This window comes from Muscardinus avellanarius, assembly GCF_963383645.1.
Source record: "Muscardinus avellanarius genome assembly, chromosome: 1".
In the NCBI taxonomy this organism is placed as follows: domain Eukaryota; kingdom Metazoa; phylum Chordata; class Mammalia; order Rodentia; family Gliridae; genus Muscardinus; species Muscardinus avellanarius.
Window position 1 is genome coordinate 236,639,638 of NC_137786.1, and position 60,948 is coordinate 236,700,585.

At 54.9% G+C, this 60,948-nt stretch overlaps 1 protein-coding gene across 1 annotated transcript; it reads right to left on the bottom strand.

Moving 5' to 3' along the window:
- Nucleotides 1–25,890: 25,890 nt before the first annotated feature.
- On the bottom strand, nt 25,891–55,096 carry LOC308261651 (actin, alpha skeletal muscle 2-like; the record flags this gene model as incomplete). Its single annotated transcript, XM_080693717.1, has 12 exons — nt 25,891–26,034; nt 30,259–30,440; nt 30,536–30,550; nt 31,871–32,059; nt 32,146–32,223; nt 32,997–33,053; nt 34,186–34,347; nt 35,290–35,374; nt 38,703–38,813; nt 41,546–41,674; nt 51,781–51,918; nt 55,016–55,096. 12 exons carry the CDS (start codon nt 55,094–55,096, stop codon nt 25,891–25,893), a joined length of 1,371 nt encoding a protein of 456 aa, XP_080549843.1.
- Between the last annotated feature and the right edge of the window lie 5,852 nt (nt 55,097–60,948).

Below are 60,948 nucleotides of genomic sequence, written 5' to 3' on the forward strand. Positions count from 1 at the left end.
CAAGAGAAGGGCGCAAACGCTCCACGCAAGCTCCTGGCGGTGTCCGTCTCCCGGCCCCTGGCGTCCTGTGGCTTCGGCTTGGCACCTGGCTCCGGTGGCCAGCGCCACCTCCTCCTCTACTCATGTGGGTGTGGAGTCCCTGGGGCCACCACCGGAGCATCACGTCCTCTGACGCGGAGCCTGCCCAGGGCGAGCACATGGCCCAATCACAGCCAAAGTGAGTCAGCTCGCGGATTCCTCCAGAACAGAGGAAGAGAGACTTCATCCCGCTGGACCTGAGCCGGGAGGCCAGAGCCCCAGAGCCACGGGTGGTCAGCTCGCCACGCCTCAGCCTGAGAGCGGATCTGACCAAGGAAGAAGGAGAACCAAGAGGGGAGTCAGACCAGGTTCCCCAACACACTGCCAAGTCCCTAGAGCCAGCCTTGCTTGAAGCCCATGTAGCAAGTGGCAAAATGGCCGCACATTCTTCCCATCTCCGCATGCATGCCCCTTAGCATCATGGCTTTAGAGTGCTCCCAATCGAGAGACCGGGCCTGCCCCTCACTCCACCCCACGCTGCTTTGAATCTGAGCTCAGCCACGTGACCTGCTATGCAACACAGTCAGACACCATAAACGTGCTTGTGTGTAGGGCCTGCCCTCGCCTGCTGCTCTTGGGTCAGTCTGCTGGAGGCTGAGGTGCACACAGTTCAGTCGCCCCCACTGCCCCACTGACCGCCAGCACCAACCAACTGCCAGAGTCGACAGACCACTGTATCATTCCAGACATCCCAGAATCGACAGACCACTGTATCATTCCAGACATCCCGGAGTCCACAGACCACTGTATCATTCCAGACATCCCAGCTGGGAGGCTAGGCTGACAGCAAACTGCCCCATTCACCAGCAGCCTTGTGAACAATGCTACCATCGTGATTGTTTTAATACACTGTTTGGGGATGACTTGTTACACAGCGAAAGCTCACTGATACATGAGATAGACTTTTTTTGGCAATACTGGGGATGGAACCCAGGGACATTCTACCTCTGAGATACGCCCTCAGCCCTGCTTTTTATTCTTTATTTTGAAACAGGGTCTCACTGAGTTGCAGAGGGCCTCACTAAGTAGCTGAGGCTGTCTGCAAACCGTCATCCTCCTGTCTCAGCCTCCCGAATGCTGGGATTGCAAGCGTGCGCCACCGTGCCTGGCTGAGGTTGACTTTTCAATCACGCAAGATCACAGACCCCTCTCCTCTTTTTTTTTTTAGCTTAGCTTGGTTTAGTTGGGTTTGTATCCTTTCAAGGAAGAAGACTCAAAGCTAGAGGTCGCTCTACACCCCAATGTTATCCTGACCCCCGCACACACACGTATCAGAGGTGTCGTGGTACACACTGGAGCTCCATCTATTTACCTATCAAGGGAGACCACCTGAATCCTCTTATTCCAGATGCAGCACCCATGCACAGCCTAGCCATCGAGGATGTCTGAACCCGTCTCTGGGTGCCGTCTCTAAAGACGCCGGGCACTCCACCATGTCCGCGACCCACCACCATCACTCACCTGCTCCCTGGAACCTTCCAGAAACGGCTCCCCATTGGCTGGGGGCCTGTGCTTACTCTCATGCAGGGTCTCTGAGAACGGCCCACTTTCTCTCCAATTCTGGGGCAAGCTGTGTTCACCAATTAATCATGGTGACGGCTCGGTGCCTGGTCATGCCCCTCCTCCCCACGGAGGGGGCCGCTGCTCAGCAGAGCGTCTTCCAGGCTTGGGTTTGCAGACCTCGCCTAGCAGGGAGGGGGGACCCCAAATTAGGCCTGGGACACTTGGGCCAGACCCCAACTCTGGGGTGTCTGGGAGTCAGGAGGAGGCAGGACCCAGGAGAGCCAGGCGTGTAAAGGGCTGCCCCTGTGGGAGTGGAGGGCCTGGGATCGGGGATGAGATGCCCAGAGATGCCTTACTGGAGATGCCTGACTCAGCATGGCAGAACCCTCACTTCTGGGGAAGCTAATTAGATGGCACCTGCCCCAGGCTACCAGGGCTCTGCTTCCAAGATTCACGCCTGTCTCTCCACTCTGGAATGTCCGGCCCGGCTCCCAGTGGCTGTCTACAGCAGCAGCCCTCCCAGAAGCCAGCTGTCTGGGGCCAGCATGGCGAGCTGGCCTCAGGGGACAAGGAAGTGGTGCTGGCAGCTTCCTGGGAGAGGGGCCGGGCGTGGCTGGCTTGGGGAAGGCTTCCCAGGCACTGGGAAAGCTGGGAAACAGGAGGAAGACGCTCTGGTGTGAATGATCACCCCCTACCCCAGCTCTTTCTGTCCTTGCGTGCCCTCCACCTGGCCAGGCCACCTGGGAATAGTTTCATCTGGGCCCTCCGCAGGGTACTCCCCACCGCTGCGCCCCCAACTCACTGGTGTCTTTGTGTTTGTGGCTTCATGGCCCCCAGGTGGGACACCCCCACCCCAGACCTGTCTGCCACCCTTACCTGCTCAGAGCCGGCCCCTCCTCCACAGAAGAGCCAGGACTTAACACACAGTACCCAGGCACTGCAGTGAAGAGCCCTGCAGCCTGGCCCGGACCCCAGGGTCACTTCCTGTACCCCGTTCTCTGGGCAGAGCGGCTGGTCGTGGTGGTAGTGAGGGCAGCTGGGTCCTCCAGGCTGTGAGATGGAGGCTCTGTTCCAGGTTCGGGAACCCTGTACTGACTTCAGGACACTGTGGGGACCGGGGGCCATTGGGACAGGGAGAAAGAAGGGCTGTGTGCAGCAGACACAGAGCCCAGGTCAGACTCCAGCTCTTAAAGCTACACTCTGCAAGACAGGTGTGCCTCAGTGGCCTGCGTCCCTGACCACCAGTGGGATGGGGCAGAAGGCCATGGTGTGGTGGGTGAACCCAACTCAGCCGGGGCCTCGCTGACCGGTGCGGTCACCGAGCGTAGATGTGCTACGCCTCTGTGGACGGAGCCGTCACCGCTGCCGTCAGTGCCGTTACTGTCACCAAACACATCTGACTGCTTGGGGGTGAACGGTCACCAGGCGTGGGAAGAGAATGATGATGACTGTCCCCGCTTTGCCCAGCACCGTGCCGTTCACACAGCGCTGGCGCCTTTCATCCGACAACAGGCCAAGGAGCACAGAGGTGTGGTCCACCATTTAGATGGGAGGGTTGAGAGCTGGGCGTGGTGGCGCACGCCTGGAATCCCCGCACTTGGGAGGCCGAGACAGGAGGATCGCACAGGTTCGAAGCCAGCCTCAGCTACTGAGTGAGGCTCTCAGCAACTTAGTGACACCCTGTTTCCAAAGAAAGTATAAAATAGGTCTGGGAGTATAGCCTGGAAGTAAAAGGCCCCTAGGTTCCACCCCCAGTACCACAAAAAGTAAGAAATAAAATAAAAATAGAAAAAATAGATGGGAGGGCTGAGCTCAGAGAAGTTGGGCTGTCGGCCCCGGGTCACACCATCATATCCAGCAGCTCCATCCTGCCTGGGCAGCCTGGACTCGGGGCAGAATGAGCTCAGGCTGCTGCACAGGACTCCTGGCCGCAGGACTCATCTGCCGAGCTCAGGATGTTGAGTGCCCGGCACGGGCGTGAAGAAGGGCGCCACTAGTGTGCAGATACCCTGCCATTAGGATCGTAGGCCACCCAGGAGCCTCGTCATCCCATCCACAAGGACAGCTCTGCCTGGGGGATACAGCAAGAACAACCGAGTCTGTCTGCAGAAAAAGGCGAGGAGGACGTGAGGAGCGGCCTGGGGGCCACGTGGGGCTGCGATGGCCCCTTCCAGCCCTGGTGCCTGTCTGTAAGTCTCTAGTGTGCTGGGACATCCATCGACCAACTCTGTCATCTACCACCATCCATCTGTCCATCATCTGTCCATCTATGTATCCACCCACCAACTCAGTCACTATCGATCCTTCTATCTAGCCATCCATCCATCCATCCATTCACCCCTCCATTTACCCATCCATCTATGTATCCACCATTAATACATTTATCATCTATCCTTCTAACTAGCCATCCACCCATCATCCATCCATCCGTCCCTCTGTTCATCCATCCACCCATACCTTCATTCATCCATCTGTCCATCCATCCATCCATTTACCTATCTACCTATGTATCCATCATTATTCATCACCTATCCTTCTCACTAGCCATCCATCCATCATCCATCCATCCTTTACTCATCCATTTATCCATCCAACCATCCATCCATTCATCCATCCCTCTGTTCATCCATCCACCCATACCTTCATCCATCTCTCCATTTACCCATCTACCTATTGTATCCATCATTAATCTATTCATCATCTATCCCTCTAACTAGCCATCCATCCATCTACCATCCATCATCCATCATCCATCCATCATCCATCATCCATCCATCCATCCACCCACCCATCCATCATCCACCCATCCATCCACCCACCCATCATCCATCCATCTATCCATCTATCCATCCATTTATCCATCTATCCATTCATCCATGTATCTGCCTACCCATCCTCTATCTATCTATCTATCTATCTATCTATCTATCTATCATCTGTCTATATGGCTCTCCGTCTACCCATTCATCTCTCTAACCACCTCTCCGTTTATCTATCCATCCACCACTCTCCATCTACCCACCCACAGTCTTTCATCGACCTATCCATCCACCAGTCTCTCAGTTCACAGATTCTCAGTCCTGACTCTGTCGAGCCTCTTGTCTGACACGTATCCGCAAGCCCTCTGCCCACCCTCAACTGTGCCTTGTTCAGAGCTTTCCAAGGAGCCATGCCCGCCGCAGTCCTCCCACATCTGCAACGAGGGGAGCCTAAAAGGCAGCTCAGCAGCTGGCTCCAGGCTGCTCCCACCTCCTTCCCTGGGCAGCGGTGCTGATCCCCGTTAGGGCACACCTACTGGGTGCACGAGCACGTGGTAGGGCTGCAGTGCTGGGTCCTCACACCCCGAGGTGCGTTCACTGCCTGGAGGGAGCAGAGCGAGGAGAGGTCCCCATCCGTGACCCGCCGGAGCCTCCACGCCATGCCGCCGCCTGAGGCTGCAGGACAGCCCCCCAGTGTCTCCTCTTTTCCTGACCAACAACTGCTTGTCCCTCAGATGTGACCAGGTATCCCCTAGACCCTGCCCTGCATCCAGGGCCCACCAGGACCCCGGGATCATGGCGGGGCTTCGGAGGCCTTGCCCCCCAAGGCTCACTCTGTCACCTCCATCTAGCCCCACGGCGATGCCACCCCCTAAACGGCACCGTGTCCCTCCTGACATCTTACGAGGACTTACGTTTGTCTCATGTCTCACCTGGACGCAGTCTGTGGATGGTGTCTCCTCCACAGGGCGGCAGTCCCCCGGCAGGGGGGTCCCCGGGGGGCACCGGCCCCCTCCCCCTAGAAGGAGGACACTGAGCTGGCTGACTGACCGAGTGAGCCCACGAGGGGGAAGCCAAGCCACTGCCAGCCGACTTCTCACCTTCCCAAGATGCTGCGGGGCCGGGCTCCATCCCGGCATGCCCTGAGCTTCAGCTGCTTGAAGACCACAGGTGTTTTCACATCACACTGTGGAGACTTCGGAGAAGGAGGAAGGAGCCCGGGCTGCTGAGTCCCTGGAGTGGTCCGGCCAGCGTGCCAGGCCGGCCCTTGCAGGGGCCGAGCATTAAAGAAAAGAAAGCTATTTCAGAGAGTGGGTTTAAACCCTAATCCGCCGAGGGTCCCCTCTGCTGTGGACCGGCTGGGAGGGCTGGACAGGAGGCCATCCCCCACCTTGGAGTCCCCAAAGGCTCTCCCAGCTGTGTGGGGCTTGCAAACAAGCTGGCTTCCAGCAGGGCTGAGACTCAGGAGCCCAGCCTGAGACCCCGCGGTGTGGGATGTGGGGAGGTGCCGGGTGGGCGTCCCTCTTCAATAATGAAAACATTTGCCTGTGTGTGTGTGTGGGGGGGTACTGGGGGGTAGAACCCAGGGGCTTTTCTACCTCCGGGCTACACTCCCAGACCTATTTTTACATTTTTAATTGGAAACAGGGTCTCCTAAGCCAGCGCGCACGGCTGGCTTCGAACCTGTGTGATCCTCCTGTCTCAGCCTCCCGAGTGCGGGGATTACAAGCGTGCGCCACCACACCCGGCAAAACATTTGTCTTTTAAAACAAACATCTGAGGACTGCGTCCCGTCCGAGGAGTCACAGCTGTTGGCACCATTTGGAAGCTGCCCTGGGGCGCCGGCTTTGCCAGGCTGATGCGGGGCTGTCTTGAGACAGGCAGACAGCTGGACAGTCCTGCCTTGCTGGCTGCTCCAAAGCTTCCCTGTGGACAGAGAGGGACAGATGGAGCCCCCTCCAGCTGGCCCCTCACTGAGTCCCTGATGGCACTTGGCTGGGCAGAAGCATGTGGCACCCACTGGCTGTCAGCCAGAGATGGCTGCTGGCCAGGATGAGGGGCTCAGAGGCCCCGAGCAGCTGGGTGGCCACGGAGCCCTGAGCCCCTGTTGGGGTGCAAGTGTTCTGGGTTGAGTGAGCCCTAGGGGACCCTGGGGGACAGGCCAGTCTTGGTGGGAGGTAGGCATCGGGCAGCTGACCCACGGGCCTCAGGACTGGCTGGCTTGTGGTTGGGAGAAGCCAGCGCAGCCCCCGCATCACTGGGCCCGTGACCTTTAAGAGCAGTGGGAGCTACCACTGGCCATGGGCCGCCAGAGCACACAGTACATGTGTGTCCCGGTCCCAGGGCCCCACAGGAGGTCTGTGTCTCCACCCACCAGCGAGCAGCCCGGCTCGGTGGAGCTGAGCATTGGCTCCGCTCTGAGCCCGCATCCCACCCCGCCTGTCCCGCCCACCTTCCTGAGCCCCACTCACCATCGGTCTCTGCCCCTCCTCGGCCAAGCCCTTGATGCTGGAGGCCTGCAGGTCCATCCCAGCAGGCTAAGGGGGCAGAAGCAGCCATCTAGGCCTGGGCCTGGCTGCCCCACCCGAGTGGCTGGGGGCGGTCAGCAGCCCAGGGGAGCACAAGGGAGCCTGGCGTCCGATGCCTGGGCTGAGTCCCAGCTGTGAGGGCGGCGGCTTGACAGGGGGCGGCCCGGGCTGCTGCGCCCAGTGGACACCGCCTGGCCCTGGCCCTCCCGTGGGACCTTCCTCAGTCTGGCCTTCTTATGCTCTCTCTGGAAAAGGCAGGAATAAGACAGGGGAAGGGCTGGAGGAGGAGACAGTGCTATAGTCATCATCCTGCCGCTCTGCGTGGACAGTGACATCATGGTCACCGTGGCTCTGGGCAGGTGATGACCATTTCCCGGTATGCCGTGGCACAGGGAGTTCAAGGGGCTTTGTATCCTAACTGGCACGATGACACAGTGTCATTGGGCCTGGTCTGCCCTCAGCCCCTCTCTGGGCTCTGTCTTCCTGCCAGGAGCTGCTTAGGTCACATTAGCCCACCATCCCTCAGTCCACCCACCCACCCCTCAGTCCACCCACCCTCCTATTCATCTATCCACCATTCATTCATTTACCATCCACCATCTGTCTGTCTGTCTGTCTGTCTGTCTATCCATCAGTCCACTCACCCATCTTTCCATCTGCCCATCCTCCCTTCCATCCATCCACCTCTCTGCCCACCCACCATCTGTCCATCCATCCATGTCTACACTAACCCATTCACCTACCCACCCACCACTCCACCCACTTATATGTGCACACATACATACATCTACACACCCACCAGCTATCCATCCACCTGTCCACTCACCTCTGCACCCATCCACCCATTCATCTTTCCACCCATCCACCTATCAGTCTGATCACCCCTGTCCATCCGTCCACCCTCCCTCCCCTCCACTCACCCACCACCCCTCCATCCATAGTCCATTCAGTTACCCACCATCCACCCATCCACCACCCTTCCATCCCCCCATCCATCCATCCACCTGCCCATCATCCGTCATCTATCCACGCACCCGTCCGCCATCCACCAGCCCACTCACCTGTCAACACTTCAGATGGCCCAGGTTTGGGCCCCCATGAGTCCCAGCCTGCCCTCGGCCACCCGGGCCAAGTGGGGCACGGGTTCTTGACGGCAAGGAGTTCTGGTCAAGAGGAGCCCTGAGTGCTGCGGCTGGAGGCGGGACCTTGTCAAACGCCCAGGGAGACACTGGAACTGTGGCCATGTCCTCTGGAGTGGCAGAGGGTGATCCTGGCCCACCGGAGATCTGGCCTATCGTCCTCTCAGACCCTCTCTCCCCTTTTTTTACCCCATCCTGCTGTCCCTGGGGCAGGGTCACATTGAAGACACAGCCTGCGCCCTGGAGGAGGGCCGTGCTCCCCCACCCTCGCCCCTTGGGCTCCCCTCCAGCCTGCCCACCAGGGCCGCTTCCTCCCTGTGCACCCCGCTGCCTCCTGGGTTGGGCACCAAGCTCCTGAATCTCATGGAGACACGCGTTAGACTCTGAAGGAGGCCTTGGAGATGGAGTTTATCGGCCTCCCTTGGACAAGGGGAAACGAGTCCTGGGGAGAGTGCCAGGACCTGTCCCAGCTGCCACGGGGTCGGAGGCGGGGCTGACTTCCACCACCCAGACCTGACAGCCAGGCTGGCTCCCTCCACAGCCTCCATTTCCCGCCACCTTTGCCCTTGCTGCGCCGTGCTGGACCAACTCAACAACCTGAACACAGGCGGTGAGAGCCCAGCCGCGTTATCCATCCCTCCTGTAATCAAAGGACAAGCAGCCTGGGCTCCAGCGGCAGTCTTCTCATCGGCCCAGCCCGTGGGAGGGTCTGCGTCCGCTCACTGAGCAGGGAAAGAAAGGAGCCCTGAGTACCAGCTTCCCTGAGGACCCGGTGCTGGGTGGGCACGTGGCAGACTCCATGGGGCCCCACTCGGCGGGCGGGAGCCGCTCACGCAGAGGTGAACGCCAAGTGTCCTGGGGCTCTCGGCGGGCATGGCCACAGTTCACATGCAGAGGACTGGTATCGAGATGCCTGCCCCCTTGCCTGTGTTGAAGAACCCTCTGCCTCTCCATTTGGAAGGACGGGGCTCTTGACTTAGAACTGACACATAGGGCTGCAGAGTCTGCGCTCCAGGACACAGAGCCACATGGGCCCTGGAGCTCAGATGACCAGGGACGAGTCACAGGCTGCTCCAGAGCTCGGCCTTCCTTCTCAGGCCGTGGGGATGCAGGAGAAGGGCCCGCCGCAGGACCAGGGCTGGCAGGGAGTCGTCTAGGTGTGAGGTCACCCCTGTCCACTGCCCCCTCACTATCTTGGGACTTCCTACCAGAGCCACGCCCCGCTGATCCCAGAGATTCCAGGCTTCACTCTGGGCAGCAAAGTTGTAAAGCAGGCTGGCTCCGTCCTCCCATCGAGCCTCAAACATCCACCAGGCCCACCAAAAGGGACAGCACTGGGCCGCCCGTCCCATCCAGGCCCCGCCCCGCTCATGGTGGCCACTTTGCTGCCAGGAACTTGGCTCACAAGGCAGATTTTTTTTCTTTAGTCTATTTATTTATTTATTTATTTATTTATTTATTTATTTATTTTTTATTGGTACTGGGGGTAGAACCCAGAGGCTTTCTACCTCAGGGCTATACTCCCAGACCTATTTTTGGAAACAGGGTCTCACTAAGTTACTGAGAGCCTCACTAAGTAGCTGAGGCTGGCTTCAAACCTGTGTGATCCTCCTGTCTCAGCCTCCCAAGTGCGGGGATTACAAGCGTGCGCCACCACGCCCGGCCTAGTCTTTTTATTTTTTAAAACAGGGTCTCACTGAGTTGCAGAGGGCCTCACTAAGTAGCTGAGGCTGTCCTCGAACCACGATCCTCAGGTCTCCACCTCCCCAATGCTGGGATGACAAGCGTGCGCCACCACGCCCGGCCCCACAAGGCAGATTTGACCGGGTGCTTTCACTGACCGCCTGGCCTGGGTTGCTCATAGGAGATGGAAATTAGCTCAAGTGGTTGAGGGGATGAGACCAGATGAGAAGGTTCCCTGTGGACGTCTGGGTTGGGCAGAGGAAGAGGCCAGAGCTGGGGCCACAGCCTCCCCAGGGAGCGTCGCGGAGCTCCTGATCAACAGAGCTGCCGGGTTCCCCTGCAGCCCGCTGAAGGGGGGTGTGTCCCGAGCTCCACTGACCAGGCTTCCCCGTGAGGCTCATGCCCCCCAGGGCCAGCCTCTCTCCCAGCACTTACTGGCGCTCCGCCAAGTTTGTAGAGAGAGAGAGAGGTGTTCACCATGGCAACCCACCGACGGCCAACAGCAACATCCCGGGGTGGGCGCTGAAGGCTCCCTGACGCCCTTGTACCCAGTCCTCACCCGCTGTGACCAGGGGCCTCTGCTGCCTGCTGAAGACCAAAACAACTAGCTGGCATGGGCGAGCCTCCTGGGCAAGTGCCCGGCTAGGCAGCTGGGCAGGAGGACATGGGCTCAGTCCTGCCCTTAGGGTGCTCAGCCTGCACCTCTCCCAGGAGCCTGTTCCAGCTGAGGGATTTGCTCAAGTGCCCCTGGGTCCTCTTAAATGCCCAACACACAGACCCTCTCCTCGTCCTCCCCCTCGTCTTCCCCCTCCTCCTCACCCCTGCCCCTCCTCCCCACCCCAGACAGGCTGACCACCCAGGGGGAGGCCATATCTGCCCATGTTTCCCCTTGCACGGTAGCCTGTCTCCTGACCATCACCAGCTTAGCAGAGCCAGGGCGAGGGTGAGACTTGCCGACCTGTGTCAGGGCACCACCTACCGGTGGCTCTGAGCTGCAGGGACTCCAGCCCTAGCAGCTCCTGGATGCAGACGGGGGCACAGGGCTTGGGGGCTGTAACTCACAGGCCCTGTCCCTCTCCCAGAAGTCCTGAGTGGCACGTTTGGGGCAAACCCCAGAATCTGCATTTCTGGGTTTTTTTTTTTTGTATTGGGATTAAACCCAGGATGCTCTACCTCTGAGCTACACCCCTAGCCCAGTTTTATTTATTTTTTTTTTTACTTTTAAACAAGGTCTCACTAAGTAGCTGAGGCCAAAGCCTCTAGGTACAGGGACCGCAGGTGAACTGAACAGCTTCCGGCCGTGCCCACTGGAGTCTGTATTTCTACCAAGCCTGTGGGGGACACTGAGGCTGCCAACCTCCATGGAGGTTCAGTTGACGGGAGGCCCCCAGGCACCCGCCAAGAGCCTGGGCACCGCGGGATGGCAGGGAGCCAGCAGCCGGTGCACGGCTGAGGCTGGACCTCGGCGCTGGCCCTGGGGAGCATCTGCTGGCAGGAATGCCTTGGGAGCCAGCTCTCGGCCCTCACGGTGACGGCAGGACAGGCACCGGCGCCCTGCCGCATAATTTGTAACTGGAGTCTGGGGAACATGGACTTAACTTGGTCCTCACAAGTAGAAGAGGAAGCACAGAACTTGAGCCAGGGCACCAACAGCGGAGCGCCAGAGCCCTCAGGCAGCACCTCTGAGCCAGACAGAGGCTCGTGACCATCGTGAGCCCCGAGCGCGGGTGCTGTGGGCCCCTCATGGCACGGGATGGTCACGGCATGGACCGTGTAAGTGAGGGGCGGCCTGGCTTGCTGGGGAGGTGAAGGGGGAGTCCAGTGAGCGGGCAATTTTGGAGACTGAGTTGAGGTCCCTGGGGCAGGTGGCATGGATGGTCTGAGTGGCCAGTTCACCACCCTGGAGCAGGGGTGATGGCGTTTAGGTACCTGTCCGTGTGCTGAGCCCTGGCTGGTGGCTGTTTGTCTCTGATCCCAGCAACCCGGGAGACAGACGGTGCTCCCAGCCCACGGGGGAGGCAGGCTCTGAATCGAGGTGAAGAGACTTGTCCATGGTCACATCTATACTGAGTGCCATTCTTGCCTGGCCCGATGACCAGGAGCCGGCGTCCTCCCCAAGCCACCAGCCTCTGGGGCACACTGGCAAGGGAGCCGATGTGGTTGTTGCTGCCCGCATCCCTACCTCACGGCCGTATCCTCTACCCACCCCAGCCCTGACCACAATGGAGAAATCTCTAGACGAGGCCTCCCATCACCGCTTGGAGGGTGGATTTATTCCCAAGAACTCAGAGCTTCAGAAGCCATTTTCCCCTTAAATTGAGAAGACAGATCCGGATGACTAACGCCTATGGCCAGGCAGTCTCCTGCTCCAAAAGCAGGTTGCTGAGGCTGGCCTCAAACCTGCAACCCTCCTGTCTCAGCCTCCCAAGTACTAGAAAGATAGGCATGTAGCCGGGCGTGGTGGCGCACGCTTGTAATCCCCACGCTTGGGAGGCGGAGACAGGAGGATGGAGGATCGAGGCCAGCCGTGCTGGCTTAAGAGACCCTGTTTCAAAAAATATATAAAAAAATAGGTCTGGGAGTGTAGTGTAGCCCGGAGGTAGAAGGGCTTCCAGGAACCCCAGTACCACCAAAAAAAAAAAAAAAAAAAAAAAAAAAAGATAGGCATGTGCCTGGCAAATATCCTTGACTCCACAGAAAAGTCCTTGCCTTCTTGGGTAACTCACCTAGAGGCCAAGTAGAAGTCTGGCAGAGTAGGTGTACCCGCCCCACCACTGGGTGACTTGCGGTCCTGTGAACTGGGCCGCCTGCCCTTCATGATCCAAGGTGGCTGTTGTCCAAGGTCAGCGGAGAGCAAGTCCGCTGGCCAGGTGCTTCTCACACCACTGCCTGAACCGTGTTCACTAACGTCCAGCGGCCAGCGCCAGCCCTGTGACCCTGGCCCTGTGCTGGGGCGGGGAAGTAGCCCGCCTCCCGGCGGCAGGGGCAGAGTCCGCGCCTGCTTTGGCATCTGCCCGGGTAGGTCTTTTCTGGCATGCGTTGACTCCTCCCTCTCTCACCGCCTGGCACACAGCCCCCCATGGCTGGCACGGCCCCAGGGCTGCCCAGGCAGGAATGACCGCAGCTGGTCCTGCTCGCCCAGCTCCAAGCCAGGGGCTGCTGGACGCTCACCCAGGGCACGTTCACTAAACAAGCTGCTGAATTTGTTGAAATGAATTGAAAGTGAAAATGGCTTCAGGTGAGCAATGCGTTAATTAGACCCAGGATCTAAACTCCAGATGGCAGAATACACATCAGTAGAGCCTTTTAGAATTTCTCTCTCTCTCTCTATCTCTATCTCTATCTCTATCTCTCTGACTCTCTCTCTCCCTTCTTGATACTGGTGACTAGAACTAGGGGTATTATACCTCTGAGTGATGCCCCCGACCCTTTTTATTTTTACTTAATTTTAATTTTTAATTTTTGGCACTAGGATGGAACCTCTGGGTTCCATCCTAGTGCCAAAACTATACCCCTCAGCCTAATTTTATTTTATTTTTCCTTTTTTTTTTTTTTTGCAGGTCTGGGGATAGAACTCAGGGGCATTCGGCCTCTGAGATACAGCCCGTGCCCTAGTTTTTATTCTTTATTTTGAAACTGGGTCTCACTGAGTTGCAGAGGGCCTCACTAAGTAGCTGAGGCCGTCTGCGAACCCTGATCCTCCGGGTCTCAGCCGCCTGAATGCGGGGATGACAAGCGTGCACCACCACGCCCAGCTAACACTTAAATCTTAACTGAGAGCACTTAAAACCCAGGGGAAACATCCTAGCACATTTCTTATAACACGATACATTGTTATCGACCCCAGTCACCCTGCTGTGCCCATCTCCCAAACTTCTGCGTTGAACCTAACCCACACCATGTATCCTGTGACCCAGACCTCCCATCCCTCCTCCCACCCCTGTCTGGCCCAGTAACCACTCCCCCCCCCTTGTCTCTGCTTGGCACTGTTACCAAGTTCAGGTATGAGAGACATCAGGCCCTGACTGTCTTGCTGTGCCTGGCTTATTTCATGTAACAAAGCGTCCTTCCGGCTCAGCCATGTTGGCCCACGTGCCAGTATTTCCTTCTTTCTAAAGGGACTAGTCTCCCACTGCGGTGGGACCCTATATTCTGTATCCACTTCCCCCCAGTGGGCTGCCTCTGTACCTCAGCTGCCTGGACCGTGGGGTACAGATGTCTCTTCCCCAAGCCAACAACCTGGGTGACTCTTATGGGTAAAAACATCAGCGTGAAAGCCCCCAGCAACTTAGTGAGACCCTATTTCAAAATAAAAAAATAAAATAGGATTAGGGGGTACAGCTTGGAGAGGGAATGCCGGGGTCCAATCCCTAGTGCCAAATAAATAAATAAAAAGAATACAGAGTTGGGGGTGTCACCCAGGGGCAGAACACCTCTGGGTTCAATTCCTAGTACTACAGAGTAAGTCAGTCAATAAGTAGTAAGCAAATAAATGAATCAAGCCAGGCGTGGGGGGGGGGGGAAACGCACGCTTGTGATCTCAGTACCCGGGAGGCCGAGACAGGAGGATCGCAGTTCGCAGCCAGCCTCAGCTACTTAGTGAGAGCTGGTTTCAAAATAAACAATAAAGCCGGGCGTGGTGGCGCACGCTTGTCATCCCCGCGCTTGGGAGGCGGAGACAGGAGGATCGCGCAGGTTCAAAGCCAGCCACGCACACGCTGACTTAGGAGACCCTGTTTCCAAATAAAAATGTAAAAATAGGTCTGGGAGTGTAGCCCGGAGGTAGATGAGCTTCCAGGAACCCCAGTATCACCAAAAATAAATAAATAAATAAATAAATAAATAAATGATAAAAATCAGAATTGGGGGTGTAGCCTGGAGGTGGAATGCCCCTGGGTTCCATCCCCAGCACCACAAAGAAATCAATCAATAAATAATCTGCTTTCCTAAGTTCTGTTAGGAAAGGAGCCTTTAAAGGGCGCACACTTTCACGGACCCGCAATCGTGGCTGCGGGATTTGCAGGAAGTGACAGACCACCGTGATGGCGCAGCCTGGCTCTTTCTGCAGACGCCGGGTGGAGAGTTGCTGGTGCCCTGCATCTCAGGGACTCGATTCATCAAGTCCCGAAGTCGCTTTCAGCCGTTAAACCGGCCTCCTCACCCCGGCTCTCTTTAAAACACCGCCTCGCGCTTGGTTTAAAACGAAATTCCTGAGTCTTAGCGGTGACGTTAACCGAAATTAAACATCTGAGTAAGATCGCGGTATTCTGATTTCCAAGTAGAATGTCAAAGAGATCCTCCGGAAACGTGTAATTACGAGGTTCCACAGAGAAGCTTTTCTTCTGAAATATGAAGAAACATCACCATTGTCTGATCCCTGAGCCAGCTGCCAGCCCACGCCCCTGCGCTCTTGACTGTCCTAGTTAGCGCGTTTCTCTTTATTTCTTTCTTCCCTTCACCCCCCTCTTCCCCTTATCTTCTCTTTCTCTCCCTCCCCCTCCCTTCTTTCTTTTTTTTTTTTTAAATGTCCAACTGGGGTTAAACCAGGGGCATTCTACCTCCGAGCTACACCCTACCCTTATTTTTTATTCTTTCTTTCTTTCTTTCTTTCTTTCTTTCTTTCTTTCTTTCTTCTTTCTTTTATTTTTGGTGGTACTGGGGTTCCTGGAAACACTTCTACCTCCAGGCTACACTCCCAGACATATATATATATATATATATATATATATATATATATATATATATATATATATATATTATTTGGAAACAGGGTCTCTTAAGCCAGTGAGGCTGGCTTTGAACCTGAGCAAACCTCCTGTCTCCACCTCCCAAGTGCAGGGATTACAAGCGTGCGCCACCACACCCGGCTTTTTTATTCTTTATTTTGAAACAGGTCCCTGTTCCCAAATAAAAAATATAAAAATAGGTCTGGGAGTATAGCCCAGAGGTAGAAGGGTTTCCAGGAACCCCAGTACCACCAAAAAACAAAACAAAACAAAACAAAACAACAAAAAAAAACAGGGCCTCACTGAGTAGCTGAGTCTGGCCATGACCCCAGAGCCTCCTGAGTCAGCCTCCCAAGCACTGGGATTACAAGTGTGCACCAACACGCCCGGCTTATTCTCATTTTGTAGATGGGGAAACTGCTATATACAAAGCTAAGAATCTTGTTTGAGGACTCACGGCTAATTAGTGAGAACTAGACATCAAATATAAGTGGTCTGACAGTTAACCACCCGAATGCTTAAGTAGCAGGGCTACAGTATGCAATGAATAGGAGGGGGAGAAATACATAGAGATGATGGATGGATGGGTAGATGGATGGATGGGTGGGTGGATGGATGGATGGATGGATGGGTGGATGGATGGGTGGATGGATGGAGAGATGGGTGATGGATAGATAGATTAGATAGATGGGTGGATAGATGGATGGGTGGATGGGTGGATGGATAGATGGATGGATGGATGGATGGATGGATGGATGGATGGATGGAGAGATGGATAGATAGATAGGTGGATGGATGGATGGGTAGATGGGTGGATAGACGGATGGGTAGATGGATGGAGAGATGGATGGATAGATAGATGGGTGGATGGATGGATGGGTGGATGGATGGATAAATGGGTGGATGGATGGAGAGATGGATAGATAGATAGATGGGTGGATGGATGGATGGATGGATAGATGGTGGATGGATGGATAGATGAATGGATAGATGGATGGATGGATAGATGGGTGGATGGATGGATGGGTAGTTGGGTGGATAGATGGATGGGTGGATGGATGGAGAGATGGATGGATAGATAGATGGGTGGATGGATGGATGGATGGATGGATGATGGATGGGTGGATGGATAGATGAGTGGCTGGCTGGCTGGCTTGCTGGCTGGTGGATAAATGGATAAATGTATAGATGAGTGGATGGATGGATGGATGGGCAGATGGATAGGTGGATGGATGGATAGATGGGTGGATGGATGAATGGGTGGGTGATTGGTGGATGGATGGATGGGTAGGTGATGGGTGGATGAACAGGCTGATGATGGGTGGGTGATGGATGGTTGGACAGATGATAGGTGGATGGATGACAGGTGGGTGGCAGGCTGGATGAACAGACCAATCAATGGATGATGGATGGATGGGGGTAGATGGTGGATGGCTAGACAGATGATGGATAGTTGAAGAGTGAAAATAAAGACTGGAGAACACTCCCTTGGACCCTCCCCAGCCCAGCTGATGCCCTGGGCAGCCACCGCCAACACGCGCAGACACGGCCTCGCTGAGAGCAGATCTGCAGCGGCGTCCTCGTGGGCTGGGGAGGGGCGCACAGTGGCGACTACAATTGGATCAGACAGCTCAAAGGTGACAAAGCGGCCGCGGTGCGCCGCCCGCCGCGTCCCTCCGCTGTCTCCAGGCCTGGGTGTGACACGTCCACTATCCTCGACTGAGGTCAGGCTGGTTCTTGGGGGATGGTGCTCCTGGGCTCGAGCTGCCCGGGGCTGCCCCATCCCGTGCTGGGGTTGGAAACTCGGCCAGAGGTGGGGGCCACGCCCCAGGAGCAGAGACATTATCTGGGAGTTGGAATTATAGTTATTTACCCTAATCTCGCGGATGGCTTTTAAGGAAGCAGTTTTCAGCATCTGATTAAGTGTAATGGGCCGCTGGGATCGCTGCTGCCGTGTTTGTAGTAGGAGAGACGCACTCTCGAGTGCGTAGTGTACATCACCTGCCAGTTGCTGATAATTACACTCCTTCGGAGAACGTGGATTCGTGCTAATACAGGGACAGTGATGGCACAGCCAGAGCTACCTTGCTCCAGGTAGGTGTTAGGAACCTTCACACAGGTTCTTTCATTTAAAAAAAATCTAAACCGGGCGTGGTGGCGCACGCTTACAATCCCAGCGCTTGGGAGGCTGAGACAGGAGAATCGCACGGGTTCGAAGCCAGCCTCAGCTACTTAGTGAGGCTCTCAGCAACTTAGTGAGACCCTGTTTCCAAATAAAATATAAAGTGGGTCTGGGAGTATAGTCCAGAGGTAGAATGCCCCTGAGTTCTACCCCCAGTACCACACACACACACACACACACACACACACACACACACACACACAATCTTACCAAAGCAGGGTGAAGTGGTGCATGCTTGTAATCCCAGTACCTGGGAGGCTGAGACAGGAGGATTGCAAGTTTAAGGCCAGCCTCAGAAATCTAGTGAGGCCCTCAGCAACTCATTAAGACCCTGTTTCAAAATAAAAAGGGCTGGGATGTAGCTCAGAGGTAGAGCACCCCTGGGTTCAACCCCTACTACCAGGCACACAAAAATATCCTTACAAAACATGCTGTGTGCCAGCCCTTTTCAGAGATAAGAGCTCAGAGACACGGATGACCTAAGCCCTTAAGGTCAGAGTGCGCCAAGCAGGGCTCAAACACCGGCCCTCCCGACCCCACGTGGCCCCGTGGGTGACCTTTTGGGGGCCTTTTGGGGTGAATGAAAGAAGTTAGAATACCCTGAGAGAGGTCCTCAGGAGGAGTTATGTCCCAACACTGATTAAGCTGGAAAGAAATATATAAGTCCGTGTGCAAAGCTAGGGTCCCAATGAACTGATAAGGAAAATATTCAGTGTCGCCACCAAACCCCGAGCCACGTCCCAGACTCGCCTGCTTTAAAGACCCGCCCCGCAGACTGGAGTAGCAAAGAAGGCTTTCCCGGTGTCCCGCCACAGTGGGCGCGTGGAGCTCAGGCTTGGTGGGCTCCAGCCACACTCTTGGGCTTTCTCTCCCACCCCTCCTTCCTGGACTCCCACCCCTCCTTCCTGGACTCCCTCGTGAAGCCTCCATTCTCAGGCTGGTGTCTGCTAGCAGCCCCGCACCTTTATCTACGAGGTCAGCATCCATTTGGAGGGAGGGTGCTGCCTTGATCTTCCGGCCCGGGAGTCATTCCAGTGTCCCCGTAGCCGACTTTGGTCAGCACCCGCACCAGAACCTCAGGAAAGCCAGAAGGGAGGAAGAGCCGGGCGACGCCATGGCCCCGTCCACACACGGCGCGCCCCCGGCCCGAGGCTGGCTTCAAACCCGCGATCCTCCTGTCTCAGCCCCCCGAGATTGGCTTTACAAGCGTGAGCCACCACGCCCGGCTCCCAGTTGTGACTCACTTTCTCAGGGTTCTTCTTAAGAGTGTTTTAAAATCTCTATTATTCACTTTATATTCAGATGAAGGTTGCACAGGCACACGGCTACGGAGGCAGTGTGGGTGTGCGGTCTGCGGCGGGTCCTGGTCAGAGCCACGTGGCGCCACTGAGGGGCGGAGGGCAGCACGGCTCGCATCGGCTGTGGGCTTTCCGCCGTGGCGGCCCGCAGGCGGGTTCCTGGCTTTTTGTTGGCTGTTTTTTATTCCTGCTTCTTGGCTGATGCTTTTAAAAATGTTATTAGTGCGTCGTAGTCCTGCACTTAAATGAGGTACAAGATGGCGGAGGCGTCCACACACAGAGCTCCACGTAGCCCTGCCCCAGTGCCCGCCCCATTCCCTCCACCTTCGGCGGACTCTTTGCCCGAGTCCGCGGGTGTGCATCCCGCGTGGTTTTAGGGGCGACCACAAAATCACAGGCGTGCCAACTTAGCAAAGCCTGAGGCCAAGGCTACCTAACCAGAGTAGGTGCAACGGACACTCTAACACCTGTTCCAGGCAGCATTCCCGAAGCCATGATCTAAAAGACTTGACCACGTAATTAGAAGAAAGGAGACCGATTTGTTGTATGGTTTGGGGTTCACTGTGAGGCTGGGGGCCGCGGGTCTCAGGCCATGGTGAGGAGGCGGGGAGAGGGAGCGTGCGTGGGCCGAGCTCCTCACATCATGGAGGTCCGGGGAGAGAGAGGAGAAGGGAGAGAGAGAGAGAGAGAGAGAGAGAGAGAGAGAGAGAGAGAGAGACAGAGACAGAGAGAGAGAGAGAGAGAGACAGAGAGGAAGAAGAGGAGAGGAGAGGAGAGGAGACGAGGAGGAGCCATCTAGAACCCCAAGACTGCGGCCCAGGGACCCACCCTCTGCAGCCCTCTGCAGCCCAGGCCGCCACCCAGACAAACCCTTTGCAGTGGATTATCTACTGCTGAGTTATTACAGCCCTCCAGCTCTATCAACCCTGAGTAGCAGCGAGTGAGTCTTCAGGGGCCATGTCCTTTCTTACTATAACACCCAGCTCCCCTCCACTGTAGACGCTGTCTTCCCGGGCTGGAGCTGGGGTTCCGCTGAGCCTGGGTTCTGGCGTTCGCGTTTTTTGGTCCTTGGATGGTGTGCTTTTGGCAAGGGTCTCTGGGACGAGCCCTTTGAGTCTTGACCTGAGAAGGTCTTTATTTTACCCTCATTTGGGCTCTTGTGTCTCTGACTCCATTTTCCAAAAACAGCTGGGCACAGAACTTCAGGCGCGCTGCTGCTTCCTCTCCCTGGTTTTAAGGACATCTCCCGCTGTCCCCGGGCGTCTGCTGTTAGCGCCGGCATCGCCGCCGCCTGGCCATCGCTCTTCTTTGGCAATGCTTTTCAGCCTTCCGTGGCCCTTAATTTTCTCATCCTACCTTCGATATCTTACCTTCGGGCTGATTAATTCCTGCAGCGACGCCTGTCTGACCTGATAATGGATCAATTTATCTTGCTTTTCATTCCTAACCCTGTATCTTCATTTTCAACACTAAAAATACTATTCTGATATCTCCTCCTCCTCCTTCTTCTCCTCTCCCCTTCCTCCTCCTCCTCCTTCTTCTCCTCCTCCTCCTCCTCTTCTTCTTCTTCTTCTTCTTCTTCTTCTTCTTCTTCTTCTTCTTCTTCTCTCCTCTCCCCTTCCTCCTCCTCCTCCTCCTCCTCCTCCTCCTCCTCCTCCTCTTCTTCTTCTTCTTCTTCTTCTTCTTCTTCTTCTTCTTCTCTCCTCTCCCCTTCCTCCTCCTCCTCCTCCTCCTCCTCCTCTTCTTCTTCTTCTTCTCCTTCTTCTTCTTCTTCTTCTTCTTCTTCTTCTTCTTCTTCTTCTTCTTCTTCTCTCCTCTCCCCTTCCTCCTCCTCCTCCTCCTCCTCCTCCTCCTCCTCCTCTTCTTCTTCTTCTTCTTCTTCTTCTTCTTCTTCTTCTCTCCTCTCCCCTTCCTCCTCCTCCTCCTCCTCCTCCTCCTCCTCCTCCTCTTCTTCTTCTTCTTCTTCTTCTTCTTCTTCTTCTTCTTCTTCTTCTTCTCTCCTCTCCCCTTCCTCCTCCTCCTCCTCCTCCTCCTCCTCCTCCTCCTCTTCTTCTTCTTCTTCTCCTTCTTCTTCTTCTTCTTCTTCTTCTTCTTCTTCTTCTTCTTCTTCTTCTTCTTCTTCTTCTCTCCTCTCCCCTTCCTCCTCCTCCTCCTCCTCCTCCTCCTCCTCCTCCTCTTCTTCTTCTTCTTCTTCTTCTTCTTCTTCTTCTCTACTCTCCCCTTCCTCCTCCTCCTCCTCCTCCTCCTCCTCCTCCTCCTCCTCTTCTGCGCTCCTCCGTCTCAGCCTCTCGAGTGCTGCGATTACACGTGCGTGCGGCCACTCCCGGCCGCCTCTGATCACTCTGATGCTCTTCAGGTTGACAGTGTGCGGTGTGCGGGCGCCAGGCCTTGACTCCACCGCCGTGTCTGTTGACTGGGCTCGAGGGGGAGCGGCTCTCCGTGTTTGGCGTCGTGAGAGCCAGCTCTGGGAATTCTGCACGGCGCGTGTGCAAAGCAAGTTCTTGCAAAGCTTTTCCATTCCGTTTTGCCAGTTGCCCCAGGAATATGAGCAGCACGGGTGACCTCCAGAATTAGTGACTTTTAAAGCCAACTAAAGCAAGTGAAGAGAGAGAGGTGTGTCGGGGTTTCCCTGGGGGTCAGAGGTAGGCTCAGTCCAATTAGCTCCTGGGATGTGTGGGCCAGGCAATCCCGAGCACTGTAGGGAGGGAGGCTGAGCAAGGGCACTGGGGCCGCCCAGATGGAGGTGGTGAGGGGGAGGAGCCATGGGAGGAGGGGCGGAAGGAGACTGATTTGGGGGTGTTCATCCTCATTTGAAGGTGTCCCCAGGGTGTCCCAGGGTATATTTTGAGGCCAAGAGCATCCAAACAGGTGAAAAAGACCCAGGACCTATTCTTGCTGATGGCCCCTCTCTTTTTTTTTTTTTTTTTTTTGGTGGTACTGGGGTTCCTGGAAGCCCTTCTACCTCCGGGCTACGCTCCCAGACCTGTTTTTACATTTTTATTTGGAAACAGGGTCTCCTAAGCCAGCGTGTGCGTGGCTGGCTTCGAACCTGCGCGATCCTCCTGTCTCCGCCTCCCAAGCGCGGGGATTACAAGCGTGCGCCACCACGCCCGGCAGGCCCCTCTCTTTTAAAAAAGAAACTCCTCGGATCCTTCTGAATTTGCTTTGGCCCTCGGTGTTGAGATTCTTCTCCGTTTCTCTCCTTTATTCTACTTGTTTCAACTTTCTCTCTCTCTCCCCCTCTCTCCCTCCCTCCCTCCCTCCCTCCCTCCATGTTTGTTCTGACTTTCCTGGCGTCTCCTTTTTCTGCTCACTGAAACTCCCCTTTGTGGTTTCATTTTATACATGTCCCGTGTTTTGCTATTTTCTTATCGATTGCCCTTTGAACAATTTAAGTATAGTGCCTACGGTACAAAATTCAAAATGTCAAAATTTGCCTTTAGGATCTTGTGCTGGATTTTTTGTTTCACTGATAGATTTATTTATTTTTGGTCCTGGAGATTGAACCCAGGGATGTTCTACCCCTGGGTTACTTTTTTTATTTTGCAGGACTGAGAACGGAACCCAGGGGTATCCTACCTCCAAGCCTATACGCCCAGCCCTATTTTTTATTCTTTATTTTGAAACAAGGTCTCATTAAGTGGTGGAGGGTCTCACTAAGTAGCTGAGGCTGTCTGCAAACCGCGATCCTCCTGTCTCAGCCTCTTGAGTACTGGGGTTACAAGCGTGCCCACCACGCCCGGCTCCTTTTTTCTTTCCAAAGGTCTAAGTTGCTGAGCGATCCTCCTGTCTCAGCCTCCCAAGCTGTGTTTACAGGCGTGCACCACCATTCCTGGCTGGCTCCTCTGACTTAGACCGCATCGTGTAGAGACCTCTGCACAATCGCTTCTTCCTGACGGCCTCCTGGTCTCTGTCTTTAACTGCTGCCACCGCGGGTGAAGTGAATCAGGAGGAATCTGAAGGTCTCCGTGGAGCGCTCACTGGCTGCAGAGGCCGGAAAATAACTAACGACAACAGCTTTCACTAATATTCCTGAATTTATTGAAACAATAACACTTGTTTTCAGATCAGGGAAAGGAAAATTAGAAATTTCATCAGATAACTGAAAGGAAGAAAAAAAAAAGCCCTGCTTGTTAGACACCTGTCACGAGATGCTACTGGTAGTTAGATACCTTTCTTGCCTTCCTTCTTTCTTTCTTTTTCTTCTTCTTCTTTTTTTTTTTTTTGGCAGTACTGGGGATGGAACCCAGGGCCATTCTACCTCTGAGTGACACCCCCAGCCCTATCTTTTAATTCTCTATTTTGAAACAGGGTCTCACTGAGTTGCAGAGGGCCTCACTAAGTAGCTGAGGCTGGCTTTGAACCTGTGACCCTCCTGACTCAGCCTCCCGAATGCTGTGATCACAAGTGTGTGGCACCACGCCCAGCTAGTAATATACTTTGCAATATGCCAATGGCTTCTGCACCTGAGCCAGATGGTGCGGGCCCACATTTCAGGCTGGGGCCGGTGGCCAACGCCCGGGTCAGCGGGCAGCGGGCGCGGGGCCCTTCAGCCTCGCAGGGAAACTCGTCTCACGCGGCTCACTCCTTTGCTCTGCGGAGTTAATTAATGCCTGTATCTCCTAACGTTCCATTTCCTCGGTCTTCTCCTCCACCGCCCATTTTGAGATCATCTGAGGATTTCTTTGTTTCGAGCTGTTACTGTTTTAACATTCTGTATTAATCATCACTTAGCCCTAAGCTCGCCTTTAAACTCAAGCTTTCGTCTAGCTTCTTTTACCCAGGGCGGCCTCATTTTCTTGGTGTGTTTGTTTATTATCTTTAGACAATCTTTGCTTTATTTTATTTTATTTTTTGCGGTACTGGGGATGGAACTCAGGGCATTCTACCTCCGAGCTACACCCCCACTCCTATTTTTTATTCTTTATTCTGAAACGGGGTCTCAACGCTGGGGTTACAGGCATGCGCCACCTCGCCTGGCTTTGCTTTATTTTTTTAAAGAGAGTGGTAAATTTCCAGAGTCTTTGCCTGTCCCCAAATTATGTGATTTTTTTTCTAACATGTCAACCTATTGGACTTGGTGTAGGATTATTAGTTTCAAAGCAACCTTTCCCCGCCGGGCGTGGTGGCGCACACCTGCAATCCTCGTGCTTGGGAGGCGGAGACAGGAAGACCACTGGTTCAAGCCTCAGCAACTTACTGAAACCCAATTTTAAAAATAAAAAGGGCTCAAGCCGGGCGTGGTGGCGCACGCTTGTCATCCCCGCGCTTGGGAGGCAGAGACAGGAGGATCGCGCAGGTTCGAAGCCAGCCGCGCGCGCTGGCTTAGGAGACCCTGTTTCCAAATAAAAATGTAAAAATAGGTCTGGGAGTGTAGCCCGGAGGTAGAAGGGCTTCCAGGAACCCCAGTACCACCAATAAATAAATAAATAAATAAATAAATGGGCTCAGAGGGAGATAGCCTCTGGGTTCAATCCCCAGTACCACATACATACACACAAGTAAATAAAATGTCCTTAGGGTCTGCAAGTGGGCGTGCCTGAGTGCTGGGCACTGCACCGACCACCCCGAAAACGTGTCTTTGGTTCGGGGCTTCTTTTCTCGTTTGCGTTTCGTCACTCTCTCTCCTCTGTCCTCTCTGCTGTAATAACGAATGTTATTTACAGGCTTAAGCCTCTGTTACCACCTAAGTACCTTCCACTAGCTCTTAGCCCCTGCATCAGCGAATCAGCCGTAATAAAGCCGATCTCCCAGCAATGCCACGGGGCTAACTCCTGAGGATGTGACGGCCTCGCCCAGCACCCTCTGGCACCATCCCGGCTGTGCCACCACAGCTCCGGGCACCCGCACCGTCGCCCGTGCGGGCGAGTCCCGCCGGGGGCAGAGGACACTCCTGGCCTCCTGGGCTGCGTGGGGCGTGGGGCGTGCGCGGCCCGTTGAGGGATGTGGTGTGTGTCTTTCTGGCTCCCGGCATTCTGTGCTGACGTGAGACCCATCCAGGACTCATGACACAGCCAGTGCTGTGTGGTGTTTGAACGCGTCCCCTAAAATTCCACGTGTGGGAAACGGTCTCCACATCCATCTGTTAAGGCGTTGGAGACGGGGCCCGGGGAAGAAATTAGGGCAGGCTGAGGTCCTGAGTGTGGGGCCCCTTGATGGTGTCGGTGGCTTTCTAAGAGGAAGGGGACCCATCAGTCTTGCCACGATGGGATGCCCTGGGCTATGTTAAGATGCCGCTTGCCGGGCGCGGTGGCCCGCACTTGTCGTCCCAGCATTCGGGAGGCTGAGACAGGAGGATCATGGTTCAAAGCCAGCCTCGGCTACTTAGGATCTCTGAGTTCAGTGAGACCCCGTTTCAAAATAAAGAATAAAAAGTAGGGCTGGGATTGGAGCTCAGAGGTACAACGCCCCTAGGTTCCATCCCTTGTAACACACACACACACACACACACACACACACACACACACACACACACGATGCAGCTTGAAGGCCCTCACCAGACCCAGCGCCATGCTCTTGGGCTTCCCGGCCCAGAACCGGGAGCAGAGCAGACCTCCACGATCTCTAGAGTACCAGGTCTCAGGCATTTTGCTGTAGCAGCAGAAAATGCCCAGAGGCTCGAGGAGTTCCAAGGTTCCAGATGGCATCCGATCGGTCAGCAGTTCCTGTGGGGGGGTGCCACAGGAGGGACCCTGTTGACTTTTGGGGGACAGTGGCAGGTGTGAAGAAGGGGTGCTCTTCACAGCCCCGTGTTCTGAGACTTCTGTTGCAGCCTCGCCGAGCCGTCCTGACCAACGCCGGGGAGGATCCGGGACCCCCCACACCAATGCCGTGGCCCAAGACGCCGCGGCCCGCGCGGACAGAGAGGCAGAGATGTCCTCGTTGGCCATTTTTATTGGAGTCCGTGGGGGAAGGGCTCGACTCCAAGCCGGCTCTGGGCTCGGCCGGCGCTCCTCCTTCGTGGCCCAGCAGAGGGCCCCGGGCAGCCGTAGGGTCATAAGTACCTTCTTCTAATGATGGAGGCGCCCACCTCTTTGTACTCGCTACTGGTGATCCACATGTCCTTGAAGGTGGACAGCGAGCAGAAGATGGAGCCGCCCACCCAGGCGCCGTACTTGGCGTATGGAGAGGTGACCACCTGCCGCAGGGGATGGAGTAGGGGACGGAGGAGCAGGGATGGGAAGGAGGAGCAGGGATGGGAGGAAGGAGCAGGGATGGGAGGAAGGAGGAGGGATGGGGGAAGGAGGAGGGATGGAAGGAGGAGGGATGGGAGGAAGGAGGAGGGATGGGGAAGGAGGAGGGATGGGGAAGGAGGAGGGATGGAAGGAGGAGGGATGGGGAAGGAGGAGGGATGGGAGGAAGGAGCAGGGATGGGAGGAAGGAACAGGGATGGGAGGAAGGAGGAGGGATGGGAGGAAGGAGGAGGGATGGGAGGAAGGAAGAGGGATGGGAGGAAGGAGCAGGGATGGGAGGAAGGAAGAGGGATGGGAGGAAGGAGCAGGGATGGGAGGAAGGAGGAGGGATGGGAGGAAGGAAGAGGGATGGGAGGAAGGAGCAGGGATGGGAGGAAGGAAGAGGGATGGGAGGAAGGAGCAGGGATGGGAGGAAGGAGGAGGGATGGGAGGAAGGAGCAGGGATGGGAGGAAGGAGGAGGGATGGGAGGAAGAAGGAGGGATGGGAGGAAGGAAGAGGGATGGGAGGAAGGAGGAGGGATGGGAGGAAGGAGCAGGGATGGGAGGAAGGAGGAGGGATGGGAGGAAGGAGGAGGGATGGGAGGAAGGAAGAGGGATGGGAGGAAGGAGCAGGGATGGGAGGAAGGAGGAGGGATGGGAGGAAGGAGGAGGGATGGGAGGAAGGAAGAGGGATGGGAGGAAGGAGCAGGGATGGGAGGAAGGAGGAGGGATGGGAGGAAGGAAGAGGGATGGGAGGAAGGAAGAGGGATGGGAGGAAGGAGGAGGGATGGGAGGAAGGAGGAGGGATGGGAGGAAGGAGCAGGGACGGCAGAGGAGAGAGGAAGAGACCAGAATTAATGCACTGCTCTAAGTGGACACGCACGTTCCACCGCTGGAGGAACCCCACGGCAGTCCTTCTGCCCTCCTGCCAAATAGGACATTTCGTTACGTTCGTAGATGGAGCTGTTCCTGTCGCTTTAGCCTACGAGTGACTTGCACTAGAGCCAGAGGGCCCACGCCCTTGGCGTTTAACTCACGTATTTATCTTTGTAATACTAGGACGAATGCAGGAGCGTTCTACTACCAAGCGACACCCCAACCCTTTCTTTTTCTTTTTTTTCTTTTTTTAGTTCTATTTTGAGACAGGATCTCCTGAAGTTACCCAAAGTTTGCTGGCCTCAAACTTGAGAGTCCCCTGCCTCGGAGTCCAAGGTCACCCCGGTGACCTTGGCATGAGCTGGGTGCAGTGGCGCACACTTGTAATCCCAGTACTTGGGAGACTGAGACTGGAGGATCGTGGTTCATGGACAGCCTCGGCTACTTAGTGAGACCTTTGCAACTCAGTGAGACCCTGTTTCAAAAATAAAGAATAAAAAACAGGGCTGGGGTATAGCTCGGAGGTAGAATGTCCCTGGGTTCCATCCCCAGACCCACAAAAATAAAATAAAATAAAATAAAGAATAAAAAATAGGGCTGGGGTGTAGCTCGGAGGTAGAATGCCCCTGGGTTACATCCCCAGACCTGCAAAAAATAAATAAAATAAAATAAAATAAAATGCCGGGCATGGTGGTGCATGCTTGTAATCCCCGCACTTGGGAGGCAGAGACAGGAGGATCGCGCAGGTTCGAAGCCAGCCGTGCTGGCTTAAGAGACCCTGTTTCCAAAAATAAAAAGTATAAAATAGGTCTGGGAGTGTAGCCCAGAGGTAGAAGGGCTTCCAGGAACCCCAGTACCACCAATAAAATAAAATAAAATAAAAATAGGGCTGGGCATGTAGCTCGGAGGTAGAATGCCCCTGGGTTCCATCTCCAGTATTGCAATAAAATAAAATAAAATAACAAAACACAGGCCCGGAGAGCGCGCAGTGACATAGAGGGCGGAAGGCAGGCGGCGGCGGCTCTCTAAGGTGACGCGGATGTCATAGGTCACATTCCCGAAGGAGCCCGTGGCTGGTCGTGGGGAGAGCGGAGACAGAGCCTCCTTTTCTGGCATCAGAGGAGCTGCGTGACATCTAAAGGGGGCTGAGGACCTTGGACGGGAAACACGGTGGCCTCTCCTCTCACCTCCGCTGCCCCGTCCTCCCCGTCCGTCGCTCTGGAGGGAGGGCGAGGCCGTCCACAAGAGGACGTTGTTCAATGTCCACTGTCACGCGGCGCCCTGGCCCACAATCAAGTGGACGCCCAAGAGGTACAGGGAGGCCGCGGGCATCGCCAGCGGGCAGCAGCAGATGAGCCGAGGAGGTGCCAGGATGTTCTCCAAGAGGGTCCTGCCTGCGCAGACCCGGGGGCTGAGGGTGCTGGACGATGGAATCCTCCAGAGAGTCGGGAGCCGAGTCCACACGGGCCCTGGACAGGCCTGGGAGGGGAGAGGCGTTCCGAGCCAGCCGCCCCTCCCCTGCCCGCCTGGCACCCTGGGGAGGGCTGCCCTGCAGGCCAGGTGCCAGGCCGTGTTGACCCTCAGACCCGCGTCTCCGGTGGTCAACAGCTGACCTGCCCAGTGCGTGCCCATGAGCGTGACACGCTCTGCTGGTGCTTGGAATCAGCTCCAGGGTTGGCGTGTGAGATGGGAAAGACAGAGTGGGTGACAGGGATGACGCCACACGCAGCAGCAGCAGCAGAGGCCTGAGGCCAGAGGGCGGAGAGGGGCCGTGCTACACCCAGGCCTATCTTCCTTCTTTCTTTCTTTTTCTTCCTCTCTTCCTTTCTTGTGGTACTGGGGATGGAACCCAGGGACGTTCTACTTCAAGCCACACCCCCAGCCCTATTTTTTTTTCAGGTCTGGAGATGGAAGCCAGGGGCATCTGACCTCTGAGCACCCCTGCCCTATGTTTTATTCTTTATTTTGAAACAGGGTCTCCCTGAGTTGCAGAGGGCCTCACTAAGTAGCCGAGGCTGGCTGCAAACTGCGATCCTCCTGTCTCAGCCTCTGAATGCTGGGATTGCAAGCGTGCCCACCACGCCCGGCTGCCATGCTTCCATTTTAACTAAGCCAAGAGGCCGTCATGTTGGTGGCCCGCTGCTGAACTCCACCAGAATGAGAGGGCACGCGAGCCCTTCCGGCCCAGCGGGACTTGTCCCACCCACATCCTGACAGTCCTGACCTCCTGGCAGCCCCCACACACCAGTGACCGGGACCCCAAGCATCCCAGGGCCTGGTTGGACGGGCATGCACGGTTCCCCTAGCGAGTAGGGGGCTCCCTGGCTTTCCTTGGGCCCGGCGGCCTTCCCATTGCTCAGGAGCCCCTGCTCAGGCCACCCCCAGCCCCAACATTCGTCCTGCACCTCTTTGGAGCATTCTTTCACCCTCGGGAGAAGCCCTCTCCCACCACTCACTGTGTCTCAGCAGCCAGCCTGGCCTCTCCTTTTTTCCACAAGGCTCACAACCCCTTTAAAGCTAACTGTCCCTTCCTGGTGGTGTATAACTGTCATACACCTGGGGAGGCTGAGGCAGGAGGATCATACGTTTGAGGCCAGCCAGAGCATCTTGGCAAGACCCTGTCATAAAATAAAGCTGGTGTAGCCCAGTGGTTAGAGCACCCCTGGGTTCAACCCTCAGTGCCACTAAATAAATAAATAGATAAGCCGGGCGTGGTGGCGCATGCTTGTAATTCCAGTACTTGGGAGGCTGAGACAGGAGGATCCAGGGTTTATCCAGCCTCAGCTACTTAGCGAGGCCCTCCATAACTTAGCAAGACCCTGTTTCAAAAGAAAGAATAAAAAATAGGATCCAGGTGTGGTGGCGCACGCTTGTAATCCCAGCATTCGGGAGGCTGGTCTGTGGCCAGCCTCAGTTACTTAGTGAGGCCCTCTGCAACTCAGTGAGGCCCTGTTTCAAAATAAAGAATAAAAAATAGGGCTGGGGGTGTAGCTCAGAGGTAGAATGCCCCTGGGTTCAACCCCCAGCACCACAAAATTACACACACACACACATATACATATATAATTATATATGTAATAGTTATACATATAATTATATGTAACATACGTGTACATATGTGTGCATGTAGATAGATGGATAAATCTATCCTTCCATGTCCTGCCACAGGTACTATTTACGGCCTCCTTCTCCCACTGAGTGAACAGGCTAAGACTGTGTCCCTTTTGTGCACCCAGGCTCCCCTGAGCACCAGAACCCAGGCCCGGCTCCTCCTGGGCATCCTGGACAGACCCGGGGACGGCTGGGCGCCCTACCTTCACCTGGAGGGTGGGAGACACCAGCCCGCACAGTTCTTTCTGCAGGCGCAGGCGCAGGCCGGAGCAGGAGCCGGTGCCTCCAGACAGCACAATGTGGCCGAAGAGGGCCTTCCAGAAGCTGGAGGGGCAGGAGGAGATGCAGCGGAAGGCGGAGAGGTGGAAGCTCAGCGTGTTCCTCCCTGCGTGGACAGCAGACGCCCGGGGCTGGAAGGTGGCCTCAGCCCGGCCCCTCCTGTAGCTGAGGGCAGGCGGAGGTGTCCCCAGCTCTGCCCACCCTGGGTCCCGGGGGCTGCAGAAGGCGAGAGGGGCTGGCGGCTCCCCAGAACTCCGCGTGGGTGAACAAAGAAACACTAAATCTCTCCACTCGCAGAGAGAATGAATATTCAAATGTTACAGACCCCTGCCTTGGGAGCAACTGGGTTTTTTTGTTTTGTTTTGTTTTGTTTAATTTTTTATTTTTTGGTGGTACTGGGGTTCCTGGAAGCCCTTCTACCTCCGGGCTACACTCCCAGACCTATTTTTACATTTTTTTATTTGGAAACAGGGTCTCCTAAGCCAGCGCGCGCGGCTGGCTTTGAACCTGCGCGATCCTCCTGTCTCCGCCTCCCAAGCGCAGGGATTACAAGCGTGCCCACCACGCCCGGCAACAACTGGGTTTTAAAAGGACTTCTGGCCGGGCCTGGTGGGCACGCTTGTAATCCCAGCATTCGGGAGGCCGAGACAGGAGGATCGCGGTTCGCAGACAGCCTCGGCTACTTAGTGAGGCCCTCTGCAACTCAGTGAGACCCGGTTTCAAAATAAAGAATAAAAAATAGCCGGGCGTGGTGGCGCACGCTCGTCATCCCCGCGCTTGGGAGGCGGAGACAGGAGGATCACTCAGGTTCGAAGCCAGTCTTGCTGTCTTAAGAGACCCTGTTTCCAAATAAAAATATAAAAATAGGTCTGGGAGTGTATCCCAGAGGTAGAAGGGTTTCCAGGAACCCCAGTACCACCAAAAAGCAAACAAACAAACAAACGAAAACTATGGGCTTTACCCTTCTGCTTTGACTGCCCTAGTTTGGGCATTTCAAATGATCTTGTAAGTCGGTAGAGCTGAAAATGGTACATCACGTATTAGAGAAGAGAAGTAGCCCGGTGTAGACACAAACCACCCTGGACAAATGGTTTAAACCCTTTGGGTGAGTTTCTTCCTCTATAAGATGGGCGGATACAAGGTTGGGGAAAAGCAAAGATATAACTCACCCGTAAGACTCCAGATAACGGGTGTACAGTACAGTAGGTGCTTAGCTAAGTGATAGCTGATATCGGAGGAAATTGTTTTGTTTTTTGGTACTGGGGACATTCTCCCTCTGAGCTACACGCCCGGCCCTTTTAATTTTGAAACAGGGTCTCACTAACTTGCTAACACTGGCCTCAAATTTGTGATCCTCCTGCCTCAGCCTCCCAAGTCCTAGGATGACTGGTGTGTGCCACTACCCCCAGCCCAGGGGAGCTTTTGAAGCGGGGCGCCTATCTGCTGTCCATCCCGGGACCTCCTGCCTCCTTTGTGACCAGCCCTCCAACAGCTAGCCTCTGGGCTGATTTCGGCTGGCTTCCTCTGGGGACTCACCCATGAGGCTGCTCTCGAAGAGAGCCTCCGGACAGAGGAAGTGCTCCTGCTGGAGGCTGATCTCCTGGCCGTCGGGCAGCTGGAATTTCTGTTGGCAGGAGGGCAGGATGGTTTTCGACTTCTCCCTGTCGAAGTCTAACGCCACATAGCAGCATTTCTCTTTCAGGTCTCTGACGTACTCCCGGTCGGCTACGAGACACAGGGAAAGCCCAGGTAGACGAGGGTTACGAGGCAGGGCACACTCGTGGCGGGCCCCCGGGTGAGGCTGAGCCCACCCCGCTGCAGCCACGTCACCTCGTGCTCTGGGTCCTCCCGGCCCAGGCATGCACAGAGGAAGGGGAGCGTAAGGACGTCTGCACTAAGACGCAAGGGGCTGGACGACTTCAGGAGTTTATAGGTTCAGACCCTGCTCCGTGTGTTTCGTGGTGGTTGAGGGACTGGGAAGTCAAAGCCAAGCTCATTACCTACCACTACAGCAGGTGCTACAGAAGGCACGGCGCTGCCCTCCCCCAGAGAACCACCCAGGGGGCCCCTCACCTGGGCACACCTGCAAGGCCATGCCCCTCCCCTCTCTGGCTGGCCAGCAAAAGGCTTCAACCTAGTCATGCCTTTTGGAGCTGTGGTTTTATACTGGATGTGTCGTCGTCTATGAGTTCGGGTCAGGAGGGAATTCCCTGCACTGCTCCCCCAGATATCCCACTTGCTCCGCAGCCCACCGACGTCCAGCTTCCGCCTCCGCGGTCTCCAGCCAAATTTCTCTTGCCCCATCTCTTAAGTCCTGGTTTCAAAGTCCCCTGCGTAGGCTTCAGCCCCTCCCTTCCAGCACATGACGTGGTCAACCACTCCCTCTCTGTCCCCGGCTTCTGGGGTGCTGAAATCGCCTAACATTTTTCCCTTATTCACTTAGTTTGAGCTCTGATGAGACAGACCTGGGTTCAGATCCCACCACTGCCAGGTACCCGATGCCTAGATTAAGGCAAATTCATCTTCCTCTTAAGACTTCCCTTTCTTTATCTGCATGAATACGGTTAGTCATCTTATTCAGGACAAGATAAAATCGTGCACACAGAAGCTTGCTACAAGTGGGTTTGATAAGGTGCTATGACTCTGCCCAGACAGTGCTCACTTTCCCGCCACTTGCTGTGACTCTTCAGGTCCCCAGACTTTGCTTGGCTTTTGACATCTGGCCCGGGAAGACCAGGAAGGCCAGCGCAGGATGGTAGGCTTCTTGGAAGTGGAGTCAAGCAGTTTACACATGCCGGGAACCGGCCCTGGAACTAGGTGCAAGTGAGCTGTGCCTGACGCATCTGAAGCCCTTGGGTTCACGTCCCGAGAGCTAATGCCTCACTACTCACGGGGGAGAGCCCAAACCTCACCTTTGGAGCCTCTCCTCTTGCAAGAGAAACAAGCGCTCCCCCATAGCGCTGTAGAAAGAAGCAACGAGAGGACCGTGTGGCGCGCTTACTCAGCCCAACGTCTCGCACAGAGTGAGTTCTGTGAAGCTTAGCCCATCATTATCAAAACCAACATCGCCATTGCCAGCACCACCGTCAGCATCGTCATCACAGAGCGCCTTTGTCACCCTCCCCATCCTCATCACCATCACCAGATCCCCACAGCATCGGCACCCCCACCCCCACCCCGCCTCTGCTCGTCACCTTCATCGCCACTGTCCTCTTCACCACCATCACCTTTGTCTCCACCAGCACTAGCATCCTCGTCACTAAGCTCCCAGCAGCAGCGGCAGCTCCGCCATCACCATCATACTGAGCCCCGCCACCAGCAACAGTATCACTGTTATCCCCATCATCATTACACCAGCATCAGCACCACCGCCATCACCACCACCATCATGTCACTACAAGGGCGTGGTGGCGCACTCTTGTGATGCCAGTACCTGGGAGGCTGAGACGGGAGGAGCGCACGGGTTCGAAGCCAGTCTCAGCTACTTAGTGAAGCTCTCAGCACCTTAGTGAGACCCTGTTTCCAAATTAAAATAGAAAATAGGTCTGGGAGTGTAGCCCGGGGGTAGAAAGCCCCTGGTTTCCATCCCCAGTACCACACAAAAAGATATTACCAGCATCACCACTGTCATCATCACCACCATCATCGCCAGCATCACCATCACCACCACCATCGCCACTACCATCACTGCCTTCATCGTTATTCAGCCACCAAATATCCCTAGATAGAGATAGATAGGGTTGACTTCTAGCGCTCGGATGGTGGTCCAGGAGCCGCAGCTTTGCGAATAGAAGGCTGTGGGTCAAGCGAGCCAAGAGCATCACACTCCGGGCAGTATTTGCTGGACCCACCTGTGCCCACTAATAAGTTCTTGCTGTTTGTTAACAGTTGCAGGAGGTACAGAGTCAGGTCTTGGCCGGCTATGTCTATCTGGAACGTTGCGTCATTCAAAGCACAGCCATCCATGATGGGCACGAAGTGTGACATCCCTTCTCCAGACTCAATGGTGGTCCCTAGGTGAGAGAACACAGTGGCGTCATCCTGGAGCCATCATGGCATCCCTTGGCAGTTGGCTGGCCTGCAGGAAGGTGGAGGGGAGGCAGAGGGTCTGAGGAGCCAGCCTCCTCCCCGAGGGGAGCGCACTGCCACGGGACGAAGCCTGAAGGTTTTCTTTTTAAACCAGAGGTGCAAGTGTTAGCAGTAGTTGTCGGGGAGGTAAGAGAGGAAGAGGAATTCCACGGTGCCGACAGCTCCTGCTCTTCAGAACTGTCTGTGCTTTGGGCTGGGATTCTCTGGGCGGCCCCTGGGGCTGGCACGGTCTGAGCGCTGTGGAGGAGGCACGGACTTTAGTTATCAAGCTCTGCTAGGACGCTATGGTCCAAAAGGACGTGAGGTGGCCGTGGAGATGCGTGACCTCGTTCTGTGTGACTTAGCGGCTTCTGGGGCTACCGGAGGTGGCCAGGGCCTGAGCGCTGGTGCCTTTCGCCTCTTGACTTTGATAGCCAAGACCTGCACGTTTCAGTGAAGCCAAGCCCAGTTAGGAGGACCCCCCTTGCTAGCCGTGATGGAGAACAGGGACGGGTGTCCGCCCACCTACAGCAGCCAAGAAAGAGGACGAACCCTCTTCCCAAGGTACTGGACACCAGGCATCGATGCATGGGCCCGGACAGACGGGACACTGCAAGAGAAGGGACATGAGGCCGATGTCACCCGCTATATTTGTTGAGGTGGCGGTGTGTGAGTGCACTCATGTGTTAGAACTCGTCAAACTGCACAGCTGACACATGCTTTGCTGTCTGTCAATCACACCCCGAAAGAGCTGTTAAGAAAAGGAGCAAGCCCCGCGCTGTTGAGATCTGGGCGCGTCCTGATCACCCAGGAGGGATGGAGAGGAAGGAGTCAGGAGAAGCCCGGAGTGCTAGGCTGGAAGGACGGGGCTCCCGGGGGCCACTCACCGGAGGTTTGTCCGGAGGAGTAGAGAGAGAGGACCCCTTGGTTGGCCAGGTACAGGGCAGGGACATTGAAGGTCTCAAACAGGATCTGTGGGGGACATCAGCAGTTAGCGGCAGCCGGCAGGGCGCGGGCTTCACTGGAGCGCCAGGCTCAAGGCGTCCCTCCCGCAGGGGCGTCGGCCGCAGGGGAGGCCCAGGCCGGGGTGGCCAGCACGACCCTCTCAGCCCAGAGGCGGGGCAAGGCGGAATGCATGTGACATCTGATGGGGAAGGGGCTGCTTTTCAGATTCAGGAGTGACCGCAGCTAAGGGTCTCTGCGTGGTGGCCCCATGCCGGACACCTGTACACCTGGTTTATTCCAGAAATATTGACGATACTGAGCACGGACCAGGGCAGAGGGGCAACCTGGTGACACCCGTCCCGGCCCTTCCTGCCCAGGTGCGTGACCACATGAGCCCCACAGACAGGTGCGTGAGCAGAGGCCACGGCCCTGCCTCCATGAGGCTGGCTGGGTTAGGGAATCCTGCCTGCCGGATGGCGACTGTGTCCTGCGGGCTTTAAAGGCTGTTTTGTCGATGGCGTCCATCACAGCGTCACTCCCACAGATGAAGCGCAGGGCTCTCGAGCGCTCTGAGCAGGGCCACACGAGGGGTGGCACCCGCCATGTTCACAACAAGCAGAGGCCGCAGGTGGGTTTCACGGGCTCCTGTGGGTTAGGATCACTCCCAGGGCTCCGGCACACCTGGGCTGCCCCTCGGTGTCCAGCACCTGGCCCCAGGGTGATTAGGACAGGTGCACGGTGGCCCGGAGGCGCGAGAGTCCTAACACTAAGGGCAGCGTTTGGGCGCAGACTCAGTCGGCCGCTCAGTTGGGGAACTGATGGGCCTCGGCCAGGGCCTCAAGCCTGGGCCACGCCAGTGCTTTTTAGAAAATGGTGGCCCATGTCTCTGGGTCGTACCACGTCACCTGTCTCTTGTTAGGGCCAGGGACGCAGCGCCCAAGGCACACCCCACCTGCCGCCGATTTCCACCACCTCTCTGCAGTCCATTCGGCTACAAGTGGATTCATCTACTGAAGCAGTCGGAACCCCATGATCGGCAGCCTCCCCGAAGCCCCGCGCCTGGACCAGGCTTCAACGCTGAGCCTTCGGTGACCTTCCAGACCCAACCCCAATACCAGGGTTCCAGGGGGCTGGGTATTTACCCAGGAGGGAAGACAGGTCCATGCAAACGCTGGCTCATGGCCAATCCTAGTGGCTTTATTGACAAGAGCTTAGACTGAAACCCTACTGATGGGTGGTCACCGATGGCTGGACCTGCAGGATGGGCATCGCCAGGGCACAAACTCTTAAGCAGGGGCAGCTTTTAGGATCAAACTGGAGTCCCCGAGCCCTAGACATTGCCAAGGTGAATCCCAGCCTCACGCTTCCCCACCTCCACGGGAGCCACGGAGCTCGGAAGGGTCTTCAGGAAACTGCAGTTAAACTCTTGCTGCACAGAAAACTGAGGCCTGGGGATCTTAGAGCCAGTGTTGATTGAAGGCGTGGTATATACAGAGGTCGGTGGCTCTATGGGTATTAACTCATTTGTTTTTTATTTTATTTTGTGGCACTGAGGATTGAACCCAGGAGATATTCTACCTTGAGTTACACCTGCCGCCCTTTCGTTTTTATTTTGAGACAGGGTCTTGCTAAGTTGCTGGGGGTCCTTCTAAGTTGCCGAGGCTGGTCTCAAAACTGTGATCCTCCTGTCTCAGCCTCCCATGAATCTCTCTCCACCCCAGAGGTATCGCTATTCTCCTCCTGGTGAGGGAATGGAGGTGCAGACAGGACCACTAATCTCTCCGAGGTCACATGTGCTGGGAGCAGGGGCCTGAAGCCGGGCCTTCCCCGTCCCCATATTAGCTCTGCCAGGAAGGAAATCAGACTTGCAGGTCTCAGTCCGTTCCAGCCTCCGGGAAGAGTGTGGAGCTGGGCAACTGGAGGGAGGCTGGGTAGGAAGGGAAAGTGGGTGCTACAGTCCCTGTACCCCCATCTATGTGGGGCTTAGGGCTGGCAATGGCCCCCAGTTATGACCCACATACACAGCGCTATCCAAAGCTGCTTTCTCTACGACGTGCGCCAGACCTCTATTAAACTCTCTGCAAAGTGGCCTGTTAAGCAGACCTTTGGTTTCCCGCTGGACCTGGCAGTGTCAGGGGTGAATTTGAAGAGAGCCAGGGTAGAAAGGTGGGTGCTGGACCCTGGAGACGGGAGGTCTGGGCGGCAAGCTGCGTGATGGTTAATGCCAGGGGTCAGCCTGCTGGTGCCCAGGGCAACCACACTTCACTCGGCCACTACTGCGGGTGTGTTGTGGGGACTCCTCAGGAGACTGACACTGGGGTCCGTGGGACCCCGCCAGGTGGGCTTCCCAGGGGCTGAGCATGTCTGCCTGGCTGCGGGGGCTGGGACACAGCTATTTCTTGCCCTTAGACCCTGACGTAGAGTCCGCTTTTTCCAGGTCTTGAGCCGCGGCCTTTGGGCTGGAGCTGGTCTTCCGGTCCGGGATGGTGGTCTTGGGACTCGTTGGCTTCTGTAACCACGGGGAGCCGGCTGCTCATCACAGGACTCTTGAGTACAGACACCAATTTTTTTCTCTGTGTGTAGTTAGAGACCCAGGATCCTGCCCTCTCTGGTCCCTCTCCAGCTTGCTGAGTCCCCACGGGCGCTGGGCACTCTCGGGTGGGCGCCTGCTGTGCTGCGCGTGGGGCGGCCCAGCAGTGGCCCGCGTCCACGATCTGCAGGTCCACGCACGAGGGAGGTCAGTGGCCCACAGTGGTCAGAGGCAAGCTGAGGCTTGCCTCGTGATGGACGCCGCTGCCGCTCTAGGCCGCAGGTATGCCTCGCCGTGTGCAGGTGGCGCCGCTGCCCTGGGCTCCAGGGACGCTGGACCAGATGGACGAGCCTTGCTGCTTGCTTAATTAGCCATCAATGTCCTCATTAGGAGAAGCCAATGGCGTGCTGGAACAGGGATGGCCAGCAGAGAAGGCCGCAGCCGTGGATGGGTGTGGGCCCATTGAGAGCTCGGGCCACTGGAGCTCGGGCCATTGGGAGTTGCGGGCCATGCCCTCTGGGTCTCGGAGTCACCAGGCCCTCGGCGCACGTCACCCCCACTCCTACGGCCCTCTCCCTCCGGACCCAGAGCCCTGGGGGTCTGTCCCACATCCTCACCGTGAACGCCAAAGGGGCCATTTCTCGCCCACCCAGCATCTTTACCTCGCTCAGCAAAGACAGAATAACACTACGTGCGTGTAGGAATGTATCGCTGAGAATCACACAATGCACCAAAGAGATAACTTTCAAGAAATAAAAAGTAGTAATAAAATAAAAAAGCAAGGTTTCCCCAGCGGCGCTCCCGCCCCCTCGCCTGCCACGTCACCTGGGACAGTCGCTCTTTGGTGCGCACTTCGCTCGCAGGCGGCTCCGTCATCATCAGCGGGTACTCCTCGGGGGGAATGTGGAGCACCTGGTAGAAGGCGTGGTGGCAGATCTGGGGAGGAGGGAGGGCGGCCGGGAGCTGTGGGCGCCGCGCGGCCAGGCCGCAGCGCCAGCAGCCAGCCTCGCTGAATCCCAAAGCTCCCCTCTGGGTGTCCGCCTATCACCTGACACCTGCCGTTCATCACCTATCGTGGCGTATCTACCGAACATCTGTCCACCCATCACCTGTCTCTCTTCTGTCACCCGTGTGTCTGTAACATCTGTCTATCCATCTATCATCTGTCTGTCTAGCTGACAAAACAGTACCGCCAGCTTCCAAATCTATGGATTCCTTATTCAAGATTCAACCAATTGACATTGAAAAATATGTCCTCCCCCTCCAAATCGCTCCTGTGCTGGCCATGTAGACCTGTTCTTGTCTTTATCCCCTAAGCAATACACGGCAGCAGCTGTCTACATAGCCTTCGTTGCATTCCGTATGAAAAGTCACCTAGCAACAGTGTCAAGATCCCTGAGGGCGGTTCCATGAAACCACCGCCATCACATACTACAGTCTGTGGGCTCGGGTACCCCAGGAGGCCCTGGATCCAATCGGTTACCTAAAGATTACTATATTGGGGGTGAGGGAGTACCGGGGATTGCACCCACTCTACCTCTGAGTGGCTCTGCCAGCCCTTTTAATTGTTTTATATTAAAACAAGATCTGAGGCTGATCTCAAACCTGAGATCCTCCTGCATCAGCCTCCCAAGTACCGGGATCACGGGCGCGTGCCAGTAGCTCGTGATTACTGTATTTTTCACAGCCAGGCATCCTACCTGATGAAGCCGTGGGGATGGAGGGGGTGACCTGGAGGAGACACTCGCCCTCCACGGTAACACGGCCTGGTTAAGAAGGATGAGCAGCCCAGGAGGCCGGGGCTTTCTAGAGGATTCCAGCATGAGGGGGGCAGACCCTTGCTGGGGCTGTGCATTCTGCAGACCTGTGCTCATGGCTCCCGTGTCTGAGTTCCTGGCCCTCGGGAGCCAGGAGAGGCAGAGGCCGGGCGTGCCGTGGGAAACGCGCCTGTCGGGGGCTGATTTGTCGTGCCCTGGGTGACTGTCAGCGTGAGATCGTGCCTCCCCCAGATGCGATGCCGAGTGTAAGGTCAGGACGTGGGCCTGAGCACCGGCCTGCTGTGGTGAAGTCTCACTGGAGTGGGGCCCCTCTCCCACCCAACATGATGGCATCCTTATTAAAGGGGACATTGAGACCGGACACACAGGGAGAAAGCCACCTGACTCAGGACAGATATCAGATGACACACCTACTAGCCATGGGTCCCTGCGATAGACCGTGACCCTACAGAAGCCAGGAGAGGGCCCTGGACAGCTCCTCCCAGCCCTAAAAGAACCGCCTTGATCCTGGACTTCTGGCCTTAAGGACGATGAAACCATAGATCTCTGTGGCTTAAGCCGCCCAGGCTGGGTGATTTGTTACAGCAGCCCCAGGATACTCATACCTTGCTAACAATTTTTTTTTTTTTTTGGGTAGTGGGTATTGAACCCAGGGGTGTTCTACCTCCGAGCTCTACTCCTTGCCCTATTTTTAAACTTTTATTTATTTTTTTATTTTAAAACAAGTTCTTGCTAAGTTGCTGAGGGCCTTGCTAAATTCCTGTGTCTGGGAACCTGTGATCCTCCTGTCTTAGCCTCCTAATTACTGGAGGTGATAGGAGGCTAACCACCACCCACCACCACACCCAGCCGTAATATATATTCTTTTCTTTTTTTGTGGTCCTGGGTACTGAACACAGGAGTGTTCTATCTCCGAGCTATACCCTCATGTTTGTTTGTTGTTTGTAAACAAGTATCAGTAGGTTTCTGAGAGTCTCGCTAAGACTGGCCTTGAACCTGCACTCTCCTGCCTCAGCCCCCCAGGTTCCAGGATTATAGGCATGGGCCACCACGCCCAGCCTTAATAACACATCTGAACGAGGCCAGGTGGCGCATGCTCATAACCCCAGCATTCAAAAGGCCGAGACAGGAAGATCGTGGTTTGCGGACCTCAGTACTTACTTAGCGAGGCCCTTTGCAACTCAGTGAGACCCTGAGAATAAAGAATATATATATTGGTGGTACTGGGGTTCCTGGAAGCCCTTCTACCTCTGGGCTACACTCCCAGACCTATTTTTTATATTTTTATTTGGAAACAGGGTCTCTTAAGCCAGCGAGGCTGGCTTCAAACCTGCGCCATCCTCCTGTCTCTGCCTCCCAAGCGCGGGGATTACAAGCGTGCGCCACCACGCCCGGCTATAAAGAATATTTTTAAAGAATAAAAAGTAGGGCTGGGGTATAACTTGGTGGTAGAATGCCCCTGGGTTCCATCACCAGTACTGCAAAAATAAATAAATAAACAAACAAACACATCTTCTAAGGCAGTTGTTGGATGGAGGGTTTCCAAGACAGAGGTAAGACTGCACAGGATTTATTCTCTGTTACCTCTTGGACTAAGGACTTCTTACCCATCGTCCCTTTAGGCCTCAGGGCAGAGTGTGGTCGGAGTGATCATTTCCGTCTTTACCGATAGGGGGCTGAGGTCACGGAGGCCACCGTGCATGTCCCACATTAAGTAGGCAACGGGCAGTGGAGACGGAATTCGAACTCAGGCCTCCTGACTCTGGGGCCTCGCGGCAGGGACTACGGTGTGGGTGCAGAGGGACTGGGGGAGGGTAGGAGAGGCAACAGCCCCCCACTCCGACAGCAGGCCCTTCACCGGGGAGCCCGCGGCCGGACCGAGCGACCCACCTTCTCCAGGTTGTCCCAGTTGCTGATGGCGCTGCGGACGATGGGGTACTGCAGGGTGAGCCGGCCACGCCTGTGCTGCGCCTCGTCGCCAATGAACCAGTCCTCCTCCTCCATTCCCACCAACACATTCTGAAACGCAGGGGCCGGGGCGGTCAGCGCTGGAGGGGCGGGTGGGGCTCCCTGCCCAGGACAAGCAGGGGCGCTGGGGGCGGCTCTAGGCCACGAGGACCCGCCCCGCGCTGAGCGCTGGCTTCGGAAGTGGCCGCTGAGAGGTTCTGGCCAAGAGATGGTGCCCTGGGTACCGCTGCCAGGGGGCTCATGTTGCCCACCCTGCAGATGAGGAGACCGAGGTCAACGGCGGAGAGAAGACAGTCAAAGAGGGGGGTGAGGCATGAGCCGTGTGTGCACTTTGGAAGGCCGACCGGGAAGGGTCTGCGGTGGCTTCTAGCTCCTCCTCCTCCTCCTCCTCCTCCTCCTCCTCCTCCTCCTCCTCCTCCTCCTCCTCCTTTGTATTGCAGATTGAAGCCAGGGGCATTCTACCTCTGAGCGACACCCCAGCCCTTTTCCCTTTTTATTTTTATATTTATTTATTTTAGCAGTACTGGGGATGGAACCCAGGGGCACCCCCAGCCCTATTTTTTATTCTTTATTTTGAAACAGGGTCTCACTGAGTTGCAAAGGGCCCCACTAAGTAGCAGCTAAGGTTGGCTGTAAACCACAACCCTCCTGTCTCAGCCTCCCAAATGCTGGGATTACAAGCGTGCACCATCACACTCGGCTTTCCTTTTTATTTTATTTTTATTTTTTAATTTTTTTTTTAGTACTGGGGTGGAACCCAGAGGCTTTCTACCTCTGGGCTATACTCCCAGACCTATTTTATATTTTATTTGGAAACAGGATCTCACTAAATTGCCGAGGCTGGCTTCGAACCTGTGTGATCCTCCTGACTTAGCCTACCAAGTGCGGGGATTACACCTGGCCCAGCTTTCCTTTTTTATTTTGAAACAGTATCTCACTAAGTTGCTGAGGTTGGCTGTGAACTGCAATCCTCCTGTCTCAGCCTCCTAAGTACTGGGATTACAGGCATGCGCCACCATGCCTAGCCCGACTCCTAGTTTTTAGGAAGAGGAATCTCGCTACCTCTGGACAGATTAAACTTTTATTTATTTTTTTATTTATTTGCAGTACTGGGGGTGGAACCCAGGGGCTTTTTACCTCCGAGCTACACCTGCAGCCCTATTTTTTATTCTTTTTTTTTTAATTTTATTTTATTGGTGCACTGTATTCATACATCATAGTGGGATACAAACTTTTGTAGACATACATGCACACATCGCCCAGTCAGCCCCCACCCGATCCCCACCCCATTCTCTCCCCATCCCTCCCTCCCATGCTTGGCTTAGTGGTTGACATCTAGTATTGTAGCAATTTATCCAAAATTAAAAATGATAATCTCACATAACAGTTTCATTTGTCTGATACCAAGCTTTTGATGTCTTAAAGATAACATTTCAATATTTCTTTTTGCTTTCTTTCTTACCAGAGAATATTTTTTTTCTTTTTTTTAGGTGAAACTATCATATATTTATTTTTCAGAAAAAAATCTATCCTGATATGGAATATGGACTCTAGATACCCAAAACAATCTCGAAGCAAAAACAAAGCTAGAAGATGTATATTTTCTGATTTCAAACCATATAAAGCTACAATAATTGAAACAGTGTAGTACTGTTCTAAAGGCAGATACATAGACCATTGGAGTTAAATACAAGCCTAGAGCTAACTTCTTCCCTATATTGTCAAGTTATTTTTGACAAGGTTTCCACGAAGATTTGGTGGTGGAAATAATAATCTTTTAACTAAATATTGTTGAAAAATAATAATTACATGGAAAAGAATAAAATTGGACCCTTACCTAATCCCACATACAAGTATTAACTCAAACTAGATAAAAGACCTAAATATAAATCTTAAGACTATAAACTTTTAGGAGAAAATCTGGGTCATAAAACCTCACAACATTGAAATTGGCAGTGATTTCTTGGATATGATTTCAATGGCACAGGCAACAGAAGAGTATACAAACTCCCTAAAAAATAAAAAACATATTGTATATCCAAAGACAATGTAAACAGAGTTAACAGTTACTAATAGAATGGGATAAAATATTTCCAAATGCTATATCTGAAGGTATATTAATATTCCAACTAGAAATCCTAAAAATTAACAACAATAAAGGCAAACAATACCATTTAGAGATAGGTAAAAGACTAACATAAATAATGAATCTCCACAGATAACCAATCTTAGTTGTCTGTTGGATGGAAAATCTTGTTTCTCTGGTTCTGGAGTGTGTTACCTATTTCTTCTTTGTAGTTAATCTCTTTGAGTATTTTCTCTAGCGCTGGTTTTGAAGACATAAATTCCTTCAGTTTCTGTTTGTCATGGAAGCTTCTTATTTTTCCATCTAATTTGATAGAAAGTTTCGCTGGGTAGGAAATTTTTGGCTGGAAGTTGTTTTCTTTCAGAGTTTGGAATATGTTACTCCAAGCCCTTCTGGCTCTCATGACTTGGTTTGGGAAGTCTGGAGTGATTCTAATTGGTTTGCCTCTGAATGTCACTTGGCCCTTTGTTTTTGTTGCCTTTAAGATTCTCTGCTTGGCTTCCACATTGGTCATTTTGACAATTATATGGCGTGGGGATCCTCTTCTCCGATCCTGTCTAAAGGGAGTTCTATAAGTTTCATGGACCTGTGTATCAACCTCTTGCTCTATATTTGGAAAATTTTCTGCTATTACTTCCTTGAAGAGATTGTTGATCCCTTTGGTTTCACTTTCTTTTCCCTCCTCTATTCCAATTATTCTTAGGTTAGCTCTCTTAAGATGGGCCCATATTTCTTCAATGTCAGATTCCTGCTGTTGGATATTTTTTTCTAGATTAGAAACTATGCGTTCATTTTTGGATTGCTCATCTTCTAAGAGCGAGATTCTGTTCTTCATGTGGTCTAATCGGTTGTTTGTGCTTTGAATTGAGGCCTTTACTTCATTAATTGCATCCTTTATCTCTTTTTGGCTCTCTCTGAGTTCTTTTCGAAGCACCTCTATTATTTCTACAGTTATTTTCCTGATTTGATCTTCTAGAAATCTCTGATTTTCTGTTTTATCGGGTTCTGATGTTGTGGGGTTGTGAGCATTCATTACTCCAGTGTTATTCCTCTTTCCCATGATTTCGGAGGTTTGTGCCTTCTCTGGGTTCTTCCCTTGAGTCACTATGGCTTCACTTAAGGTGCTCTGGATCTCGAGTCTGTATTATCTCAGACCCCACTACTTCTTTACTGGGTTGTATCACAGAGTCTCCGACCCAGGGAGTCGATAGAGGCTGCTTTAAACTATGGGGGGTGCCAGGTTGCACGTTCTCCTATGGTGTGATATCTCTGCCACCACCACTCCCCCACTGGGTCAAGTCCCAGGAGGCACAATACTGCGATTTCTCCTCTGTGGCCCGCAATTTGACTCACTGTTCTTGAGTACGTAGATGTAGCTGTACTGGACTCGGTGAATTCACTGCTGCTGCCGCCGCTGGTGGCAATATGGCACCTCTGCCACGCCCTCGGCCATGAGGCTGGCGTATTTTTTCTTCTCTGGTTTTGATTTCCACTCTGAATCCCTGCAGCGTGTGCTGAGCTCAGCCACTGGGAGCTTTAAATGCTGTCTGCGCCGAAAGATCCCGCCTGGCTGTTACCTGGCTTGCTGTAGCCGTCCGCTGAGTTCGCCGCTGCCGCCGGCAGTATGGCGCTGCTGCCGCGTCCTCGGGCGCGTGTGTCTCCTCTGTGGCCCTGAGCTCTGTTCTCAGTCCGCTTTCTCTCTGGAGCCTGGTGGTTTTTTTGTTTTTCTGGTGATGGTGTTTTCTGGCTATGAAAGGCGCTCTTTTTGTGGTAATGGAGATTGGTTGTTAGCGGGGCTCTTAAGCCCCGCTTTTCTCGGTCGCCATCTTCCCAGAAGTCTTTTTTATTCTTAATTTGAAACAGTCTCACTGAGTTGCGGAGGGCCTCGCTAAGTAGCTGAGGCTGTCCGCGAACCGCGATCCTCCTGTCTCGGCCTCCCGAATGCTGGATTACAAGCCTGCGCCACCACGCCCGGCCAGATTGAATTTTTCATTCCCTGGCCCAGAGGGATGGACCGGTCACCCATCCCTGTGCTGATCTGGGTCCACTCAAAAGTGGACGCTGAGTCAGGACTAGGTGCAGGATGCTAACTGGGGCTAAGCCTGTGTGGGCAGCCCGGGGGCGGGGAGCCAAGCAAGGCTGCGTCGCCATCTGGCTGAGGCCAGAGAGAGGGAGACAGGAGAGAGGGAGATGGGGCGGGTGGGTGCCCTAGACCGCTGTGAAGAAGGTTCAGCCCAGCCGGGGAGTCCTGGGTCTGCGCGTGCGCATCAGGGGTCCTGGGTTTCCCAGCAAAGGGCCAGGCTCAGTAGTTGGCTGGGAACAAGCCATGGACACGTGGCCATGGGGGCTGGAGCATTAGGGCGATGGTGGACAGGTACGGCCATGCCAGAGCAGGAGGTGCCGTGCTTCTGCGATGGCGCCAGGTTGCAACAGGATGGAGAGTTCCGGAGCCAGGCCGGTGCTGGAGCCGCCCCGGCCCACCACACGGAGCTCGGGCCATCTTGACTTCCCACCGCAGGGTTAGACTGGGGCGGGGACGGCGAGCTGAGCCCCCAGCAAGCTGCTGTCTCTGCACCATAAACAGTGCCCTCCGTGCCCCCGACCTCCTCGCTGGTGCCCCGGGAGCCAGTCCAATGAGACGCGGGAGGCATTTCATACCGGGAAGGACACGGGTCACCCAGGGTCATGTGGTGCCATCCCGCCCCCTCGCTGCTCAGCTGACCCCTCCCATGCGACTTGTGGATGGCAGGAGGAGCCTCCCCACCCTACCCTGAGGTTGGACATCACCGCTAATGAGACCTCGGATACGCCCCTGGGCGGCCTGAAGGCCGAGCAGCCACACTGGCTGGGGTGATGTGAGGCAAAGTCTCTGCCCCCACCAGACAGAGATAAGACAAAATAAAAAACAAAATAGAAGCCGGGCGTGGTGGCGCACGCTTGTCATCCCAGCACTCGGGAGGCTGAGACAGGAGGATCGCGGTTCGCGGCCAGCCTCGGCTACTTAGTGAGGCCCTCTGCAGCTCAGTGAGACCCTGTTTCAAAATAAAGAATAATAAATAGGGCAGGGGGTGTAGCTCGGAGGTAGAATGCCCCTGGGTTCCATCCCTAGTGCTGAAAAAAAATTTTTTTTTGCATTTGTCTTGACTCTTTGAAGAGAGAGACCACATACCTGTTATTATCTTACCTGTTCCAAATGTTTTATTTTTACTTATCGCCTTCATTTCTCTTTTCTTTCTTGGTACTGAGGATTGAACCAGAGGCATTCCTTCTCAGAGCTACACCCTCCCGGCTCTATCCTATTTTTTATTTTGAAACAGGGTCTTGCAAAGTTCCCAAGGCTGGCTTCAAACCTGCGATCCTCCTGTCTGAGCCTCCCAAGGACAGGATTAGCGGTGTGAGCCGTGCCCAGCTGTCATTAATCTCATGTCGTCCCTGATTTATAAACCTCGTCATAGATAAAGCCTGGCACGGGCAGGGTTCGGCCCTCTCCAGGGCTCAGGCCCCGCTGGAGGCTTGTGGACGGTCTCTGTGCATCAAGCAGGATGACTCGTGGTGAGCACAGACTCCCCCCCCAGGGGCTGAGGGTCGTCTCACGGTACAGTCGACATCAAGCCTTCACCGTGCAGGACAAGTGACTGCATCCATCAGAAAGAGAGAGGCCCTGTTGGAAGGATTGAGTCAGGAGAGCTCGGGGACAAACCAGAGAGGCCGCCGCAGAACTGAGCCGGCAGGTGGCGCTGTGGAGCAGCTGAGGCGCGCCCCCTAGAGCCGGGAGGGAGTGCTGCAGGTGCTCAGGTCTTGCTGGGCCCTCAGAGGTTGGTGCTGGAGAGGAGGAGTGTAGGATCTAGAAGCCCCTGCTGCTGCTGCTGCTGCTGCAAGGTATGAGGCCCCGACCTCCCTCCTGAGCTTCAAGAGGCTGAAAGGGTCCTCCCCGGGGGGGGGCCTGGGAGAGCGCGGCCCCCAGAGGCTTGATTTCAGACATCTGGTCTCCAGAGCTCCAACAGAGTAGACCTGTGCTACTGGGCGTGGTGATGCCGTACCTGGGAGGCTGAGATGAGAGGATTGCAGGTTCAAGGCCAGCGACATAGGGAGAGACCATTTCAAAATAAAAAGTAGAGTCGGGCGCAGTGGCGCGCGCTTGTCATCCCAGCATTCGGGAGGCTGAGACCGGAGGATCATGGTTCGCGGACAGCCTCGGCTACTTAGTGAGGCCCTCTGCAACTCAGTGAGACCCTGTTTTGAAACAAAGAATAAAAAATAGGGCTGGGGGTGTAGCTCAGAGGTAGAATGACCCTGAGTTCTACTCTCAGTGCCACACACACAAAAAAAAGGGCTGGGGGTGGGCGTAGCTCAGAGGTAGAATGCCCCTGGGTTCCATCCCCAGTACCGCAAAAATATAATAAAAATAAAAATAAAAAATAAAAAGGTTTGGTGGTATAGCTTGGAGGCAGAATGACCCTGGGCCTAGTTCTAAGTACAGAAAAGATTAGTAGTCGTGGGTATTGTCTTGAGCCTACCAGAGAGGGGCCCTGGAGCGGTGTGTGGCGGGCCTGGGACTCTTGTGTAGTGTTGAAACAGGGCTGCTGCCCAGCCCCTACTGTCTTCCTACGCTCTCCCCCTCCCCCAGCTCTTGGGCAAACCCTCAAAAGTAGGCTGTGTGTGTGTGTGTGTGTGTGTGTGTGTGTGTGTGTAGTAAAACACGTTTCCGTCCAATCCCAGATGATGGTTCAAAGAGAGAATTCTATTTCAGAAAAAGAAAATCGTTAACAGCAAAGGAACAACGTCTTTGCGTGGAAGACCTGCAGGGCACGGAGCCGGCTGGGCCCCGGCTTCTGGGAGGGCCGGCGGGACCTCGCTGTGCTCCGGGTGGTCACGGGTAAAGCTGCGCCTGGCTGTGGGGGGCTGGGAGGAGCTGGAGACGGAAGAATCCTTCCTCTCTCTGGCTGTGAGATGCTGCTCTTTTATCTCGAGTGCTCGGTGCTCCTGGAATCCGGAGTCTTCCCGCACTAGGAGCTGACAGCCATCACTAGAAGGTGAACCTTTAGCCTTTTTGTTTTGGAGTTGTTTTGTTTTGTAGTGGTACTGGGGATGGAGCCCAGGGGCACTCTACTTCCAAGCTACACCCTCAGCCCTGTTTTTTATTCTTTATTTTGAAACAGGGTCTCGCTGACTTGCGAAGGGCCTCGCTAAGTAGCTGAGGCTGTCCCGAACCTGCAATCCTTCTGTCTCCGCCTGCCAAGAACTGGGATGACAAGCGTGCGCCACCACGCCCTGCTGTTTTTTACTTTTTATTTTGGAACAGGGTCTCACTAGGTTGTTGACGGTCTCTATTAACATTAAGAAGATGTGGGTGGAGAAGGCCTCTGGGATGAGCCCCTTTGGCTTAGCCCTCTGGGTGGGCCCTAAATTTAATGAAAAGTGCCCCCCTCTGGGAAGAGAGGAGGAGAGAGATTTGAGGAGACGCAGAGACCCAAAGAAGCAGAGACTGGCTGGCGCGGCCACCCGACGCCGGGGGCCGCAGAGCGGGCCGAGGCAGACGGAGCCTCTCCCGGAGCCTTGGAGGAGCAGGACTTCCGCCTCCAGACTGAGAAGACACGCGTCCTGTTGCTCCGAGCCCCTCCCTCTGCGCCCGCGTGTTACGCAGCGCCCAGGAGAGCGCACATGGCCACCACCATCATCTGCGCCGGCGCCTTTCCACCCCCGGGGGCCACTCACGGTCCCGCCTCGCCTTTCAACAAATCAAGAGTTGCAGCCCCGCAGGAGACAGGCGCTCGGGCTGCAGGCCGCCCTGAGACTCAGGCGCCCCTTGGCAGGGCCGACCTCTGGACCGCTGTCTCCCTGACCTGCGGCCCCAGCTCTTAAGCACCAGCAGAGCCGTCTCTCCAAGAGGAAGCTGGCCGCCAGCTAAGGCGTGGCCACCGACCTGCCCCCTGCCATTGCCCAAGGACATCTGGAAGACACCCGTGCTGTTGACCTCCTCGGGCAGGGACACAGGGAGCGTCCCCTTTGGCGGGGTGGACGTCACAGCGCGGACATCTTAGGCATAGATGTCACAGGGATGGGGACTCAGGCATCCCTCAGTTAGAAACACTGCAAAGCCCGGCGTGGGATCGCACGCTTGTAATCCCAGTACCTAGGAGGCTGAGACAGGAGGATCGCACAGGTTCGAAGCCAGCCTCAGCTACTTAGTGAGGCTCTCAGCAACTCAGTGAGACCCTGTTTCCAAATAAAATACAAATAGGTCTGGGAGTGTAGAAAGCCCCTGGGTTCTATCCCTAGTACCATGCACACACAAAAACACTGCTGATGGTTCCCCACTCTGCAAAGCACAGGGGATTACACGGGTCCAGTGACACCTGGGCTTCTCCACGCCCCACGGTGCCCCATGTCCCAAAGGAGCCACGTTTCCCCGGGGCGGAGGAGCTCTGTGGTCAGAGCCTGCGCCTCGGCGGATCCCACCTCCACCTCTTGCCCACGGCCTGGACGCTAGAAGTGACTTCCCAGAGCTGTGGCTGGTGTCCCGGGAGAGGGGACATCACGCCCTCCCCAGAAGGGCTGCCCCGCTCACACTGACTTGTCAAGTTACAGTTATTCAGTGAACGTACAGCCCCAGGCCTCGTGTCTGCTAGAGAAGCACCCTGGGGTGCCGGGGCCTCGTGAGGAGGGGTGCTTCTTGCCAAGATACTAGGTTTGGCTGGCGGGGCTGCCCCGAGCCCCTATGTTCCCAGGCTGAGGATCAGAGGAGGCGCAGGGCTTCCGGCCTTTGGCTGCCAGTTGTTTAGTCCGTGCAGGGGGGTGGGAAATCATGTTTAATGGGGACAGAGTTTTGGTTTGGTGAGAGGAAAGAGTTCTGCAGCTGGATGGTGGTGGAGCTGCCCGGGACTGTGAATGTACCCAAAGCCACTGGACTATGCACTTAAAAAGGACGGCGGTGGCCAATTTCATGTCTTATATATATGCGCTTGTAATCCCAGCCATCTGGAGGCTGAGACAGGAGGATCGCGGTTCACGGCCAGCCTCAACTATTTAATAATGCCCTTTGCAACTCAGTGAGACTCTGTTTCAAAATAAAGAATATAAAAAAGCCGGGCGTGGTGGGTGGCTCACGCTCGTCATCCCAGCATTCGGGAGGCTGAGACAGGAGGATCGCAGTTCACAGTCTCAGCTACTTAGTGAGGCCCTCTGCAACTCAGGGAGACCCTGTTTCAAAGTAAAGAATAAAAAATAGGGCTGGGGGTGGAGCTTGGAGGTAGAATGCCGCTGGGTTCCATCCCCAGTATCACACACACAAAAAAGGTCCAAACTTCTAAATACTCTTGAAAAACAAAAAACAGGAAGAGGTACCAGTACCAGGCCCTTTCTTGTGTGTCGGAGGGAGGGGCTGCCTTCTCTAGTGAGCACGTGCCCAGGCCCACCCTCCCTGTCCTGTCCCGTGCGGAGCTGGGAGTCGGGGCCACTTAGTACTAAGGGTTCCTACGTGTGCCTCAGGTAGCCAGCACGCCTGCTCCTGAATGTGGAAAGATGCTCGCTCCCGCGGCTCTAGGGAGCTGACCGCTGCGGCCCCGGAGCCCTCAGCGCAGCGGTGCTGGGGGGGGGGGGGGAGGCTCGGCCCCCATGAGCAGTCAATGCCGTTAATGCTGGCTAAGGAATTCATTCCTGATAGAGCACCTGTTTGCCCCCACCACACTCCTGGTGCAGAAAGAAGACCTGGGCCAGATGCAGGACCCTGGCCTTGGGCATCTCCGTCTCCAGAACTGTCAATAGATCTCTGCTCTTTAGAAACGACTCCGCCTCGGGCCGTCTGTTACAGCAGCACAACCTAGGCTGAGACGCTCACTTCGGTAACCAGCCTGCTCCGTCTAAGCCATGGCGTGGCTGTTCCCCAGGCGCGGCAGAGGGGAGAGGCTGGGGACGCAGGTGCTTGCCCCCCAGCCCTGTGTGTGGAGCGGCCCAGCGCTCCCACAATCTGACATGTGTCCACCCCTGCTCTGAGGACTCCTTGGCCAGCCCATGGGACAGGGGAAGGGGCTGCGGGGACCAGCATCCCCCAGGGAGGACGCCCCTCACTCACATCGTGCCGGAGTTTCCCGAGGATGGTTGGGAAGACGGCCTGGGGTGCCTCGAATCCCGAGAACCCCACCTTGCTGAAGCCGGTGCCGAAATCGCAGATGACGGCCGTGTTGCTGTCCATGGTGCGGCGGGCGGGCAGCTGCGGGGAAAGACAGCGCAGTCACTCGGGCATCTGTGGGCCACTGGCCATGGGGCGGGCGCTGTGCCCGGGTGGGACCCGGCTCTGAGTCCACAATGCTCCCCCGGGCCCAGAGCCGGGCCCCGTGGGTGGGCGCCACAACCTGGGGCTCGGCGGGCACTTTCTGGAATGGGGTGCCTTCCAAGGACCATTGCTCGCCCATCTGTGTGTGGTGAGCTCTGAAACTGGCTTCACGGGGTCATGTGAAGTAGGCTCTTCCCCTCTCAGTGAGGGAGGGGCAGGCAGGAGACCCCAAGAGGAGCAGCGGCCCCCTTAGTCAGCACACTGCGATCACGGTCACCCCCATTCCCAGCTGGGCCGCTGCCCCCAGCAACAGCTCCCGGGCCTCCCTAACCCCGCAGAAGTGACTCTCTGCTTTGCCTCTAGAGAATGTCCCCGTGGTGTTTTTGCAAGTGTGGGACACCCAAGAAAAGACCAAGCAGGCGATCATCTCCAGCACAGCCCTCGCCCCCCGCCTCCAGCCAGGGATTTGGGTATTTGTTCTCGACCTTTTTTTTGTTTTTTTTTTTTCAGTACTGGGGATGGAACCCAGGGGCATTCTACCTCCAAGCTACATCCCCAGCCCTATTTTTTATTCTTTATTTTGAAACAGGGTCTCACTGAGTTGCAAAGGGCCTCACTGAGTAATTGAGGCTGGCCGCAAACCGTGATCCTCCTGTCTCAGCCTCCCAAAGGCTGGGATGGCAAGCGTGCAGCACCACGCCCGGCTTCAAACTATTTTTATGTTTAGACTTTTTTTTAATTGCCCTCAAAAAATTAATTCAGCCGGGCGTGGTGGCGCACGCTTGTAATCCCCGCACTTGGGAGGCGGAGACAGGAGGATCGCGCAGGTTCAAAGCCAGCCGCGCTGGCTTAAGAGACCCTGTTTCCAAATTTTAAAAAATGTATAAAATAGGTCTGGGAGTATAGCCTGGAAGTAGAAGGGTTTCCAGGAACCCCAGTACCACAAAAAAAAATTAATAAATTCATTCATTTTTCTCTAATGCTGGACTTAAATCCTTGCCATGACAAATGTCTTCTTCACCTTAAAAAAGATTTCAGTTATTTATTGTAGAAAATAGAGAAAACCAGGAGGAAAAAGCAAACCCTGCCTGCGCTCCTGGGCCTCTCAGCAGCGTGTCGATTCGTCGTCATTCACGTGAGAAGCCTCTTCTCATCAATCGATCGCCATCAACGCCGCCCGCTAGAGGCCAGCCTCAAGTACTAGCGAGACCCTCGGCACCCTAGTGAGACGCTGGACCAAAATAAAAATAAAATGGAAAGGCCTGGGGGTGTTCCTCAGAGGTAGAAAGCCCCTGGGTCCAATCTCAGTACCAAAAAGTGCATACCTGTGCGATATGCCTGCCTGCTGGGGCCTCTGCCCTTCTGGCTCCCACGCACGGCAGAGGGTCTGCGGCCTGCCTCGCGCCCCTGAGGACGTCTGTGTGCAGTGCAAAGTATGGCTTCCCACGGGCCTGCTGTGCTCAGCCGCCTCCAGCTCTGCAGTTCACATCTGCCGAGCTGCGCCCCCAGCCCTATTTTCTATTCTTTATTTTGAAACAGGGTCTCACTGAGTTGCAAAGGGCCTCACTCAGTAGCTGAGGCTGTCAGCCAACCACGATCCTCCTGTCTCAGCCTCCAAAGCGCTGGGATGCCGAGCGTGCGCCACCGCGCCTGGATGAAAAAAATCTTTAATCACATCTGTACTGAACATGTTCAGACTTTTTCTTATCTTTTGTCCCCAAAATGACAAGGTATGAGGACTATTCGTGTAGCGTTTCCATTGTATGAGGTATTACGAATCCTCTGGAGAATTAAAGTATAAGGGTGGGCGCAGGTGGGTTCTTGGTAAATACTATGTCATTCCTCTTTTCTTTCTTTCCTTCCTTCCTTTTTTCCTTTCTTCCTCCCTCTCTTCTTTCTTTCTTTCCTTTCTTTGTGATACTAGAGATTGAACCCAGGTGCATCTTATCTTTGAGCTATACCCCAAGCCTTGTTTTACTTACTTATTTATTTATTTACTTACTTATTTATTTACTTATTTGAAATAGGGTCTCACTAGGTTGCTGAGTCTCACTACTTGCTGAGGCTGTCCTCGAACCTGTGATCTTCCTGTCTCAGCCTCCCAAGTACTGCGATTACTAGCATGCGCCAAGCCCAGCTCAGGTGCAATTAAAAAAAAAAAACAACAACTATTTTTTGAATTTGGTTGAATCCGTAGACACAGAACCCACAAATATGGATGGCAACTGTATTATTATGATAGACCATTTTGATAAGTAAGGAGTCCGCCTGGAGTTGACCAGTGGCTAGCAGGCCTGAGAGCAGGAATCCAAAAATACGCGCTTTCCACCAACCAATGCATCTGAGGGTGGAGACCAATAATTCTGGGGTGAGTCAAGCTGTTTCCATTTTTTCCTTTGGCCCGAGAGCACTGGCATCCAGGGAAATTGGCTCCAGTGACCAAATGGGATTTTTCCTTTCTTTTTTAGTTTTTTTTTTCTCTCTCTCTTTTTTTTTTGGCTGACTCTGGCTTCCATTTCTACCTACTTAGCAGGAGAAGGACAGTCAGGCCACGAGTAACCACACGCTCTCCCGGCTGAGCATACTCGCTGGTGTCTGGGTTAGAATGGAAATGAGTTCAGAGCGGGGGCCGCCGCCTCCTGCGGGGCAGGACCCCGAGCTCGCCCAGCGCGGCGAGGACGCCCTGCTTTATTCCAAGTCCTTCTTGAGCCCGGGCATCTAAGTGCTAAGTATCAGCACACGGAAGCAAAACTCCAAAGCAAATGGGAAGAGGACGCTCAGTTACCGAGAGAAGAAACGGTTGACCCACGCGATGGTCCAGAAGCTTGTGTGTTGAAAGCCTGGTTCCCGAGGCAGCAAGGTGCAGAGGTGATGTGGGGCTGGCGGCACAGGTCCCTGGGATCTTAGGACTTCTCCCTCTCTCTCTCTCTCTCTCTCTCTCTCTCTCCTCTCTCTCCCTCCCTCCCTCGATTTTTCTCTCTCTTTCCTTCCCAACTGCTAGCAGCTGAGCTTTTCCTCTACCCCACCCTTCTACCGTGATGTTTCTGCCTTGGAGCTGGACGATCATGGACAGAGCTTCTGTACCGTGAGCCATTGCCTCCTCTAAGCTGGCCATGTCAGGTACGTTGGTCACAGTGGTAAGAAGCAAGAGGAAGGGAAGGACCAAACTGCCGCCAAATTCCAGGTCCCCTGCTGGGCACCAAGCGAGCGCCCAGGAGAGACCGGAGGCAACCCCGGTGGACAGTGGGGCCGCCTGGAGACAGGTGTGTCCCTCCGGGTCGCTACCCCCCAGGAAGCAGCTGGCTGTGACTAGCAGAGACGGCGGCCCCGCGGCCTGCTGGGCTCCTGCACGCTGGCTCCTCCGCGTCTCCCTCGTCCCATCATTACCTCGCTCTGTTTTAGGGTCTGCGTGAGATGATCTTTAAGGTCTCCGGCCCAGAGATGGTCCCCGGATCCACGTCGGCCAGAGAGATTATCCCATACCGTAGCTACCGTGGCTGGCCAAATAACGACCCTTGTCCTAACGCCCAGGACTGTGACTCTGTGGCCTCTCACTGCAAAAGGGACTTGCCGGTGTGGTGAGGTCACAGATCTGGTGATGGGGAGGTGGCCTGGGGCTATCCAGGTGGCCCGCTGACCACACGGGGCTCTTCATAAGTGAACGCAGGAGCAGGATGCTCAGAATAGACAGAGACTGACAGATGCCACACCGCTAACTTGGAAGATGGAGGGAGAGGCCACAAGCCGAGGAATGGAGGCGGCCCGGAGGACCTGGATAAGCAAAGGACACGGATTCGGCCCAAGAGCCCTAGAGCAAGTGCGGTCCTACAGATGCTTTGAATGCGGCCCGGTAACATCCATCCCGGACTTCTGACCTCCAGAACATAGGAGAAGACATCGCATTGTTCTATGCGACTCGTGGCCACTTCTTACAGCGACCCGGGCCCCTTGCTGGGGAGGTCAGCGTGTCCAGGATCCTCTCTCCCACTGGCTGACATGAGCCGGCGTGGCCGCGGCTCTCCTGGCCACACACCGGAGCTTCCCTGAGGCGAGGCGGCAGGGAGCTCTAGCACACCCCTGAAGCCGCCCAGCGAGCCGGCCGAGCCCACTCCTGCCTCAGTGCGCTCCCGCCGACCAGCGCAGCGCTACTGCAGGGCGGCTCCCTGGGGCTCAGCCATACTAGAATTTCTTTGGATCCAGGGCCCAGAAAATCATGACAAACTGAAGATGCATGATCAGCCTCTGAAAACATCACTGTACAGAGGCTCAGGGTGGGCTCCGTTTCTTCCCAATGCACGGAAAACAAAAATTATTCAGCAAATATCAAGGGCTCTCCAAAGGCCGGGCCCTGCTCTAAGCCGGGGTAGACATATTTCTACCTCACGGGCCAGCTGGTCTACACAGGGAGCCAGACACTATAATGGCATTTTTTTTTTATTAAAATGTAGTCGCCAGGCGTGGTGGCGCACGCTTGTAATCTCCGCGCTCGGGAGGCTGAGACGGGAGGATCGCAGGTTCACGGACAGCCTCAGCTACTTAGTGAGGCCCTCTGCAACTCAGTGAGACCCTGTTTCAAAATAAAGAATAAAAAATAGGGCTGGGGGTGAAGCCGAGAGGTAGAATGCCCCTGGGTTCAATTCTACTACCATAAAATAAAAAAAAAAGTGGTGGCCACGCTTAATCGCTATAAAGTGGCATCTCACTGTGGTCGTAGTTTGTATTTCTGTGATGGAGAAAGATGTTGAATGCCCTCTTGGGTGCTTATTTGTGCATCCACCATTTGGGTATCTCTTTTGGATAAATGTCTCCTCTAATGCTTTGCCCAGATGGACTTGGGATATCTGACCTTTTATTGATTGATTGATTGATTGATTGATTGATTTTGGTACTGGGAATGGAACTATAACCGCCCCTGATTCTTTTGTTTGTTTGTTTTTGAAACAGAGACTCGCCAAGTTGCTGAGGCTGGCCTTAAACCTGCGATCCTCCTGTCTCGGCCCCCCGAGTATTTGGTTTAGAGGTGTGCACCACGATTCCCTGGTTTGACTTTTCATCTTTTATTATAAGAGTTTTTTTGTGTATTCTGGATACAGCCCACCTGCCGCACCCATCCACAAGGCCCAGACGTCGCATCTGGCGGGGAGGACCAGCAGCCCTCCTCCTGCCAGCCGTCTGTGCATCTGCAGAAATCAGTATCACCACCTGCTTCCCCGTCTTCCGCCTGGGCCCTGTGACGGCCCCTTCGGCAGGATGAGCCGCAGCCGGGCCAGCGGCCGTTGTCCTCTCTTCCTTTGCAGAGAACAGTCTGTGATCACACCCGTCGTGGGTGGAGGAGCCCCCTTAGGAGATGTGCACTTCCTCTGAACTTGGCTTGAAGGGTTTGGTTTGGTGTGGTACCAGGGACTGAACCTGGGGTGTCCTACCTCTGAGCGACACTCCCAAGCCCTTTTTATTTATCTGGAAACAGGGTCTAAGTTGCCAAGGGTCTGACTAAGTTGCCGAGGTTGGCCTTGATTCTGCGGTCCTCCAGTCTCAGCCTCCCAAGCCCTGGGCCTTGTTAATGTCACTTTAATGTCACCACCCAGTGTTCTAACAGGTGGGAGACGGCAGTCCACCCTGTCTGCCCCTCTTGAGGCAGGATTAAATTTTTTCCCTCGGCAGGCCGGCAGGATTGAGGTAAATCCACAGCATAAAAACATCACAGACCAATACTACAAAGGCAGAAGAAGCATTATGGAATTGTCTGGGCTGAGGGAGCCCGGGGGGCCTGTGGCTCTGCTCAGGGGGCGTGTGTGTCCAGCAGGGTTTAGCCCCTGGCCCGGACTGACACTGGGCCTGGGCGCCTCCCTTTGAGCTCCACTCTGGAGACTGCTGGGCACATCCCAGCGTGCTCCGCAGCCTCCGGGCTCCTCCCACAAGGTGCCAGGTCCTCCTCCGAAGGGGGAGGGCAATTCCAAGGATCGGATTGTTAGACCCTGCTAGAGTTTGGACTTAGAACGCTCCCTGCAGCTCTGCGTTAAGCTATGAAGCCAGGGTGGGCCCCTGGGGGCGTGGCTGTCGTGGCCGTGAGGTCCCTCGTCCCCCACCCCGCTCCTCGCTGCCCTGAGGACCTGCCGCCAACCAAGGGATGACGTCTGAGACCTCTGAGTCATAAGCTCCTGGTAAACCTCTCCTCCTCTGAGCTTGTTGGGTATCTGGGTCACGGTGACATCAAAAGTTGACAAAGTACGTTGACAAGACTAAGACCCAGACTTCTCACGTCCCGAAATGACTCTCCCAGGGAGGCCATTACAGCTGACCGGGGGCGAGCATTCTTTCACTCCGCTTTTATCCAGAACCATTTCTTCCAAACCAGCCCCATCACCGGAAGACAGTGGCGTGTGGGTCACCTCCTAGCACATCTTGTTCTAGCGCACCATCAGGCCCTCAAGCTGGACGCCCAACGTGGGGGGAGGGGCCGCCTCCCACCGCCTCTCTGCTGCGCCCGGGGGTCATGAGCCCCCTCGGGTGAGTCCTGAGGCTGCAGAGAAGAGCACGGCGGGGACGGTGCGCTGTGCAAACTGAGACGCGGTGGATCCCTAAGGGTGAGCATGACTAGAACATAACTGGAATTTCCCAAGGGGAGGGTCTGGGGGGCCTGTTAGAGGGGCTTAGAATTAGAAGTCAGTAGGATGACGTATTTGTACAGTTGTATGAGCCCCAGGATGGATGGATGGATGGATGGATGGATGGATGGATGGATGGGTGGGTGGATGGGTGGGTGGGTGGGTGGATGGGTGGATGGATGGATGGGTGGATGGGTGGATGGATGGGTGGATGGATGGATGGGTGGGTGGGTGAATGGATGGGTGGATGGGTGGATGGGTGGATGGATGGATGGGTGGATGGATGGGTGGATGGATGGGTGGATGGGTGGATGGATAGATGGGTGGGTGGATGGATGGATGGATGGATGGATGGATGGATGGATGGATGGGTGGATGGATGGGTAGATGGATGGATGGGTGGATGGGTGGATGGGTGGGTGGGTGGGTGGGTGGATGGGTGGATGGATGGATGGGTGGATGGATGGATGGATGGATGGGTGGTTGGATGGATGGATGGGTGGGTGGATGGATGGATGGATGGATGGATGGATGGATGGATGGATGGGTGGATGGATAGATGGGTGGATGGATGGATGGATGGGTGGATGGATGGATGGGTGGATGGGTGGGTGGGTGGGTGGGTGAGTGGGTGGATGGATGGATGGATGGATGGATGGGTGGGTGGTTGGATGGATGGATGGATGGGTGGGTGGATGGATGGATGGATGGATGGATGGATGGATGGGTGGGTGGATGGATAGATGGGTGGATGGATGGATGGATGGGTGGGTTGGTGGGTGGATGGACGGGTGGATGGACGGGTGGATGGACGGGTGGATGGATGGATGGATGGATGGATGACGGATGGATGGATGGATGGATGGATGGATGGATAGGTGGCTGGCTGAATGGATGGATGGATGGATGGATGGATGGACGGGTGGATGGATGGATGGATGGATGGGTGGATGGATGACGGATGAATGGACGGGTGGGTGGTGACTATTATGGGACAGATGGTGGGTTGGTGGGTGGGAGGGTAGGTAGAGATATGAATGTGTGTATATATATATAGATGGATGGATGTAATGGATGGATGGATGATGAGTGGATGATTGGATGGATGGATGGATGATGGATGGGTGGATGGATGGATGGATGGATGGGTAGGTAGATGGATAGAAGGATAAATGGTAGAGATAGATAGACACATAATCAGTTCTTTATAATTTCTTCCACCTCCTAGTTCAGACAATTCTGCCTTCACCTGGTCCATTTATGATGAAGAAGTCTATCTCAATATGGTGTTTACAGGAAGAGAAGCAATGGACCTGCCAGCTGCTCAGGCAGGCCTTCTGCACTCTTGGTACCCTGTGCTGAATACTAAGGGTGTTAAGTAAGCACTACAGGGGGCCATTGTTTTAGTCTGTGCTGGCTCCACGGCCGGGCAAAGCAGACACTCGGGCTAAAGGTCCCCTCACATCACCAAGCTGAAATCAAGTTGTCGCCTGACCTTCCGAGAAAGCAGGAGATAGGTAATAGCCAGGTTTCCTAAGCCCCCGGTTTCAACAACGAAGACGATGAAGTTCCCCGGGTTTTAATCCTGCAATCTCTGTGGAAAGCAAGCAGCGTGCAGTAATCTGATATGTGCCAGTCCGTCCTCCCCCTTGTTCTGTCCCAGTCCAGGCCCCGCCTGTGGAGCGGGGTTGAAGTGAACTGCTGGTTCTCTGTCTTCCTCAGTCTCTCTGCCTACGAAACTCCCCTCTTCTGAGCCCATCAGAACGCTTATTCTATTTTGGGGGGACGAAGCGTTGCCTGATTCTAGAATTGCAAAATAAAGCCAATTGAGATTCTTGAAGTAGTTTTGATTTTTTTTTTTTTTGGTGTTTTTTTGTTTTGTTTGTTTTGTTTTGGTGCTGGGAATCGAACCCAGGGGCATTCTGCCTCTGAGCCACACCCCCTGCCTGATTTTATTTTTTTACTTTGCAACAGGGTCTCACTAAGTTCCTGAGGGCCTCCCTAAGATGTTGAGGCGGTCTTTGAACCTGTGACCCTCCTGTCTCAGAGTCCCAAGTACTGGGTAGACAGGTGTGCACCACCGGGCCTGGCGAGTGGTTGTGATTTTATCCTGTGACAATCATAGCTTTCAGGGTTCTCAGATCTTCCGGGGTTAGGGGTGTGCCTACATCCCTCCACAGATGGCCCGCAGGAGGGGACTCATCCTTCTCCTGAGAAACAGGCTTGACAGAATGCGCCTGCTGTCTGCTTTTCCCAAGCAAATCATACCAAGATCCTCGTGGTAATGCCAGAATAGAGTCCTCATAGAACCGTGAGGGTGATCGTGAGGGTGATCAGGCGCTGCTTAAAGACCAGCCAAAGC